This window comes from Silene latifolia, chromosome 11, assembly GCF_048544455.1.
Source record: "Silene latifolia isolate original U9 population chromosome 11, ASM4854445v1, whole genome shotgun sequence".
NCBI classification, from domain to species: domain Eukaryota; kingdom Viridiplantae; phylum Streptophyta; class Magnoliopsida; order Caryophyllales; family Caryophyllaceae; genus Silene; species Silene latifolia.
The window spans coordinates 173,579,942-173,652,030 of NC_133536.1; the positions used below are offsets into that span (position 1 = coordinate 173,579,942).

General features: G+C 39.9%; 1 non-coding gene across 1 annotated transcript; it reads left to right on the forward strand.

Moving 5' to 3' along the window:
* Nucleotides 1-8,488: 8,488 nt before the first annotated feature.
* On the forward strand, nucleotides 8,489-8,595 carry LOC141615827 (small nucleolar RNA R71). The gene has a single exon (XR_012530222.1). It is a non-coding gene; the product is annotated as a small nucleolar RNA R71 (small nucleolar RNA).
* Nucleotides 8,596-72,089: the final 63,494 nt, after the last annotated feature.

Consider the following 72,089-nt stretch of genomic DNA (forward strand, 5'->3'; position numbering starts at 1 on the left):
ATTATCATATATTGTAGCCATAATTGCCAAAATGAGAGTACTCAAGTCTTCCTCTCAAAAACCTGTCTTCTAACTGTGCAAAAGCAGAACTAGAAGCAAAGGTAAGCAACGGTCTCAAGGAACCAAAGTTCCCTGAGACAAGAAAAATAAACTAAAATAAAGCAAACAAAATTACACCGTCTCCCCGGCAACGGCGCCAAAATTTGATACCCGTCGTTTAGTACCAAAATTAAATTTATAATTCCAAACTAAAACTATAGCTAGTGATAGTAAGGGTCGAACCACAGAGAGACAAGGTTGATTTTGTTTGCTATTCTTCAGTCTATAAGAGTAACAATTAAATGGGGGTTTTGAGTTTGGTTGATTAATTGGCTAATTGCTAAAATGAATATTCTCAACAAGATGAAAAGGGGATCGGGAACTTCGGTTTACCATGGCAAAAGTCAGGTCGGTAAGGTAGCAGGGGTCTTATAATACGATCTGAGGGAATATAAGCTAACCTTTCGATCGATGCTCAATTAACCTTACGGTCTATGTATTCCCTAGAATTTCTCAAGCCTTCGCTCAAGGGAAATCCCTAATCTAATGATAATACAATTTACCAATCTTTCAATCTAGCAAAAAGGTTTATCAAAAGACAACAAGACCAATACAGAAGAACTCATACTACAAAACAATCCTTATTTCTACCATGGCTCACCTCGTTCCCAATCAAAGAAATTACCTACGCATAATTATAACTATACTAACTTCGAAATTGATAGCAAAGAATAGAATTGACATAATTGAATCGAACTAAAACAAAAAGGGAAGAACTCAATTGCTGAAATTAAATTGATGAGAACAAGAATCGAAATAACAAGGAAATAAGGAAGAAAAGGAATTGCATAAAAAGCTTACTAATTGAATTCAAGAACAAAGTAATGGAATCGAAAGTTTCCGTCTCCAAGCTAGATCTCCAAACTCAGTTTTCCCATAAAAAATAGCATAACCTAAAAGTTGCTGCGTTCTACTGATAAAAAGATACTGAAAGTTATTACAAGTTGGGCTTTTAAAAGTCTAACACGAAGAAATAGAAATCAGCTCGAAAACTGGTCGATCGACCGGTCAGCATGGTCGATCGACTGGTTTATGCAGAACAGTAGCGTCTGATGAGCTTCAGTGGTCGATCGACCTCATAGCCTAGTCGATCGACCGATGGTGCTGTGCAGAAACACTTCTTCTCTTCAAAAACAGCTCCTCACTCCAATGCACTTATCCCGAGGTGAGTGAGTACGACTCTCCTTCTTCTGGGCTTCCTTGAAATTGCCTCCGGAGGACGAATTAGGCCTGATTCAGCTTACTTCCTTTCATTCCTACAATAAAACATAGAAAATGCAAAGTAAACCGTTTCGGGAGAAATAGTAGCCTTAATCTAACAATTATGCATAGAAATACGTGCCAAAACCACAGATAAAGTGTATAGAATATGCACGTATCAAATCTCCCCAAACCAAACCTTGCTTGTCCCCAAGCAAGCACTATGACCCGTATGAAAACTAAATGGAGAGGAGTACATCTCAGAGCTAACTACAAGCCAATGCCAAACCGTTTAATGCGCATAGTCAACTGGTGCAAAGCTTAAATCAAGCGAACAAATTTATGCATATCATGGAATTTAATCGGGCGTTCGACCTTGCAAGACTCATACATTCGGACTCTCCCGGGCCACTCTTCTCTCAGCAAAGCAAATGGTAAGATTATATGTAAAAGAGAGGGAAGAAAAATACAATCTCTCACCTAGACTACGACCGACAAAACATGTATGCTTGACTAGCATGAATAATGATTCTAGCTACCGTACATACACATAACCACCGTCAAGGACTATCACATGCCGAACTATTGCAAGATTTGGATATGTGAGGCTAAGTGGGAAAAGAAGGGCAAAACAATTATGGAAAAAGTGAAGGTAAGAGCCAAGCTAGTACCTATACAACCATCAGAAACCGTATCCCTTCCTCCAACTCAATATATAACCATGCCTTTAGTGATCAGGCCACACAAAATCCCAAACAAATGCCTCCAATTCAACGAAATAAGCATATGAGGCGCGTTCTTATTCAACCAAAACCTTCTTAATTTCAAAACTCTTTTTATTTCTGTTTTTTTTCTGTCCGTTTCTTTCTTCTTTTCTTTCATTTTCATTTTTTTTTTTCAACCTCTGAACTGGTGGTCGATCGACCAGTGATGGCAGTCGATCGACCACCCTGCACAACCAGAGCTCCCTGCCAGGCAAAACAACTCCCTTTTTTTTTCATTTTTCTGAGTTTTTATTTTTCTTTCTTCCTTTCCCTTCAAAAAGACACAACCCCTTCACTTCTCATCAATACTCACTCCATCAGTACAAACGAACCAAAACCGCTTCTAATCCGACAAAAATTCCTCTACTACTTCCTAGCTTGGCACAATGGCAGGCTAAGTATGGGATGTAGTTGAGGGCAGCTGGCAGTTATGGCTTATAGTGGAGTTAATGGGGTAAAATGAGAAAAGGGAGGATGCAATAGTTCTCAAAACTTGCAATACCGACCACAAACCAATGTGTATAGGCAATAAGCAATCAAAACTCATACACGTGCAAAACATGAAATGAAGGGAGTACTACTCTCAATCCTAAATTAACCGGTCATGAATGTCACCAGTTATGGGCTCTATATCTCAGAAAGTATAAGTAGTTTGCCAAAAGTAATGAGTCAAGTCTAATTACCCGAAATGAATTCCATAACAAAATTTGAGAAATCACTTATAATTCTCGCTAAGCAGTTGTGAAAAGGGCATGGAATGGCATATTTGACTAATAGTGCAAAATCATCATTAATAACCACAATCCGATTCAACTATATGCAAAAGTAAACGTGATGTTTTTGATTTTTTTATCTTTTTAATTTTTGTTTTTTGGATGAATGAATGAAAACAAATGCAAACATGTGACTGAAATGCAATAAAAACAAATGCAGATGCAAAACAAAAGGCATATGCAAATACCCTCCCCAAAACAAAACGCACAATGCCCTCATTGTGCTCAGCAGCAAATCGCCAGCAGAAAAATGGGAGAATAAAAGCATAATAAAATAAAAGGCAGCTAACAAAGGAAAGAAGGAACTCACAAAACACGACCTCCCCAAACCAGCCAAAAACGGGGAGGTCACCAGCATCTAATCTCCACCATCGTAGTCAGAGTCACTGTCCTCTCCGGACCCCGAGTCGCTCCCCTCGTCCGCCTCAGCAGCAGCGGCAGTGGCCCTCCTGGAAGAGGAGGCACCAGCAGTAGTAGTGGGAGGGGGTCTCCTGGTCGGCTGAGGGTAGCCGCCCACAGGGGGAACAAAGTAGGAAGGGTGAGTCCAGTCACCCTGTGGGAGCATCCCTCTCCGGGCCAACTCCTCGTAAACCGGATAGAGGGCGTGAGCCGTGTCAAGCCGGTGCTAGTCAAAGCTCCTACACAAGTCATTCCACCCGCGCACTTTGCATAGAATAAATTCCTGCAAAAAATGTCAAAGGCGCACATATTCCCAAACCAAGAAATTGCAAATTAAAAGGAAATAAAGAATACGAAAGACTCAAAATGCAAATTAAATGAAGTAACAAAATGAAAACCTAAATTACAATTAATTACAACCTGGGTTGCCTCCCAGTTAGCGCTGGTTTAAGAGGTCCCGCACGACCTTTTTACCTCAATTTGCATCATCTGATAACGGGTCGAAGTACAAAACCCCGACTTTCCCAACATATGCATCTGATCCATGATAATGCTTCACATATTGGCCATTAACCTTGAACCTTTCTCCAGCAGAGGTCTCCAATTCAACTGATCCGAACTTTGTGACTGCTGTGACCGTGTAAGGGCCACCCACCTGGATTTCACTACCAGAAATAAACGGATACGAGCATTAAAAAGGAGTACCTTATCGCCAATATGGAACTCGCGCTTGATGATTCTCTTGTCGTGCCAGCGCTTTGTTTTCTCCTTGTAGATCCTTGCATTGTCATAGGCCAGCAGCCTAAATTCCTCTAGCTCATTCAGCTGTGTCATGCGTTTCTCACGAGAGAGGTTATGATCCAAATTCAAATCACAAATAGCCCACCAAGACTTACGCTCTAGCTCAATAGGTAGATTACATGTCTTACCATAAATCAATCGGTATGGTGACATCCCGATTGGCGTTTTAAACGCAGTTCTATAAGCCCATAAGACATCAGCTAACTTAAGACTCCAGTCTTTCCGTGATTTAGAAACAACTTTAGCTAAGACTTCTTTCAATTCTCTGTTAGAAACCTCAACCTGACCACTAGTTTGGGGATGATACCCTAAACCTCTACGATGTTGAATACCGAATTTAGTCAATAAAGCGCTAAGTTGTTTCTCTTTAAAATGCATTCCCCCATCGCTAATGACAACCCGAGGGACACCAAAACGAGGGAAAATAATCTTTTTAAACAGTTTAATCACGGCCTTTGCATCGCAATAGGGAGTAGCAATAGCTTCCACCCATTTGGATACATAATCTACAAATACGAGGATATATTTATTACCTTGATCGCTTTCGGAAAAGGTCCTTGATAATCAATGCCCCAGACATCGAAAATCTCAACCTCAAGAATGCCTACCTGTGGCATCTCATGTCTCTTAGAAATATTCCCCGATCTTTGACAAGCATCGCACTCAGCAACAAAATTGCGACAATCTGCATGCAAAGTTGGCCAAGAGAAACCGTTTGAGTACCTTAGCTACGATCCCGGACGGACCGTGATGACCACCATAAGCGTAAAGAGTGGCAAGCCTCTAGGATATCCTTCACCTCCCATTGGGGTACGCCTCTCCGGATGAGACCGTCTTCGCATTCCTTGAAAACATAAGGATCATCCCAAAAATATTGTCTGGCATCATAGGCAAACCGCTTCTTCTGCTGCCATGAAAGTTCGGGTGGTATCCTACCTGTCACAGCAAAGTTAGCAAAATCAGCAAACCACGGAGGTGGATAAGACCCTGAAGTAGTAATAGCTAACGACTCTCATCGAAAAGAATCATTAATAGGTAACGAATCCTCCCTTTCTGTCAGCTGCAGACGAGATAGGTGGTCAGCTACCACATTCTCTGCTCCTTTCTTATCTCTGATCTCCAAATCAAACTCCTGCAAAAGGAGTATCCACCTCAAAAGCCTTGGCTTCGCATCTTTCTTAATAAAGAGAGTCTTCCACGCTGCATGGTCAGTATAAACAATAACCTTAGAACCTAACAAATAAGACCGAAATTTATCTAAGGTAAAAACTACAGCTAAAAACTCTTTCTCTGTGGTAAAATAATTGACTTGAGCCTCATCCAGAGTTCGGCTCGCATAGTATATGGCATTCAAAGCTTTATTCTTTCGCTGTCCCAGACTTGCACCGATCGCATAATCGCTGGCATCACACATGATCTCAAATGGGAGGTCCCAATCAGGCGGCTGAATGATTGGCGCAGAAACTAGGACCTCCTTTAACCTGTGAAAAGCGACAAGGCACTCATCAGTAAATTCAAAGACAACATCCTTAAGGAGCAAGTGTGTGAGTGGTTTAGCAATTTTTGAAAAATCCTTAATGAAACGCCGGTAGAAACCAGCATGACCAAGGAAACTCCTCACTCCTTTAACATTCACGGGAGGAGGTAATTGCTCAATCACCTGCACCTTTGCCTTATCAACATGTATACCTTTATCAGAAATCAGATGCCCTAGCACAACTCCCTCATTGACCATAAACTGACACTTTTCCCAGTTTAAAACAAGATTAACATCTATACAACGCTGCATGACTTTATCAAGGTTAGCTAAACAACGATCAAAGTCACTACCATAAACTGAGAAATCATCCATGAATACCTCCATAATATTTTCTATGTAATCAAAGAAAATCCCCATCATGCACCTCTGAAAGGTAGCAGGGGCGTTACACAATCCGAAAGGCATTCTACGATATGCAAAAACACCCTGGGGACAGGTAAAAGTGGTCTTACTCTGATCGTCCGGATGAATAGGGATCTGAAAAAACCCTGAATATCCATCTAGAAAACAGAAAAATTTGTTAGAGGCAAGTCTTTCAGTCATTTGATCCACAAAAGGGAGGGGGAAATGGTCTTTCTTGGTGGCGGCATTCAACTGTCTATAATCAATGCACATCCGCCACCCTGTTACTACTCGAGTTGGTATTAATTCATTTTTCTCATTTTTAACGACGGTAGTCCCTCCTTTCTTCGGGACTACCTGAACTGGGCTAACCCACTTGGAGTTGCCAACTGTATAGATAATACCTGCATCGAGTAGTTTCATCACCTCAGCCATAACAACTTCCTGCATCTTCGGGTTCAACTTGCGTTGACCCTGTCTGTAAGGCTTGTGGCCTTCTTCCAACTCTATCATGTGCATACAGACATCAGGGCTGATGCCCTTAATGTCATCCAAAGAGTAACCCAAAGCCTTCCTGTTTTTCTTAAGTACACACATCAAAGCAGTCAGCTGGTCATCATTAAGCTTAAAGCTAACAATAGATGGGTACTGCTCCGTATCATCGAGAAAAACATACTTAAGATTAGGAGGAAGTGGCTTACGCTCTGGTAATTTTACCTCTACAGCATGGACAGAATCAGCTTCAATGGTGTAGCAAGTGTTGACCAAGTTATCGTTGGCCAGGCTCAAAAGCATCGCATCTTCTTCCTCATTGAGCTCGTACCTCTCCATTGAGGCTACCAAAGAATCTGGCTCCTCAGCATTCTCCACTGTATCACCTGCACACTCATCTAAACGGGTTAGATCAGCTAAGGGATACTTGGCTAAGGATTCCCTCCAATTACAAGTAACAACCCTGTCAACAATATCAATGGAATAACACGTATCCTCATCAAGCGAGTTCGATCGCCTTGTGAGCAAGACTGAACTCAATGGTGTCATCCCCTACCTCTAAGGTGATGGTTCCGCGTTTGACATCTATCACAGCCCCAGCTGTATGTAGGAACGGTCTGCCTAAAATAATAGGTATCTGACTGTCTTCTGCAATGTCCAAAACAACGAAATCGACAGGAATAAAAAACTTACCCACTCGAACGGGTACATCCTCTAGAACTCCTATAGGTCTCTGAGTCGATCTATTTGCTATTTGAACGGTAATATCGGTCACCTTAAGTCTACCAATGTTTAACCTTTCGCAAACGGAATACGGCATGACACTAACACTGGCCCCTAAGTCACAAAGGGCCTTTCGAATTACATGGTTACCTATAGTGCAAGGAATTGAAAAACTACCCGGGTCCTTTAATTTAGGTGGCACATTAATTTGCGAAAGAGAATTACATTCTTCCACAAAAGCAACATTACCGTCATCACGAAAATTTCTCTTACGATTTAAAATATCTTTCATAAATTTAGCGTAAGAGGGTACCTGGGTAATTAAGTCAGTGAAAGGAACCGTTACCTCGAGATTTTGGACCATCTCCAGAAACTTACCAAACTTACGCTCCAGCTTAGTAGCCTTCAAACGCTCCGGATACAGGACTGCAACACTGGTCGTAGGATCAGTAACCTTCGGCTTCCGTAGGTTTAAAACCCCCGTCAAATCATCAATGAGTGACGAATCATGCAAACTAGTTGACGGATTTGCATCCTGCTCTGGAGTTCCAGTCGATCGACTGATATGAGTGGTCGATCGACCAAGTAAGTTGGGCGTGAACAGTTCCTGTCCAGAATTGACTGCGTCAGGTGTCTCAGTCGATCGACTGAGAATGTTGGTCGATCGACTGGGTGTGCTGTCTGTGAATAGTTTCTGGTCAGAAACTATTTTATCTGACGCTTCAGTCGATCGACTGAGAATGTTGGTCGATCGACCAGAAGTACTGGCATTCAAGCTCGTTTTTGCACCAGAATTTAAACGAGCTTCTTCATCATTTCCCGAGTCTTCCTTTGGCTTGTCGGGACTTTCATAAGAAAGGCCACTTCTGAGATTTATGGCATTGATCGTCTCAACCGGCCCTTCACATTTGCTTGAAGAATTAGCAGCTTGCTTAGCCTCCATATTCTCCAATTGTTTCACAAAGTTCCTTGAGGACTCAATCCCGGCTGCTTCCATATTCGCCACTTGAACCAAAAGGAGTTGGACCATCTCTCTCAACTTCTCGATCTCATCTGAGTTTTGAACGGGAATTTCGATTTTCCCCTTGGAAGCTTCAGAAATCTCGAGCTTCTCGAGACGGGTAGAAATGGAAGTTATAAGTGTCACAACGGCAGTCATTTCATCACTTTGCTTTCGTGACTTACCACGTGAACTTCCAAACTCAGCTCTATGGACTGCCATCTCCTCAATAGTATTCCAACCTTTACTTTGACCGGTGTTGTTTTGAAACCTGCCATTAGCAGCTGCATCCAGGATGACCTTGTAATCATCATATAGAGCATTATAAAACAGGTTGCAAAGATACCATTGCTGGAAACCATGGTGAGGGACAGCTCGGACTAAACTTTTGAAACGTCCCCATGCTTCACAAAAATCCTCATCGGCTCCTTGCTGAAAACTTGTGATTTTACTTCTCAAGGCGTCGGTCTTTGAAAGTGGGAAGTATTTCTTGTAGAAGGCTAACGCTAGAGATGTCCAGTCCGTGACTCCAGTTGCTACCCTATCAAGGTAGCGGTACCAATCTCGCGCTGAATCCTTTAAAGAGTATAAGAACATCAACCCCTTTACTTCATCCTGAGTCACCCCAGCTGGTATAGGTATGGAACAGCAGTAGTCTATGAAAATCTCCATATGCTTCAAGGGGTCCTCATCTGGTAAACCAGCAAACTGATTTCGCTTCACTAAATCGATATAAGAGGAACGAAATTCAAATTTACCCGTAGTAGGGGTAGGTAACTGGTGCCCCTTTGGAATATGGTGTTCCTTTGGCTGTAGATTATCATATATTGTAGCCATAATTGCCAAAATGAGAGTACTCAAGTCTTCCTCTTAAAAACCTGTCTTCTAACTGTGCAAAAGCAGAACTAGAAGCAAAGGTAAGCAACGGTCTCAAGGAACCAAAGTTCCCTGAGACAAGAAAAATAAACTAAAATAAAGCAAACAGAATTACACCGTCTCCCCGGCAACGGCGCCAAAATTTGATACCCGTCGTTTAGTACCAAAATTAAATTTATAATTCCAAACTAAAACTATAGCTAGTGATAGTAAGGGTCGAACCACAGAGAGACAAGGTTGATTTTGTTTGCTATTCTTCAGTCTATAAGAGTAACAATTAAATGGGGGTTTTGAGTTTGGTTGATTAATTGGCTAATTGCTAAAATGAATATTCTCAACAAGATGAAAAGGGGATAGGGAACTTCGGTTTACCATGGCAAAAGTCAGGTCGGTAAGGTAGCAGAGGTCTTATAATACGGTCTCAGGGAATATAAGCTAACCTTTCGATCGATGCTCAATTAACCTTACGGTCTATTTATTCCCTAGAATTTCTCAAGCCTTCGCTCAAGGGAAATCCCTAATCTAATGATAATACAATTTACCAATCTTTCAACCTAGCAAAAAGGTTTATCAAAAGACAACAAGACCAATACAGAAGAACTCATACTACAAAACAATCCTTATTTCTACCATGGCTCACCTCGTTCCCAATCAAAGAAATTACCTACGCATAATTATAACTATACTAACTTCGAAATTGATAGCAAAGAATAGAATTGACATAATTGAATCGAACTAAAACAAAGAGGGAAGAACTCAATTACTGAAATTAAATTGATGAGAACAAGAATCGAAATAACAAGGAAATAAGGAAGAAAAGGAATTGCATAAAAAGCTTACTAAATGAATTCAAGAACAAAGTAATGGAATCGAAAGTTTCCGTCTCCAAGCTAGATCTCCAAACTCAGTTTTCCCATAAAAAATAGAATAACCTAAAAGTTGTTGCGTTCTACTGATAAAAAGATACTGAAAGTTAATTACAAGTTGGGCTTTTAAAAGTCTAACACGAAGAAATTGATATCAGCTCGAAAACTGGTCGATCGACCGGTCAGCATGGTCGATCGACTGGTTTATGCAGAACAGTAGCGTCTGATGAGCTTCAGTGGTCGATCGACCTCACAGCCTAGTCGATCGACCGATGGTGCTGTGCAGAAACACTTCTTCTCTTCAAAAACAGCTACTCACTCCAATGCACGCATCCCGAGGTGAGTGAGTACGACTCTCCTTCTTCTGGGCTTCCTTGAAATTGCCTCTGGAGGACGAATTAGGCCTGATTCAGCTTACTTCCTTTCATTCCTACAATAAAACATAGAAAATGCAAAGTAAACCATTTCGGGAGAAATAGTAGCCTTAAGCTAACAATTATGCATAGAAATACGTGCCAAAACCACAGATAAAGTGTATAGAATATGCACGTATCATTGACATTTAAAGTAGGTAAGCATTCCATTGTCTTTGCCCAGACGGCTAAGAAGAAAGACCCCATGTGGCCAATAACTTGTAATACGGTTTCTGAAAAGAAATCCTATTTTGTGCTTTCTGATATGCCTGTCTCTACACCTATTCCTGTTGTAACACCTCCGCCCCAAATTGGGAGCAAAGTGGAGGACGATTCTTCTGTTTTAGACATTGCAGGAGCTGGTTTGGGGAAGGAAGAGCCACATGCTGCTCCAGCTATGAGGGAGTTAGTCGTTTCAAGAGGCGGTCTAGGATGTCTTAGATATGGCACTGATGAGGAGCTTGAAGATGAGCCAGTCAAAGTGAGGGAGTCCGACTTGGACTTTGATGAGCCGGACGAGGTCATTGATTGGGGAGATGCTGAAGCCGTTGATCCGTCGAGTTCCGCGGATGTTGGAGTTGAGAAGAGTGCAGCTGAGAAGATGAGCACTGTAGAGGCTACTTCTTGTAGCCAGGAGTCGAGCAAGTGGGCCATTCCGTCGCCGTTCTTGATCAACTACTAGTTGATCGAATGCTTTATAAACCATTCATTTTATTGCTTTTTAAGACTATTTACCGTTTTTCGTGTGCGCGAGACTTCGCATTTTAATAAGTTTGTTTAGGATTTTATACACTTTAGACTATTGCTTTGGGTTTTGCGCAATTTTGGGTGCGTTATTGTGTATATTTGCAGGTTTATAGACCCTATTAGCTCGAGTTATGGAGCTAATTCGAAGAAATCAGAAACTTACAGCAGGTTTTCCAGTCGATCGACTGGCCTATGTGGTCGATCGACTGAGCTGCGCGTTTCAGGAGCTTCTGTTCCTGTTCACCATGGTCGTTCGACTGCCTGCTATGGTCCATCGACCGCTTTCGCTGCTGTACCTGTTATCGATCATCCCCCTGCTGTGTTTGGTCGATTTGCGGAATTGAGGGAGTCTTTTCTCCGCTTTATTCTCTGCTTAATTTCTGTTTTCTTCCGTTTTCTCATTTTTACACATAATTTTGCGCTTCATAAATTGCTTTCTCGGGATTACACGTGGTATTGTTTGTCTTTTCAGGTACTTATTGGTAGCACTGCTGGCTACTGAAACCTCCTAGCTCACGCTGGTTTGGCGAGGTTTCCTTTTGCTGCGCTTAAAGTCTTGTGAGTTTCCGAGTTCTTACCTCATGTCTTATTTAGTTATAATAACGCAAATTCCCATTTCCTTTTGCTTCATTATATGATTTTGCACAATGAGGACATTGTGTGATTTGGTTTGGGGGAAGGGTTTTGCGTAGCATTCACATGTTTTATTGCATTTCTGTTTCATGTTTATTTTCTCTTGCATTTGTTATTTAATTTCTTTTATATATACAGAAAATTCAAAAAACAAATTTCAAAAATGCTCATTTATTTTAGTATTTTAGCATGTAGGTCGAGTCGGAACGGTAGTATTTCAATGATGACATTGCATTTGCATCTGTTTTTGCTTAAGCCGTGCTAAATTAACATGTTATTAGTAGAATGATATATGCATAGTCTACGAGTTTTCGTTAAATTTCTTGCTGAACTTTAAACTTGACTTTGATTTTTAGGAAACTACATCATTTTCTGAGGATTAGAGCCTAAACTGGTGTCATCTGTGACCGGTTTATCTAGGATTGTGAGTAGTTACTCCTTATGAGACGTGTTACATTAATTTGCATAATTATGAACTTGATCTGCTTAATACCTGTATGCATTCGGTTTGTGGTTTGTTGACACATGTGGAAGAGGTTCCCCCTTTATTCATTTTGCCCATAAGCTCCACACTGCCAAAAATAGCCCTTTTTGTCCCGTTAACTACATCCTACACTTAACCTGCCCTTGCCAAGCTAGTAGTTTATGTTCTTGGGATTGTTACTACGTTTTTGGTGGCATTTGCTCATTTTGAGATGATAATTGGGAAGATGAAAAAAGGAATGAAGGAGAGAAAAGAAATAGAATTGAAAAAAAAAAAAGAAGAAAAATGATTCGAAAAAAGGAAGGAAGGAAAAAAAAGAAATGTGTGTTGTACTGTAGAGGGCGGTCGATCGACTGCCCATCTTGGTCGATCGACTGCAGCCCGAGAAAGAAAAAAAAAATCAATTCGCATAATTCAAAGTCCTTAGTAAATGGCGATTTTTGCTCCCATGTTGCCTTTATATCATATGGGGAGTTGATTGATTTTTATGGAGATTGTGAGATTTGTGCTTGCTATTAGCACCGTTTTGATTGAAATCTTGAGCAAGAAGTTGGATGTTGTTATAATTTGGTTCCCTTAGTTACTAGCTTGACTTTTAACTCTGTTTTTATCCAAATTTATCTTAGCCTCTTCTTACCCATACCTCACATATCCATATTTACCTCGGCATGTGTCATGGTCATTTGATTGGTTAGAATGCATATGTACGGTTGTTGAGATCATTTTCATATTAGACTGCAGGCATGTTCTTATGGGTCGTAGTTAGGTGAGAGTCACTACAAAATTAATTCTTTCTATCTTTTACCTATATTCACCTTGTGCTTATTTGAGTGATTTGAGCGACCCGTGAGAGTCCGGATTGATAAGTCTCTACAGTTGATGGTTCAGCGAGTTTTTAACGGCTTCATAACTCGTTTGCATGATTCATATTGCTAATTGACTGTTAGTTGTTGCATTAAATTGGTTTAGGCTATTCGGTTTGCATTTCGCTCTGAGATCGAACTCGTTCCATTAGGGTTTTAGGATCGAGTCTAGTTCTTGCTTGGGGACAAGCAAGGGTTTGTTTTGGGGAAGTTTGATGCGTGTCATTTATATGATGTTTTACACTTCATTTTACACGCATTTCAGAGCTCAATTGTGTAGTTCTATGCTACTATTTGCCCCATTTCGTCTACTTTCATATTTTTATGTAATATTGCAGATTTATGCGGAAATGAGTAGAAATCGAGCCGAATCCGTCCCCGAGTACCTTGCATTGCATTTGACGTGAAGTATTTACTCAAAGAACGAGCTTGGTGTGCATTTCGAGGCCCGGAAGACAAATCCACGAGAATTTAGAAGTCAAGTATCAGCTACTTCAGTCGATCGACCGCTGCCCTTAGTCGATCGACCAACCCACGAGTTCCAGTAGCTACTGTTTAGCGAAGAGTAGTCGATCGACCGGTTCCATTGGTCGATCGACCAAGCCGCTAATCTGACGCAAATAAAAAGATCGAGAATTAAGAAGCCCATCGTACATTAGGTTTTGGAATAAGAACTACGTTGTATTCCTATATAACATAGCTTTAGTTTTTAGAATAATCATCCAGTTTTTATCTAGTTTTTATCAAGCTTTTACTCAGTTTTTACCATTCAATAATTAGGGTTCTTAAGATTGTTTCGTAGTCAATATAATTTACTTTTGCATTAGGTTTTTGGATCTTTTCTCTGCAATCCCTTTCGCGGTATTCTTCTGCTCTTATTTCAGTTTTATTGCTTTCGTTCATAAGTATAGAATTGCTAGATTAGTTTCCCGAAGCCGAAATTATCATTTTATGTTATTTGTTTGTTTAATTATTTCAAGCATGAATTCAGTAGTATTAATTCTTAATCTTATTGTTGTTTTCGTCGTAGTCATGAGTAACTAAATACCCTGTGCTAGGATGTAGGGAATCTGTAGCGTAGGCGGCATTAGTATGGGAAGGCCTAATCGCGCCATGGTCGATCGACTGGGTTCCCTGGTCGATCGACTGGCCACGTGAGCTTTACTTCGTTTTAATTAACTTCATTGCCATGTTTGACGAATCGAGTGCACGCGACTAGTTGAATGTCTAGGATTTGACCGGCCCAATAAAGATCGAAAGATAGGGAAGGGAAATAGCCTACCTAATTGAGATGACTAGATTAATGAGATCGAAAGATGAGTTAATTTATCCTTTTTAGTCACTTTTCAAAACGAAAGTTAGTATTAGTGATATTAGGGACCTGTAGCGAGATCGAAAGATGCTACTTGTAAGAATGGACCGAGAGGACTTCTTATTTTCCCGTCTCACGTGTTTGTTTTAGACCTACCTAGTATACTGCCGCCGAAACTATAGTGAACCGACCATCTTAGCACGCTTTTAATACTTGATTTCATCCGTTTATTTAGTTTATTGTCTTTTATTGCCTTTAGCTATAGACCAAATCAAATCAATACCCCCACACACTGTTACCTTTGGACATAAATAGAACAACTATTAATTGCATCGCCTCCTTGTGGTTCGACCCTGACTGCCACTAGCTAGTAGTAGTTTGGAAAATTATAAATTTATTTTTGGTGCACACAACGACGGGCATCAGCATTCACTCAACAGTTCTCAAGCAGCATAAAACCACAGAAGCATGCAGGAGATCTGTACAGAATCGTCCAGGGGGCAGGAGAGAGCATTGTAGAATACAATACTAGGTTCAACAATGAGAAGGTAGCAGTACGAGTGATGCGTGTCTTTTATATGATGTTTTACATCCCATTTTACACGCGTTTCAGAGCTCATTCATGTAGTTTATCCTGCATTTCTCCCTATTTCCGTCTACTTCCGTATTTTGTACATTATTGCAGGAATGTGAAGAATCTAACGGAAATCGAGCTAAATCCGTCCCCGAGTGTCCTGCATTGCATGTGACGTGAAGTATCCACCCGAGGAACGAGCTTGGTGCGCATTTCAAAGCCCTAAAGACAAGTCCACGAGAAATATGAAGTCAAGTAGCAGCTAAAGCAGTCGATCGACCACTCTCCTTAGTCGATCGACTAACCCTCGGGTTACAGAAGCTATTGTTCACTGCCGAGCAGTCGATCGACCCCTCACATCAGTTGATCGACCAATCTTCTATTCCAGACGAGAATTAAAAGATCGAGATTTGTCAAGCCCACTAGTTACTAGGTTTAGGAATTATGTTACGTATACTCTCTTTATAACGTAACCTAATTCATTCAGTTTATCATCAAGCTTTATTCAGTAGTTTTACATTAAGTTTTACATACAGTTCCTTCTAATTAATTAGGGTTTGGGATTATTATTGAGCATTGGATCTTTGGTTCTTATTAATCTTTCCTCTGCAAATTCGGTATTCATCTACCCTGATATCAGTTCATTGCTTTATTTCTTCGTTAGTATAGAATTGATAGTTAGATTCCCGAAACTATCTTATTATTGCATGTTAATTGTTTGTTTTATCGCTTTACTCATGAATTCAATACTTTATTGCCCTAGTATTATTATTGTTATCACTTTCAGTATGAGTAGCTATAGTTTGTGCTAGGATGTAGGGGAATTATGGCGTAGGCGGCGTAGTATTAAATCGGACTGATTCGTGTGTCAGTCGATCGACTGACATTCTTGGTCGATCGACTGACCTCGTGAGGTTACCCTTCGTCTTAATTGATTTTAATGTTGTATTTGACGAATCGAATGCATGCGACCAGTTAGATGCTTAATTTATGACTGACCCATTAGATCGAAAGATAGGGAATGTTATTTGATCACCAATTAAAATGACTAAACTGTGCTGAGATCGAAAGATAGGTGTAGTTTAGACCGTTAGTCACTCTTCAGGACGAGAGTCAATATTAGTGATATTAGGGACCTGTAGCGAGATCGAAAGATGTTATTTGTCAAGAGTGGACCGAGAGGACCTCTTGTTTTCCCGCCTCACTTGTGTTCGATTCAGACCGACTTAGTATGCTGCCGCCGAAGCTTTAATGAACCGACCATCCTAGTACCCCTTCTTTATCTGTTTAATCCGTCTTTCTAGTTTATTATTTACTCTTAGCTGTAGGCCAACTCAAATCAACCCCTACAATTGTTACTTTAGACTGAATTTAAATCAACTAGAATTTACATCTGCCTCTTTGTGGTTCGACCCGACTGCCGCTTGCTATAGTTGTAGTTGGAAATTATAAATCTTATTTTTGACACCTCACGACGGGTATCAAATTTTGGCGCCGTTGCCGGGGAGGCAATAGTCCTAATTTTAGTTGTTTTATTTTCAGTCTTTCTTAGTTTAAGGGACTTCTGTTCCTTAAACTTTTCTTATATTCTTTTTGTAGTTTCTTCTTATGCGCAGGTCACAGGGTAGTGAACTAGTGCCATTTGATCCTGAGATAGAGAAATCTCTGCGCGAGTGGAGACGATCACAAAGGGTATTACCGACAGAGGAAGAGCTGAGTACTCTGTCAAGCTATTACGAGAACGATCTGTTCGAAGAAGACCCACATTCTTCACCCGTTTCCAATTCTTCAGCCGAGACAGTCACTTCTCCAGAAATCCCAGTCATGGCCGAGGAAGCGAGTATAGCTAGTCATTCTGAGCCGACAGCTGAGAATTTATATAAGGGGTTCGAATTACTAGGAGATGCCAGGAAGTTCGAACCAAAGCTGTCATACATCAATATGGTTGAGAGAAACCAGTTTGGGGGAGCTGCAAATGAAGATGCAGCTAAGCACATGGAGACCTTTATTGACTCTCATCATTGTTCCATACCCCCACCAAATGGGTGACCCAAGACCAGATCAAGGAGACCATGTTTATCTTCTCCCTTCGTGATGCTGCAAGGGAGTGGTATAGAGATCTGGACCGAGCCGCTCATGGGATCACCGACTGGAATACGTTGGCATTGGCATTCTACAAGAAGTACTTTTCTGCTTCTAAGACGATTGCTATTCGAGCCCAAATCACAAGCTTCAAACAAGGGCCAGATGAGAACTTCCACGAGGCATGGGTCCGTTTTAAGAAGCTGGTGCGGACCATACCGCACCATGGTTTCGAAAAATGGAGCTTGTGAAATCATTTCTATAATGGGATGTACGATGATCAGAGAGCTATTTTGGATGCTGCAGCCAATGGCCGATTTGGTGAGAATTTGGGAGCAACCAAGGGGTAGAAGATCATTGACGATTTAGCCATCCACAAGGCTGAATATGGGAATTCCAGAGGAAATCAGAGGAGAGCTGCTGAATCTTCCTTTGTTGCTGCACTTGAAGCTCTCACTGCGAGATTTGACAAATATGAATTGGGAGGAGCTTCTAAAGGTGGGATGTACCAAGTAAATGCTGTGTCAGACGGTCCTTTCGTCTGTGAAAGGTGTGGAGCTGAGGGGCACGTTTCGAAGAATTGCCCTAGTCCTTTTGAGTCTTGTGCTGCCTTCTAACATTATAGGCAGACAAACACCTACTATGAGCCTAATGTTCATCCCAACCTGAGGTGGAGTAGGCAGAATGTCCTAAATCCAACTCCACAGCAGCAACCCTATGTGCCCCCTCATCAAAAGCAACAACAATATCAGAAACCTCCTTATATGCCGCAGCAGCAACAACAATCCCAAAGTTCTGATTTTGCTGAGTTTAAGAACTTATTGCTGAAGGAGTCCCAAGCACGAGAGGCCGGGATGAAGCTACTTGAGAGCCAAATTGCACAATTGGCTAGTAAGACTACTACTCGAGCTCCGGGACACTTACCGACTTAAACTGACCAGAAAGAGACCCTAAATGCCATCACTTTGAGGAGTGGGTCCACCCTGGAGGGGCCTGCCATGGTCGAGGATGCTGTTGAAAAGAATGAGGCAGATCCGAGTCAAAACAAAGCTGTAACGAATAATTCAAAGAAAAAGGCGTCTACCAGGTATATCAGTCGATCGACTGATATACCCGGTCGATCGACTGAGATGCGGGTTACAGGAGCTTCTGGAACTGTGCACCTTGGTCGATCGACTGAGGAGAGTGGTCGATCGACCAAGATTGCTGCTGATAGCGAGATTGTTCGTCCTCCGATGCCCGATAACTTGAGGGACTATTTGTTTCGTGGCACGACAACTCTGAAAGTGTTAGGACCAGACCCGGGTGCTGATCGGTCCGTCCCAATTCCGAAGTTCGATCCAATGACGGTTAATGGCTCACATTTGAGACGGTCTGAGGAGGATTCGAGCTTCAACAAGGAGAAAGCAGTGGAATCCAGCCTAAGTCCACGGATGCCGGCATGCGCAACCTAGAGGAGAGGGCTAGGGTACTTCTTACAGCCCCATATCCGGAGAGACTAGTGCCGACAAAGGAACAGGTATCTTTCAGTAAATTTGAAAAATTTATTCGTAGCTTGAATGTTCAGGTACCCTTCCTTGAGTTAGTTAACCAAGTGCCGGCATACACTAAGTTCATGAAACAACTCCTGTCAAAGAAAAAGTCGCTTGAACATGTTCACACTGTCGCTTTAACTAAAGAGTCATGCTCTTACTTGTCTCACACTGCACCCCATAAGCTAGAGGACCCTGGTAGCTTTTCTGTTCCTTGCAATATAGGTACCTTCTCTATCGAGAAGGCATTATGTGACTTAGGAGCTAGTATAAGCGTCATGCCTTTGAGTCTAGCTAGAAAGCTCAAATTGACTAGGTTTGCAGTGACTGATATGACGGTACAGATGGCTGACCGATCTGCGGTCCAGCCGATAGGCGTCTTAGAGGACATCCCTGTCCAAATAGGGAAGTTCTTCTTCCCCGTCGACTTTGTTGTCCTTGACATGCCTGAGGATGCTCATATACCCATTATTTTGGGTAGGCCATTTCTACACACTGCTGGTGCAGTCATAGATGTCGGTCTAGGTACCTTGACTTTCAAAGTAGGCAAGCACTCTATCGTTTTTGCCCAACCTGCTAAGAAAAAGGACCCCATGTGGCCTGTGACTTGTAACACGGTTTCTGATAAGAAATCGTACTTTGTGCTTCCTGATTTACCTATCTCTACTCCTGTGCTAACCCCTCCGCCCCAGGTCGGGAGCAAAAAGGAGGAAGAACCTGTTGTTTTAGATGTTGCAGGAGCTGGTTTGGGGAAGGAAGAGCTGCAGGTCACTCTAGCTGCGACAAAGCCAATCATTTCACGAGGAGGTCTTGGTTGCGTTAGCTATGCCACTGATGAGGAAGTTGATGACGAGCCAGTCAAGGCAAGGGAGTCTGACTTAGATTCCGATGGGCAAGCAGAGGTCATGGACTAGGGAGATGATGAAATTGTTGATCCGTCGAGCCATACGGACGTGAAGGCTAGGAAAGGTGCAGATGAGAAGATAAGCACCATTGAGGCTACCTCTAGTAGCCAGAAGTCGACGAAGTGGGCCATACCGTGGTCTTTCTTGATCAACTATTAGTTGATCGAGCTCTTTATAGACTTCATTTTATTTGCTTTTGTGTGCGCGAAAACTTCGCATTTTATTTTCGCTTGCTTAGGATTTTATGCGTTTGAGACTTTGTTTTAGGGTTTCCGTAATTTTGGGCGCGTATTATTGTGCAATTGCAGGTTTTTAGACTCCATCTGCTCAAGTTATTGAGCAATTACGAAGAAATAAGAAGTACAGCAGTACTTTCAGTCGATCGACTGGCCACATTGGTAGATCGACTGAGTTGCACTTTCCAGGAGCTACTGTTCCTGACACAGTGGTCGATCGACTGCCATCCTTGGTCGATCGACCAAAGACGCTGCTGTACCTGTTCACGACCTTTCCCCTGCTGTGTTTGGTCGATTTGCGGACTTGAGGGAGTTTTCTACTCCACTTTATTTTCCGTTAAGTTATTTATTTCTTCAGGTTTTTTCATTTGTGCACATATCTACCGCTTCAAAATTGTCTTCTCGATTTTATGCGTGGGTTTTGTTTTTCTTTCAGGTACCTTTTGGTAGCACTGCTGGCTACTTAAACCTCCTAGCTCACGTTGGTTTGGGGAGGTTTCTTTTGCTGCGCTTAAAGTCTTGTGAGTTCCTTGTTTTCACTTCATGTCTTATTTACTTTACTTTCTCGCAAAATCCCATTTCCTTTTTATTTCAATACATTAATTTGCACAATGGGGACATTGTGCGATTTGGTTTGGGGAAGGGTTTTGCGTTGCATATCATTTGCTTGCATTCACGTTTACATTTTGTTTTGCATTGTTTATTTCATTCTTATGTATACCAAAAAATCACCAAAAAAATTTGAAAAATTTCAAAAAAATTCAATAAAATGCACGTTTGTTTTAGCATAAAGGTCGAGTCGGAACGGTAGTATTTCAATGAAGATATTGCATTTGCATTTTTTTACGCCTAAGCCTTGCTAATTAACATGTTATTGGTAGAATCATATGCATAGTCAACGAGTTTTCGTTAAATTATTTGCTGGGCTTGAGACTTGACTTAGAATTTTGGCAAACTACTTATTTTTTTCTGAGATTTAGAGCCTATAACTGGTGACATTCATGACCGGTTTATCTAGGATTGTGAGTAGTTACTCCTTATGAGACATGTCACATAAATGTGCATAAATATGAACTTGATCTACTTTATACCTGTACGCATTCGGTTTGTGGTTTGTTGACACATGTGGTAGAGGTTTCCCTTTTCTCATTTTACCCATGAACTCCACACTGCCAAAAATATCCCTTTTTATCCCATTTACTACATCCTACATTTAGCATGTCCTTTGTCAAGCTAGTAGTCTATGTTCTTGGGATTGTTACTTAGTTTTTGGTAGCATTTGCTCTTATTTGAGATTTTGTTGGGAAATGAAATGAAGGAGGAAAGAAGTTGAAAAGAAAAAAAAAAGAAAAAGAAAAAAAGAAAAAAAAATGATTCGAAAAAAAGAGAGGTTCAGTACTGTTCATAGCAGTCGATCGACTGTAAATTCTGGTCGATCGACTGAGGTTCGAAGAGAAGGAATTCAATTCGCATAATTCAATCTTTATCTTATGGCGATTTTTGCTCCCATGTTTTATTCTTATCTTATGGGGAGTTAGTTGATTACTTTTATACCTGGAGATTGTGAGATTTGTGCTTGCTATGGCACCGTTTCATTTGTTTTTGAGCAAGAAGAAGGATGTTGCCATTTGGTTCCATTTTGGTACTAGCTTGATCACCTGTACCTCCACTTTACCATAAATGTTTTGCCTCTTCTTACCCATACCTCACATATCCCATATATACCTCGGCATGTGTCATGGTCTCTTGTTGGTTGGAATGCGTATGTACGGTTGTAGAGATTGCTTTCATATTAGACTGCAGGCATGTTCTTATAGGTCGTAGTTAGGTAAGAGTCACTACAAAATTAATTCTTTCTATCTTACATATACTCACCTGTGCTTATTTGAGTGATTTGAGCGACCCGTGAGAGTCCAATTTGATGAGTCTCTACAGTTGACGTTTCAGCAGTTTTTGACGGCCTCATAACTCGTTTGCATGATTCATGTTGCTAATTGATTGTTGGTTGTGCATTAAATTGGTTTAGGCTATTCAATTGTAATTCGCTCTGAGATTGAACTCGTTCCATTAGGTCATTAGATCGAGTCTAGTTCTTGCTTGGGGACAAGCAAGGGTTTGGTTTGGGGAAGTTTGATGCGTGTCTTTTATATGATGTTTTACATCCCATTTTACACGCGTTTCAGAGCTCATTCATGTAGTTTATGCTGCATTTCTCCCTATTTCCGTCTACTTCCGTATTTTGTACATTATTGCAGGAATGTGAAGAATCTAACGGAAATCGAGCTAAATCCGTCCCCGAGTGTCCTGCATTGCATGTGACGTGAAGTATCCACCCGAGGAACGAGCTTGGTGCGCATTTCAAAGCCCTAAAGACAAGTCCACGAGAAATATGAAGTCAAGTAGCAGCTAAAGCAGTCGATCGACCACTCTCCTCAGTCGATCGACCAACCCTCGGGTTACAGAAGCTACTGTTCACTGCCGAGCAGTCGATCGACCCCTCATATCAGTCGATCGACCAATCTGCTATTCCAGACGAGAATTAAAAGATCGAGATTTGTCAAGCCCACTAGTTACTAGGTTTAGGAATTATGTTACGTATACTCTCTTTATAACGTAACCTAATTCATTCAGTTTATCATCAAGCTTTATTCAGTAGTTTTACATTAAGTTTTACATACAGTTCCTTATAATTAATTAGGGTTTGGGATTATTGTTGAGCATTGGATCTTTGGTTCTTATTAATATTTCCTCTGCAAATTCGGTATTCATCTACCCTGATTTCAGTTCATTGCTTTATTTCTTCGTTAGTATAGAATTGATAGTTAGATTCCCGAAACTATCTTATTATTGCATGTTAATTGTTTGTTTTATCGCTTTACTCATGAATTCAATACTTTATTGCCCTAGTATTATTATTGTTATCACTTTCAGTATGAGTAGCTAAATAGTTTGTGCTAGGATGTAGGGGAATTATGGCGTAGGCGGCGTAGTATTAAATCGGACTGATTCGCGTGTCAGTCGATCGACTGACCTCGTGAGGTTACCCTTCGTCTTAATTGATTTTAATGTTGTATTTGACGAATCGAATGCATGCGACCAGTTAGATGCTTAATTTATGACTGACCCTTTAGATCGAAAGATAGGGAAAGTTATTTGATCACCAATTAAAATGACTAAACTGTGCTGAGATCGAAAGATAGGTGTAGTTTAGACCGTTAGTCACTTTTCAGGACGAGAGTCAGTATTAGTGATATTAGGAACCTGTAGCGAGATCGAAAGATGTTATTTGTCAAGAGTGGACCGAGAGGACCTCTTGTTTTCCCGCCTCACTTGTGTTCGATTCAGACCGACTTAGTATGCTGCCGCCGAAGCTTTAATGAACCGACCATCCTAATACCCCTTCTTTATCTGTTTAATCCGTCTTTCTAGTTTATTATTTACTCTTAGCTGTAGACCAACTCAAATCAACCCCTACAATTGTTACTTTAGACTGAATTTAAATCAACTAGAATTTACATATGCCTCTCTGTGGTTTGACCCGACTGCCGCTTGCTATAGTTGTAGTTGGAAATTATAAATCTTATTTTTGACACCTCACGACGGGTATCAACGAGAGTGTGATGTCACAACAGCAGTAGAAGCCTTCAGAAGAGGCCTCCACCACGACTCCGACCTATTCAAGCAGCTAACTATGCATCCCTACCGCAGTTTCGAAGTAGTGCAGGAAAAGGCAGCGGCCGCAATCATATTGGAGGAAGATATCCTAGCCAGAGCCAGCTTACTGAGCACACCAAGTATTTCTAGTACCTCAGCCGTGGAGAAATCGGGAAGAAAGCAAACCACCAGCAAGAAGGATGAGAGATATAAACCATATGGAAGGGGAGTCAACAGAATCGAGGAAAATCAGCTACTCCCCACTCTGGCAGAATATGGATTCACTACAGGTATCGGAGGAATCTTGAAGGCACCCAGAGAGATGGGAGATGTGGTCAGGTGGCCCAACCCATCAGTAGGAGAGCAAGCATGGAGAAAGGATAGTAAGACGAAGTGTGAGTTCCATCGTGATATCGGACACAACACTGAGGACTGCTACACATTACGAAGAGAGATCAAGCGCCTGTACGAACAAGGAAAGCTGAGCCACCTATTACCACGTGGGGGCAAGCAGCAAGATAAGGTAGGCTCCGCCAAGCCTGCAGACCCACCCACATGCACCAAAATCATAAACGTGATAACAGGCGGCTCAGACTTAAGCGGGCTGACATACTCAGCAGCTAAAAGACGCGCCACCGAGATCAAAGGAGATAGGCCAGCCAATTCTTGCAGAATTTCTCACAGTGATCTGCCAGCGGTCAGCTTTGATGAAGGAGATACATACAATGAATGAGAACATCATGACGCACTTATTATCACCTTATCAATGGCCAATTGCACAGTTAGAAAGGTCTTGGTAGATACAGGGAGCTCGATCAACTTAATCATGCTGAAAACTATAGAAAATATGGGATTCAGCGAGAAGGATTTGCAGAAGAAGACTATTCCGCTAGTAGGCGTCAGTGGAAAAACAGCCAGCTCACTAGGCGAGATAGTCATCCCAACCTATGTGGGAGGAGTCAACAAGCAAGTCAGGTACCTGGTTATAGACGGCCCTTCCACCTACAACGTCATCTTGGGAAGACCATGGTTGTACCAGATGAAAGCAGTCCCCTCAACATACTACCAGTGCATAAAGTTCTCCACACCATGGGGAGTAGAAACAATAGGAGGAGAACAGGAGGAAGTTAGAGGCTGCTATAAGAAGGCACTCAAGTACACACGCCCCCGCGCATAGCAATTATAGAAGCGACCTATCCAGACGAATACATCGAACCCCCAAAGGAAGAGAGCCGGATCAAATCAACCTGGACAAGCTGCACCCAGAACGAACCGTGCTCATTGGAGCAGGATGCACAGGAAGCTTAAGACAGCAACTAGTTAAGTTCTTAAAGGATAACATGGATTGTTTTGCATGGTCACATGATGACATGATAGGAATAGATCCATCCATCATAACACATAAGCTTAGCGTGGACCCAAAGTGTAAACCCATCCAGCAGAGAAGAAGAAAGTTTGCAGCGGAGAGAAATAAGGTGATCAACCAGGAAGTAGATAGCCTGCTGGCAACGAAGAAAATAAGAGAAGTAAAATATCCAGAATGGCTGTCTAACGTAGTGGTGGTACCTAAGAAAAATGGGAAGTGGAGAGTATGTGTGGACTTCACCGACCTCAACAAAGCATGCCCTAAAGATCCTTTCCCGCTGCCTCATATTGACGCAATGGTAGATGCGACAGCTGGACATGAGATGTTAACATTCCTGAACGCATGGAGTGGATACAATCAGATCAAGATGGATCCTGCAGATCAAGAGAAGACGACATTTATGTCTGAAAGAGGAATATATTGCTACAACGTCATGTTATTCGGCCTAAAGAACGCAGGCTCCACATATCAAAGGCTGGTTAACTGAATGTTCAAAGAACAGATAGGAAGAACAATGGAGGTGTATATTGATGACATGGTGGTGAAATCAGAAAAACCGAAGATCATATGCGGCATCTGGCAGAAACATTCAGCACCCTTAGAGAATACAAAATGAAGCTAAATCCATCTAAGTTCACCTTCGGAGTATCCTCTGGCAAATTCTTAGGCTATATAGTAACCCAAAGAGGAATTGAGGCCAACATCGAGCAGATCAAAGCCGTCCTGCAGCTGGAGTCACCTGAGAAGCCTAAGGATGTTCAAAGACTAGCTGGAAAGGTAGCAGCCCTGAACAGGTTCATTTTGAGATCTTCAAATAAATGCAGGCTGTTTTATGACGTACTAAGGAAAAGCCATAAGTTTCAATGGACCTCTGAGCATGAGCAAGCCTTCAGAGAGCTGAAGCACTACCTCAGCAGCCCGCCGCTGCTGTCGAAGCCAAAGCCAGGAGAACCATTATTCCTATACCTAGTCGTCACAGAAGTGGCAGTGAGCGTTGTCCTGGTCAGAGAGCAAGAAAAGGAGCAGAAGCCAGTATACGACGTGAGCAAGTCTCTGCTGCCGGCGGAGACCAGGTACACATCCCTTGAAAAATTGGTACTAGCATTGGTAGTGGCATCTCGCAAACTGCGCCCCTATTTTGAGTCCCACATCATACATGTCGTGACCAACTACCCGCTAAAATCTATAATGAGGAAGCCTGAACTATCAGGCAGAATGTCCAAATGGTCTGTACACCTCAGTGGGTACGATATCCAATATGACCCCAGAACAGTAATCAAATCGCAAGCACTGGCCGACTTCGTGTCAGACTTCAGCCCAGCCATCCAGAATCTAGCAGATACGGAGATCCTCACCTTAGAAGGAAGCAAGGAGACAGAAGTATGGCAGATACATATTGACGGAGCCTCCAACCAAAGGGGGGCAGGTGTGGGATTAATCATGCGATCACCGTGGAGAGACCTCATAGCGCAAGCAGTAAGATATGAATTCAAGGCAACCAACAATGAAACAGAGTACGAAGCCCTGATATTAGGAATGAAGCTAGCGCTGGAGTGAGGGGTCAGACGCCTACTCATATCCAGTGACTCTCTATTAATAGTCAACCACGTGAATGATGAGTTAATAGCCAGAGATTCGAAGATGATTGCATACCTAAAAGTAGCAAAGGAGTTAAAATAGAAATTCGAAGCATGCAAGCTCAAACAGATCCCCAGAGATCAGAACGTGGAAGCAGACGCCCTAGCAACCTTGGGGGCAACATTTAAACCAACGGAGCTATCGAGCATTCCAATAGCACACATGTTGGAGCCTTCCATCCAGAAGGCAGATGAAATAGATAAAGGTGAACTAGAGGACCCACAGAACGAGAAAGAAGTCCAGGCAGTTATAGAGGAAGATGAGAACTCCCAGCCAAAAAGGCAGACGCCTGGCCAAACAGTCGAACAAGCAGGCGACTGGCGTACACCTTACCTAGACTGGCTACGCCATAACAAGCTACCAGATGACAAGAAGGAAGTGAGAGCTTTCAGAGTGAAGGCCTCTAGATTCATACTTATTGATGATATACTATTCATAAAGTCGCTAGCAGGCCCCTACCTACGGTGCCTGGATAAGGAAGAAGCACAGAATGTGTTACATGCTCTCCACAATGGCGAATGTGGAAACCATGCAGGGGGCAGGAGTCTGGCAAATAAAGCCCTCAGGCAGGGATACTATTGGCCTACAATGAAGGCAGATGCAGCAGAGTACGCACGAAGATGTGACGCCTGCCAGCGCTCAGCACCAATGATCCATCAGCCAGCAGAGCCCCTGCACCCTATCATTTCTCCGTGGCCATTTATGGCATGGGGCATGGACATAGTAGGCCCTCTACCACGGGCCACAGGAAATAGAACCTGGATGCTAGCAATGACAGATTACTTCTCCAAGTGGATAGAGGCAGAAGCATTCACAGAGGTAAAAGATAAACAGGTCATTTCGTTTATAAAACGAAACATCATTTGCAGGTTTGGTATCCCATCAGAAATCATATGTGACAATGGCTCACAATTCATCTCCAACGATACCGAGGGATACTGTTGCAGGTGGAACATCACCCTAAAAAAGTCAGCACCTAGGACTCTAAAGTTCAACGGGCAAGCTGAATCCAGCAACAAAATCATCATGGACAATCTGAGAAGAAGGTTACAGGAGTTAGGAGGAAAGTAGGCAGATGAATTGCCACTAGTGTTATGGTCAGACAGAACGACACCAAAGATAGCAACAGGTCAAACGCCCTTCAGCCTGGTGTTTGGCGCAGAAGCAGTCATTCCGTCAGAAGTTCTAGTTCCCACTCACATGTATGAAAATATGACAGGGGATCTGAACAATACAGAAATGATCAGAAGCCTGGACACAATTGACGAGCTGCGAGCAAGCGCAAAAATCCGTCTGGCTGCCTACAAACAGTCTGTGGCCAAGAGTTATAACAAGAATGTGAAAGTCAGGCTCCTGGAGGTAGGAGACCTGGTTCTCAGAGAAGTGTTTCAAAACACCAAAAATCGAAAAGCAGGCAAATTCGCCTACAAATGTGAAGGACCATACCAGGTAGAAGGAGTTGTTGGCCATGACGCATACAGACTGATGACTATGGACGGTCAAATCATACAACGCCTATGGAACATACTTCACCTGAAGAGATATTACTTTTAATAATAAGTAGACTTTAGCTTTCAGAATGATGTACAATGAAAAGCCAAATCACTTTTAAAGTTACAATAAAAATCCAGTAGTAGGCATACTGCCAATTTCACTCTTATTTCTGGTGTCTATAGCTCTTTTAAAACTTTAAACTACTATTAGGTGGTGTGATCGCGGCGTCCGGGACCACAATTGCTCACAGTACCCCATGAGATGGCGGCAGTACTTCACATCATTTTAATAGATTTTCTTATTTTCAGGCTTCTCTAAGTACATCATTTTGAATCCTAGTGTCTATGGTACTTTGAAAGGATGTCTAGCAGATCACAACCAACCGCCAACGCGGGGTGACAAGGCACACGACACTCCAACATGCCTAACCTATTTTCTCCACAAGGAGCACCCTCACCAAAGTGATCGTGGAACATACGAAAGGGAGCCTGGTTGACAGCTGAATACGCTTATCCAGCTACCCCTGATACCACCCCCTGGACGTAGCTCGCACTAATCGCAATGAATCAGGGCCCCAACATGCATGCACACGAACATGGAACGTAGGGATATCTGCGCTACCAGAATCCTGCAGCGCCCCATCGGTCCTATAATGACGATAAACTTGCCTCAATGACGCCCCTGTTGGGTTTAAACGAGATGAACACACCTTGCGTCATGAACAAGGTTAAGTAGTCCAAAACTGCGGCATATGCCTAAATCAGCCATCCGGCTGACATGGCAGCTAGCTTAGTCTGGATCAGCCTTTTCAGGCTGACCAGGCTGGTCTAAATCAGCCTCCTAGGTTGACACGGCCACTCCTCCTTACATTGCGGCATATGCCTAAATTAGCCATCAGGCTGACACGGCAGCTAGCTAAGTCAGAACGTCAGCCTTTTCAGGTTGACAGGGCTCGCCTAAATCAGTCAAGCAGGCTGACATGACAAACTTCCTAAAAATAGGGAAAATAAATAACAGACCACACGATATGTAAAACTAAAGCCTTGCCAAACTATGAAAAAGGGCATTTCAAAACATGGCCAAAATACGGCCCCAAGTTTAGCCGCCACCTTGGCGGAGCAACCAAAAAACAGATAGAAAGTTTTAAAACTTACAAAGTCTGCCACCTCTGGGCCAGACTGCCAAAAAGTTCATCAAAACATAAAAATACTTAATTATCGGTCACATTAATGACCTCCACCTCACCACCTCCTCTCGCCTCGCCGACCTCCCGTTTCGTGTACCGCACCACTGTGCATCCTCGGCCGCCATAGCTCCCGAGCTCCATCAAGAAAGATCTTGGGACACTCCAAAGATCTCCCCCGGCTTGCTTGCTCGGCCAACAGATGAGAATTCACCTCCCCAACTTCAGGCATCAGCACACTCAGATCGGGTTGGGTGGGGTAGAACATCTCCAGCTGCTTCTCCTCTTCCTCTATAGCCTGCAAGGTAGGAGCCTCTTCAAGAGCAGCACACATCCCACTGATCTTTCCCCGCCAGGTAGCATAGGCAACAACATTGGTGGCCAGGGAGATCAGCTCACTGATCTTCTCATCAGAGCGCTTGAGGGAGTCAGAGAAAGTGTTGCACACCACCTGAGTGCGAGCCAGCTGATCATCCCCCTCCTTCAGCTTATTCTTGGTGACAGCAAGCTCAGTCTTCAGCTCCACCACTCGCTCCTTCAGATCAGCCCGCTGCTGCGCCAGATCAGCAATATTCCCCTTCAGCTCCTAGTTCTTGACGTTGGTGGCACGGCTAGTGGTCTGCACTATGTTGATCATTTTCCTGTTGTAGAGTGCAGACTGGAGGGTCTGGGGCAGGAAAAATCAGAAGTCAGCAAGAAAGTTGAAATATAAAATCTAAACAAGAGAAGACAAACAGGTAGAGGTCAAAGAATATTCATCATGAAGACATTGTGCACGTCATTCTCAGCCATCTCCTCTGGGGAGAACTCCGAAAATGTCTCTTCAACAGGAGGGAAGAGCAGCTGGTCAATCTCCGGCCAGTATGGCACCTTGTCCACATTCCCAAAGCCCTCTGGGAAATGAGCAATAATGCCTCCGCTGGACGAAGCACGAGGACTGGCAGGGGGGGTAGGCGGATGACGAGATAATGGGTCGACCTCCAAGGGCTCACGTGCAGCAGAACTGGAAAGCGTGGGAGGAGTCTGGAAGGAAGCAGCAGGAGCACTCCTCTTGGAGGCAGAGGCCACATCAGGACTGGCAGAAGGTCTCTTTCTTTTGGCACTTTGGAGGATGATTCCTTTTGGCATATATAGCCTCAGACGACAGAATGCTTAACACATCAGTAGAAACAACATGCAAATTAAAACGGCTGTAGAAGTCTTACCAGAAGACATACTGTGAGCTGACTGAGGAGGATTGGAGGAGGAAGCAGGTGAAAAACCAGGAAGTAGGTCTGGAAACTTTCTCTCAGATTCAGAGATGATGAACAGTTTGCTGCTGGCAGGGATCTTGGCGCCAATACGGGTAAGGTCACAGGGGCCTGCACGAAGACGATGAAGTAAGCTAGTAAGCAGCGAGATAAAATAAATCAGGTGACAGGAAGGCTACTTACTCGACGTTAGAACCCATTTCTCGAAAATATAATCAGCAGGAGGCTGGATGGAGTCCTTCCTCACATAGAAGAAGTCCTCAAACCATTTCTCATCACGGGATTTTGACGCGTGTCTGAAGGGAGCCTCTCCACGGCCCCGGAATGAGAATTGACCCCTGCCAAGGGATCTGATGTTGTACATATGGGCTAGGTCGCCCAGAGTGACAGATTTACCAGTATTCTGACCGGCGGCAAGAGAATATAGAAGAACTCTCCAAATGGCAGCAGAAATTTGTGCCATGGCAAAGTTTTTGGTGAAGATGAAGTCTTGAACGAGTTTAGGGAAAGGAAAGCGGAGGCCGTATCTAAATGGGTACAGGTAAAAACTAATCCACCCAGAACGGAGGGCGTCGGTTTTCTGTCCCGGTTCAGGAATGGCAATGTCCACCCCGTCACCAAGACCAAGAAGATTCTTGATCGTGGGAATGTCGGCCGCAGTTAAGGCGGAGTCACAGTCGTGGGGGTGTTTAAAAAGTCCCCGAGAAGGAAAGGTAGGATTGAGATTACGGTCAGAGGGTGTGGAGGATTGTCGAGTTTTGTCCATGGTGGAAGGAGAAAATGAAAATTAAAGAAAGAAAGATGAAGAAATACCAGATGAAAGAGACGGGGAAGAGGAACAGTGAAGCCGGCGAAGGATAAAGAAGAAGGAAGGTTGAGGGTTTAAGAGAAAAGAGTATTTTTTGAAATGATTTGAGATTAATGAAAAGTGGAAGGTGGAGGTTGGAGTTATAAAGAGGAGAGAGGGAGTTGGGTGCGAGAAAAGAGGAGTAGGACGGCTGACATGATGGATTGCATGGGAAGGAGTGTAAAAGACGGCTTAGGGTTTTTAGCATTCGATTACGTAAACTCCTTGCTCGATATCTAGAAGCGTACTTCACAAAAAATTTGAGGCAAACTGTTTGGGCTAAAAATAGCACAATAAGGAAGGCCCACTTAATAAAATAAAAGTTATGGAAGGAGTAATAAGGAGGAAGGAAGCCCGCGATTGGAGAAAGGGGAAACGGGCTCAAGGAAGATAAGGAGCCCATCATAGAGGGCGTCCGGATTAAGGAAAGGAGAGTTAGGGAGAAGTTAGGGAGATCAGGGAGAATTGGGGAAGGCGGCCAAGTATGGAAAGAGTTCTTATAGAAATTATATTCCCTTTCCATATTCGAAGTAGGACATATCTAGGGTTCTCACCCTATAAATAGCCAAGGATGCGAATTAAGAAGGACATTCAAGACACCCGTATTCACACATCCACATTCAAGATCACATCAACACCTCGGCATATTATACTCAAATATACATTCGTCCAAGATCTTGCAGGCCAAACGCCTAGGGCCAGTGGGATTAGCCTCGTGCCACAATTGTAATCATCCTCCTATTCATATAGTGCAAAACTTGGCAGGGTACCGTCCCTCCCGCGGTTGTTCCCACATTGGGTTTTCCGCGTCACCAAATCTTACGTGTCAATTTATATTACGTATCTTATTTCTTTATTTAAGTACCAACAAACGAGCAATCATACAATTAACCAACGAGTAAGACTACATTGACCCTAATTAACCAACTTGGTAAAAAATACCTAAACAACTTGCTAAGATACCAAAACATCAAAACGTTCCAAGATCTACAAATCCTTGGGACCCGCATTGAAGATGATCTCCGCAAGGGTGTTCTAGCCAAAACAACCAGTAGAGGCTATCACTGATCTACCTCAACCAGATCTTGCCCCTATGGTTAAAAAAACAAAATTGATGAGGTCAACCTCCTCGAACCAACCACGAAGAGAACAGCATGTCCTCAAAGAGTATTCACCAACCAGGGGTCTACTTATGCAAGCGCCCTAAAAAGGCTTATGGACCAAGGGAAACTACAACCAATTGGACCCACTCCGGATCCATCTGAGGTTAAGAAAACCCATTTCTGAAACACCAATGCCTATTGCCAGTACCACTAGGGGAAAGGTTATGACACGGAAGCCTGCTTCAAGCTCAAACACATCATTCAAGACATGATCGAAAAAGGAGAATTACCTTTGCCTCCACCGACAAAACTAAATAACAAAAAAAAACCTTTTGGGAATCCATGCTATCTCTGACGACCAGCCAACCTTCGATTGCTCGCACCTCATCTTCCCAATTGATGAAGAGGTTAACACCTTGGAGAAATATGCCTTAGACGGAGTATTCGTATTCAGCGCCGCAACTATGCTCGCCATGTTCCAACAAGTTGAGGAGACTATAGCCAGTCTCTCAGAAAGAATTACTCGACTTGACGACGTTTATCACCGGTTGATTTTCAACCCACCAACACCAACACCGCGCCCGAGGAAGGGTCCTTCGAACACCCGAAACTACCCTCACCAGGAAGAATTACACCCGCGACCATTCTGGCACGCACCCCACCATAATCAACCCCACAATAATCAACCTCACAAAAATTACCCCCACAAAAACTTCCCTCACAAATACTATCCACCGAGGAATACCCCTCCAAGGTACCCTCGAGATCCCGAAATCAATGGTATTTGGAGCGACAATGCGGAGGACGTCTATATGGTTCCGGGAAAGGGGAAACAAGCAAGAGAGATCGGTCACCTTACACGGTCGGGGCGCCCCTACCAAAACCCAAACAATTCAATGGTCATTCCAATAATGAATGGCCGGGTCGTCCCGGACTCGGACAATCAACCTAAGAGTCCCGAAAACTCAATCCTCAAACAACTGCAAAAAAGCAAAGGCCGAGATTTCAATTTGGCAACTTATGGCTATATCTTTCGAACATCGGCAGGCTTTGTTGCAAACCTTGGGAAAGTTGACAATTCCCTCTACCTCCTCTCCTGAAGAAGCGGTATCACACATGACAAGGGATGTCCCCGACCTGAACAACCCAATCAATCATCTTCTCTGATGAAGATATCCCTTCATTCAGAGCCAACCATAAACCTGGCCCTATACATCAACGTAAAATCCCTCAAAAAGAATGTGCCTATGGTTCTAGTGGATGACGGATCTGCGGTTAATGTCATTCCCCTCAAGACGACTCATAAACTGGGCATCAAAGAAACTTATTTGGTCCCAACCAATCAAGGAGTGCGTGCCTATGACAGCACTCGTTGTAAGGTTGCGGGGCTTGTCACCTTGACCATTGCAACTGGACCCTTGGAAAGACAAACTAGTTTTCAGGTAGTCGACATTGACGCCTCTTTCAACATGCTTCTGGGACGCCCCTGGATTCACACCATCAAGGCCGTTACCTTAACCCTTCATCAGAAAATCAGAGTCCCTTTCAACGGGAAGACAATTACGATTCCCGCTTCCCCGATCAAGGCTAACATGAAAAAGGGATACTCCGTTCATATCCTTCGACTCTCAATGGATACTTCGTCCCCGAGGGATAATCCGAGCTCTACCACGGCTTTCCTGAGCCGATATATGATTCCGTAGCCAAGCTCAGTCACCCCGGTGTAGAGGTCTTTCAAGACTTATACTTCATCCCCGGCAACACCAAAGCTACATCAACCAAATCTGAGTCAACCCCTTGCCTCGACGGAAAAGCCGCCAGCCTTCTCTTCGGAGAAGACAACATCAAGCACCTCGCCTATGAGGACATCAACATTGCTCTGAAGGATAACCAGTTCGATCCCACCGCCTTAATATCTGATACTAACCCAGAGAAAGTTGCATAAGGCTAGAGGAAAACTGTCAAGTGGACCGATCGTTAAAGCCCCATTCTCAAGATTACAACTGGAGAAGGCCCTATGTTTAAAGAGGGAAGTGAAGAAGAGTCTGAGTTAGAGTCTATCTTAGCTCCTAGCACTCCTAATGTCCAACTCAGAGTCCCCTTCCCACTGTTTTATCACAAACCCGTGGTAGCTTCAGAGGCGGAGTCAACTAGGGTCATCCCCACTCCCATGGAAAGTAGCAACCTAGAGTTTGTTCCAGGGGCCACCTTCTCCACTGTGTCGCCTCTGACTGATAATGAGATGTCTGTCCTATCCGAGCGTTTCGCTCAAGTCGACTTAATGAACACTAAGTTTGCTTATGACTCGTCTCAATTTAACCGCAAATCAATTTTGAACGTCTATGAGGAATTTGACTTGAGTTACTATCCACCTCACCTAGCCAAAGAACTTGACAAACGATAAACTAGGACCCCCATCATTGAGAAGACCGAACCTATTAACGTAGGAACCGACAACACACCTCAAGAACTTAGGATAGGGACAACCCTTGACCCCTTGGAAACACAACAGTTCATTGACCTCCTACACCAATATAAGGACGTATTCGCCTGGTCTTACAAAGACATACCTGGGATCGACAGAGAGATTGCAGTGCATAGGGTACCCATTAAACCCGGAGCTAAACCCGTAAAACAAAAGTTGCGCCGAATGTGCCCTGAAAATGAACGAAGAGGTGGATAAGCAATTCAAGGCTGGGTTCATCAAAGTGTCTGAATACTCTGACTGGGTGGCCAATATTGTTCCTGTACCCAAGAAAGACGGAAGAATTCGGGTTTGCATCGGCTTCAGGGATCTGAACAAAGCAAATCCAAAGGACGACTTCCCTTTGCCACATGTTGACATCCTGGTGGACAATACCGCCGAGCACGCCCTACTATCATTCATGGATGGGTATGCTGGGTACAACCAAATCAAAATGGCTGAGGAAGACATGCACAAAACTGTATTCACTATACAGTGGGGTACATAGTGCTACATGGTCATGCCTTTCGGCCTAATCAACACCGGAGCAACAAATAAAATAACCGCTACGACTCTCCTACATGATATGATGCACAAGGAGGCGGAGGTATATGTCGATGACACGATCGTCAAATCCAAAGAGCGGGATGGCCAAATCAGCGCCCTCCGTAAGTTCTTCGCTCGTCTGCGGAAATACAACATGAGACTAAATCCTCAGAAATGCATATTCGGGGTCACCTCTGGAAAACTCCTACCAAAATCAAGGCCCTTCAACAAATGCCTCAGCCTAAGACCGAGAAGGAGATTCGGGGATTTCTCGGTCAAGTTCAATACATCAGCCGCTTCATAGCCAAACTCACCAAGATTTGTGAACCAATCATCAAAAAGCTTCGCGCTTCCGATCACACCGATTGGGACGTCGATTGTCAAAAGGCCTTCGATAGGATAAAGGAGATCCTATCCAAACCTCCTGTCCTCATGCCACCTAAACAAGGAATCCCCTTATCCCTATACCTGATTGTCACCGACACAGCCATGGGAGCGATGCTAGCGCAAACAGTCAACGACGAAGAACGAGCCATCTACTACATCAGCAAAAATTTCATCGAGTATGAGACAAGGTACACCCAACTGGAAAAGACATGCCTTGCCCTAGTATGGTCAAAAAAGAAGCTGCAGCACTACATGCTCAGCTACACGGTTCACATCTACTCTAAGATGGACCCGGTCAAATACATCTTCGAAAAACCCGTACCAAACGGAAGGCTGTCTAGATGGAAACTTTTGCTATCTGAATTTGATCTCAAGTTCGTACCCCTCAAGGTTATCAAGGGAAGGGCAGTCTCCGATTTCCTAGCAGAGAATCCCGTCCACAAGGATCCAACGATTGACACAAGGCCACTTCCTGACGAAGGCATCCTTTGTGCCGAATCCGACGCATGGGACCTATACTTCGATGGTGCATCAAATATAAGAGGCTTCGGGGTAGGAATCCTTCTAATATCACCAGAGGGAGAACATGTTCCGATCTCAGTCAAACTAGACTTCGCCGTCACCAACAATGCCGCTGAATATGAAGCATGCCTCATGGGCCTACAAGCAGCCATAGCACTTGGCATCAAGAGACTGAGGGTCCATGGCAATTCCTCACTCATCATCAATCAGGTGTCCGGATGATGGAAAATCCGAAGCTACAGCATATCACCCTACCAAGCAAAAATCAATCAAGAGGCCGAGTTCTTCGACCAAGTCGACTACTTCCACATGCCACGGGAGGAAAATCATTTTGCTGATGCCCTAGCAAAACTTGCCGCGCTCGTCAACATACCTGGAAACATCACATCGTTGGCCCTATGTGTCAAGAGAAGGAGCTAGCCAGCTCACATCTGCGCCATCAACAACGACGAGGAAAGCCATGTCGAACCTTGGTACCAAGCCATCCTCAACTACAAAGCCAAAAGAGAATTCCCTCCCAACTCTGATGCAAGAGGACAAAGGGCCATTCGTTTACTTGCATCACAATTCGTGATAAGCCAAGATCAACTATACACATGAACACCCCAAGGGATTCTGCTTCTTTGAATTGACTATCACAAAGCCAAAAAAGTCATGGGAGAGGCCCATGACGGAGAATGCGGCCCTCACATGAGCCCAATGATGCTGACCCAAAAAATTATGCGGCTAGGCTACTACTAGACCACCATGAAAGCCGATTGCAGAAACTACGTCAAACATTACTACAACTGCCAAATCTTCGCCAACATACAACACATACCACCTTCCGTTTTATACACCATGACATCACCCTGGCCTTTCTCGACCTGGGGCATCAACATCATCAGGAAAGTCAACCCGATAGGCACTAAAGGGCATTGCATCATCCTCGTCGCCATCGACTACTTCCCCAAATGGGTAGAAGTGTTGGAATATCTGTCCTCCGACAATAATGCGATTACAATTGTCGATCATATTGATCACATATTTAAATCTCATAACAAGAATACGAAAGGGATGATACATTAAATATATAGTCAACTGGTCCACACATATCGGTAATGATTGGCTGGCTAGAGTTTGACATTACTGTGGTGCGACGGTGGTGATCAGTTGATCCCTTGAGGTCACACCTAAAGAACGATTCCCTTAATTGAAAAAGGTTAATTAATTGTATGTCGATACAGATAATTAATTCCTTAAAATTGAACAAATTATTATCATAAGAGAGAAAATGATATATTATTATAATGTGATTAAATAAGATTTTATTTAGTAATTTATGAAGTTATATTACTAAAATTAATTGGTGTTTGTGAAACACGCGAGATGAGAATGATAAGTTAGTTATAATTACAATATGTTGTGAATTATACTAACTAGTATTTAAATGACCATTTTATGTGAAAGTAATTTTGAATTACTAGTCAATTTGTTAAATGTGATTTATTTAATTTGTAAATGATATTTAATTTGTTAAATATGCATTTTAAATTAAAACATGACATAAGATATGTCACATGTCACATGACATACAATTGTACAATTGACAAAAATAAAATGGACTCCATATTACACATGATAACCGAAAATTAGTGGGCAATTTTAGAAGTTTTGTCTTATTCATTTGTCTATGACATTTGATAGTGACTTGACTATGACAAAGGCTTACACTAATTAGTCTTGTGAAGACAAAAAGGAAAAAGAAAAAGGTCCTAAAACCTCTCCTACCCACCGGTTTTAGGAGGCACAATTGAGAGATTTTTCTCAATTTTTATTCATTCTCTCATGTTTTATGAAAACACACCACTCTCTCTCTTGTTCTTCATAAAAATTATTTTTATGAATCTAATTTGTACAAATCAATCACTAATAATACTAGTAGTAGTATATGAGTATTAGTAATCGATTTTAAGGTAAACCACATTACAAATATCTAGTACATATTATTTTGTGGGATTTTAGGATAGTTTTGGGTGCAACTTATTGGAGGGCTTCTATTTGAAGTCATGGATGATCTTCCCAATGTATTTTCTAGCTCAAGAACAAATGAAGGTAGGAGACCTTCATTTGTGCCCCATTTGGCCGAATTTTTCATGGTGAGAAAATGATTTTCTCATCTCTTGTTATTTAGTTTGCATGCATATGATCAACAATTTATTTTATGACTAAATAAATTAATTCATATATGAATATGTAAAGTAATAGAATTAATGAATTCTAACAAGCGGTATCATGAGCCTTAGGTTGTTTGCATGCAAATCGGTTTATAGTTTTTCCGAGTTATATGATTAACATACAAAACTAATTAATTTGGATTTATGAAGATAAACCTTAAAATAACTTTGCATGTTAAAATTTTCTGGTCCTAAGTGATTTTTAGGACATTTTGGTTTATTTATGGATTTTATTGTTCATTTTATAGATTATTGGCATTAAAATGTGATTTTTATGATAAAAATGTCATTTTTGGACTAAAAATATCTAAACTTCGAATTTTTAAGTGGTTTTTGGATATGTTTTCACATATATTATATACGGATGGAATGTAAATTGTCATGATAAAATGAGTTGTATTGCTCGAAATATGGATTTTTCAAGTTAAAATCTTATTTAAATGGGTAAATAGGTTAATATGAGTTATATTTCGAATCTGGTCATGGAAATTTATTATATTGTCACATGAAATTTTACAAGATGTTTGTAACATATTTGGCTTTAATAAAGTCTTTATACATGATTTATGAATTTTTGATGAAAAATCACATAAATAAAGACTATAATTAGTAATAATGCTAAAACATACTTCATGACTAAGGAAAAACGTCACATGTTGCATTTTATCACATATTTCAGATCTAAAAGTGAAAAGTTGATGAAAATTATTTTTCCTCATATTTTATTGTCATAATTGTTAAAACCGATAAACCGCAACATTGTTTTTCTCGATAAACTTTCGAAATTTTTAACCTAAGTTTTGAACATTATGAGTGTCATGGTATTTTTCCAGAATGTTCATGAGTTTAAATTTCAAATTTTGAATTTATTTGAAATTTTTATAATTTAATTTGAAATTTAGAGCATAATTTTGTATTTTAGGTCCATTTATGAACAATATTAAGAAATCAAGGTTAATTATTGTCAAAACATTAGTGGAGACTAATTTTAAGTCCTAAGATGGTTAGGGTAATTAACTTGTACATAAATATGAATTTATGTAATTATTGTGATTTTAAAAGGTTAAATCACGCAAATCTGTAAAAACCGTTAATATACGATATTGGCTCTTTAAAGGCGATTTAGCATAAAATCTAGCATGTTCATACATATTATAATGCTGCATTTTATTTATGATTGTCATATTTTAATTTTTTGTAATTGTTTTTTTGAATTATGTAAGTTTACTTAGTATGGCCTTAGTTTTAATTGATATTACCCGAAATGTATGGGAATATCGATTCGGTTGTAATTATTGTGATCTCGTATCACCGTTTTGTTATTTAATAGATTTATTTTTATTTTTAATTACAAATGTATAATAGGAAATTATGTAATTCATTTTGTAATTTATTTATTCCGGAGTACCTTGAAGACGGTGCCACTCGAGAAGGCGTTCCATCAAAGAAAATGTTGCCTTGAAATGCGTGCCGAGACCGAAGTTCAAGGGACCAAAGGAGTTGGTTTCCGAATTTGTAATAGTTTTTTAGATTTACTATTTTAGGAAGGCCGTACTAGGATTTTATTTTTATGCTTTGCATTTTATTTATAGGGTTTTTTGTCAAACACAACCTTTAAAAAACTTTTTTTTTCAAACACTACCTTTAAAAAAAAAGTTTTTGAAACACAACCTTTAATAAAAATTTGTTTGTTAAACACGACATTTTGTCTAGAGTTTGAACACTTGCAATGGGGTGACTTTCAGTCAATGTTTGAGATAGCAAACGAAGTCGGTTTGAGATGTTCTTAGACTCTTTGGAAAGGTGGGAGTACAAGCTTTTCGGGGGTTACTAATACGGTGGTGATAGGTGGCCTTATGTGGGGTATATTGGTGTGTAAAGTAAGGCTGGTCAAGGATTAAATTGGAGGTAAAAACAAATCAGAAAAACACCAATACACTTTTTGACCAGCCTTACTTTACACACCAATAGACCCTAGATAAGGCTACCTATCACCACCGTATTGATAACGCCTAGAAAGCTTGTAGTCCCACCTTTCCAACGAGTCTAAAAACACCTCAAACCGACCTCGTTTGCTATCTCAAACATCGACTGAAAGTCAATCCATTGCAAGTGTTCAAATTCTTGCCAAAATGTCGTGTTTAACAAAAAAAAAAATTATTAAAGGTTGTGTTTCACAAACTTTTTTTTTTAAGGTGGTGTTTGGAAAAAAAAGTTTTTTAAAGGTTGTGTTTGACAAAAAACCCTTATTTATATGTTGCATGCATCGCTAAATCGCCATAACTAAACATGCATTTTAATCGAGTTTATCGACCGTGTCAATTACAATTATCGTAGTTCACCGCTTTAGTTCACTTAAAACGTGATAGATAATAAATTGACATGACCTCTCGCTAAAACAAACAATTGAGACTTAGCCTTACCAAAAAGTAGAAACCATGAAAACCTATTTCATGAGGGAGTGCACTCGGCCCTACCGGGGTACAAACCTTGTTACGTTGGGGAAGTGGGTGATAAATGTCTACCCACCGAATTTATAAAGATGAGGGTTGTATTCGGCTTTACCGATGCCCAAGTTGATGTAAATTTGGATCATGGACACATTTATTCAAAATTTGGGTAGAACTCAACGAAAGTATTCTCGACGGTTGCCGGATGTGTTTCGGGCTAAAGATAAATATTAATGTAATTTAATCGACCAAGAGTTCTAAAAGTAGAATCGATTAAAGAGTTCATCCACCGAGTTATATTGATGAGGGTTGTATTCGGGTTTACCGATGCCCAAGTTAATATGAATTTGGATCTTGGAATCATTTATAATAGTTGGGTAGAGGTCACTATATAAATGCTTTACTTGTTAAATTATTTACAAGTATTATTATAACGATAAATGTTTTGTTTTCATTATTCCATTATCATATTGTTCTATTTCTTTACCTTAATTTATACGATATCATTTCGATTTTAATTCAAATCTCCATTAAAACATCGTAACGAAAGACAAAATTTGAATTTTCTTCTAAAAACCTCGTATTATCCATTAAAAGGATCTCTTGTGAAGAGTGTAGATAAAGGTTATTTGTGAGCAAAAAGGTTTTTGATTCTTGACTAACACATCTACTTACAATGAATTGTTTCTCATATGCTTAATTGAGTTAAGTACTTTGAAACGTTACATCGTTTTGGTAACTAGATTTGTTGGAAATCAAAATTGACCAAAATACCGCAACCACTTCAATGAAAGTTTTAAGACTAAACAAACGAATGAAGAGTAGTCTTCATGAATTTCAATTTTGCTTCTCTTAACAAAGACTCATTAAAATGAGTGGGAGCATTCTCTTAAACCGTTAATAAAAGGGCGAGGTTTAAAGAAGTAAAATTAGAATGAAATTGATACAAGGTAATATTAAAAGTAAAGTTATTGAGAATAACGATACTAAACCTATAAATCCCGACCGATAAAGTTTCCATTGTCTTAATTGTTGGACGCTAGAAAGGAAACTACCCCAAATTATTGAAGAATCAACAAGTTAGTTGTGGGACATCTAATAAGACCTTCTTCTTTAAATGTTTATTCGATTAACATAAATTTTGCTAGTACTACTTCGTCAATATTAGAAACCAGTGGAGGTTTTCATCATTGTATTCGATACATAAGATGATTATAATATGACGACTAGCATCAAATAATATCGAGAGATAGAGTCATTGTGTAATCAATCTAGTTTTGGGTTTATAGTTGTACTTAATTATGACTATTAAGTGCATAAACTCTAAATAAGAATATAAACTTGTTAAGATACAAAAGAGGTTTCACTTTTGTGACCCTATACACCACGATTTGATGTATGGCTAGCCCATTATCAAGGTGAATATATTCTAAACCAAACTAGAATGATACATCATGCAGATGATGTAAGACTCAAATTGGTATCCCAAGATTAAACCTTAAATTCTGGAATGATTAACGCAAAGAGTTATCGAGTACTCTTGAAACCATTAGATTGTTAATCTTATGGTATATGCGTATCTTGTATTCAAAGCAAGATGTCTCATGCCTTTTGGTTGAAAAGGAGATCGAGGTTGTAAATCATTGATCCAAAATAGGTTGATCATTTTCTTTTACCAACGATTTAAGTTGACACTAATGTGTTCACTTAATAAGGTAAATAGAGAAATCTTTGAAGAAGTTCAAAGAGTTCAAAGAATCACGATTTAGTCGTGATGGGATTATCAAAGTGAAGACTTTGATATAAGCCAAAGGAAATGTGATATAGTATCACAAATTAATCTCTCTTAGCACGCATTATGGGATAATGTGTAGTTGGATAAAGAAATCAAATGCTATTCGATATGGTTTGGACTTCAATCAAGTTACTTTGTGTTACCTGATCCTTTTGGGGATTTTATCATTTTGTCTAAATTATTTTTCCACTAAATCTAAAACAAATCATATGAGATATGAAATGGTAGGGTACCATGTTTGTAAGTTTTCAAAAGAAACAAATGCTTATTTTTCCTTACTATAATCACGAGTACGACGGGTTTGTGACTCGTGAAGCTGTCTTTCTAGAATACAAGTTTATTTCTAGAAGACAGAGTGGGATAAATTATTCAAGAGCCACAAAGAATGATTTGTCGCAAATTCAAGAGCCACAAAGAATGTTATGTCGCAAGAAACTGGTCTTTCTTGGCTACATGAGACGTTTTGTGTAAGACGTTGTTTCTTCAAAACCTAGGAGGTTAAAGTCATCACTTGTTGAAGATAATGAATTAGTGTTACTTTTAGAAAGTAAAGAGCTTGCAACTTAAAAAGAAATTGTTTGATTCAAGTTGATTACTTCTGGAAAGTAATGATCATAGGACTTTCATGAGAGTGTTTAAGTCACAACTCAATACAAGGCTTAGAGCCATGAAAATCCGAAATAAATTCCAAGTGGAATTGTTGGATATCAAAGAGAGATATCAAAGCTTGATTGGTGGCAAAGGGTTTTGCACTAGTTGAAATGCTTAAGTCTATTTGGATCTTCTTAGGGATTGTGTTTCATTATGATGATATACATATAGCAAGTGAATCTAAAACCCACTTCTTCAATTAGAAGGAATGTATTCAATACATGTCGTGAGTTTTGTGGATTCTTGCAATCCTAATATAATGTGAAACTTAAGAGAAGGTCTTAAGTAGAACATCAATGAGTTGGAATCAATGTTTTCATCATGTTATAAAACTTTTCTCGATAAGTCGAGAAGTTGTGTTTATACATGGAGTTTAGTGGGAGTTACGGAAATCTTAATTAGTCTAATATATGGATGACTTGGAGTAATATAGTACATCTTTAATATCCAGATTTATGTAGATAAATCCACATGATATTAGCGCCAAATAAGAAGTCTTATGTTGATAAGATTCATGATTAGTTCAATCGAGTTGAACATATTTGATTGATTCCATTTGCTTCCGCTGCCGGATCAATTAAATGAGTAATGATGTATAAAACTTCATATACTTTGAGTATGATGAATTGTTTCAAATCGAATTTAAGTAATAGTTGCCAAGTAAGCCATAAAGATTACCCTTAAGTGCTTGCAGAAGCATTAAGGATGTAAAGCAAAGTGTTTTTGATGCAACTTTGTGTAAGGGTGTTACACAAATGACAAATGACAATTGAGATTGCGCATGGTTTCCGACAAAACCATAATCAAAACACATCAGGATGGTTAAGATACCATTGTGGCTATGTTATTTAAGAAATAGATTTTCTAGAATCGTTCTAGGCAATAAAGGACAATGAGAAATATTTACAACGGAAATTGAGTACACTTGCAAGCATGGGATGTGCAAGAGGGATGAGTCCCGCACACTGTGAAAACAGTGGGAGCTATTTTAAGGCAAGAAAGCCTATGTCTAGATTGGATCTAGACACGTACTCAGAAAGTTTTGTAATGCAAATGTATACATTACGAAAGGAAAACAAGTATGTAACAAGGTTGAGCAGGGAGTTGCTAAGACATACTTACAATGCCTATTCATAGGCTTAACATGATGAGTCATGTCATTTCAATTGGATTGAGATGAACAACTACATACAAGATCAAATTAGATTATAGAATATGAAATAAAAATCAGGCATTGACTATTCATATGTGATAATCGCATTTGTCGTTCGAGTTTTACTTTAAAACTCTTTTATTATACTTTGTTACATCAAAACGAGTTGTATGACGATATTGAACCCCGTTAAAGTGAACCCGGATTAACATAGTATTCGCCCATAGTCACTTGTATGAGGTGACGTCTCAAAGTGACTAGAGTGTGATGCGATTGATGGCAAGTTCAGTGCCATACAGTCATGTGAGATGACTAGTCGATCACATAGGCAGACTGTTAGGAACACTTTGTCGGGCAGTGACCGCTTATAGAGTTCTGGCAAATTTATATAGCCTGGTCGTGGCGAAAGCTACTATATTATTCTAATGAGTCGATTCTTTTGACTAAAGACTGTTCGCCTAAGATGGCACTGTTTCAGATTAGCTTTGATTTATGTTACTACGAACTTCGTAAATGGGGTCAAATGGGCATATTTTGGGTTATGATGGCTGTGGCTAGTCGAAGGGAATAGTGCGATAGGAATTGTCCACCCCTTTGTCAGGGTTATAACAATATCTCAGGGCCACTCGAGGAGTAATGAACTGGAAATGTGTGGCCACGCTCGGGAGGTATCTATGGCAGATAATTCCGGTCAATCAGTTATTCTCCAGTCGAGGAAACCACTCTCGATATGATCACTTGCAAGTACGACCTGAAAGACACCTTGCATTGAGTGGGAGATAGTAATAGGAAAAGAGAATTGGTGACGCACACTTGTTGAGGACAAGTGGGAGATTGTTGGAATATGTGTCCTCCGACAATAATGTGATCACAATTGTCGATCATATTGATCACATATTTAACTCTCATAACAAGAATACGAAAGGGATGATACATTAAATATATAGTCAACTGGTCCACACATATCGGTAATGATTGGCTGGCTAGAGTTTGACATTACTGTCGTGCGACGGTGGTGATCAGTTGATCCCTTGAGGTCACACCTAAAGGACGATTCCCTTAATTGAAAAAGGTTAATTAATTGTATGTCGATACAGATTAATTAATTCTTTAAAATTGAACAAGTTATTATCATAAGAGAGAAAATGACATCTTATTATAATGTGATTAAATAAGATTTTATTTAGTAATTTAAAAAGTTATATTACTAAAACTAATCGGTGTTTGCGAAACACGCGAGATGAGAATGATAAGTTAGTTATAATTATAAGATGTTGTGAATTATACTAACTAGTATTTAAATGACCATTTTATGTGAAAGTAATTTTGAATTACTAGTCAATTTGTTAAATGTGATTTATTTAATTTGTAAATGATATTTAATTTGTTAAATATGCATTTTAAATTAAAACGTGACATAAGACATGTCACATGTCACATGACATACAATTGTACAATTGACAAAAATAAAATGGACTCCATATTACACATGATAACCGAAAATTGGTGGGCAATTTTAGAAGTTTTGTCTTATTCATTTGTCTTATTCATTTGTCTATGAGGGACAATTGAGAGGTTTTTCTCAATTTTTATTCATTCTCTCATGTTTTATGAAAACACACCACTCTCTCTCTCTTGTTCTTCATAAAAATTATTTTTATGAATCTAATTTGTACAAATCAATCACTAATAATACTAGTAGTAGTATATGAGTATTAATAATCGATTTTAAGGTAAACCACATTACAAATATCTAGTACATATTATTTTGTGGGATTTTGGGATAGTTTTGGATGCAACTTATTGGAGGGCTTCTATTTGAAGTCATGGATGATCACCCCAATGTATTTTCTAGCTCAAGAACAAATGAAGGTAGGAGACCTTCATTTGTGCCCATTTGGCCGAATTTTTCATGGTGTGAAAACGATTTTCTCATCTCTTGTTATTTAGTTTGCATGCATAAGATCAACAATTTATTTTATGACTAAATAAATTAATTCATATATGAATATGTAAAGTAATGGAATTAATAAATTCTAACAAGAAGCACAGTCATATGCAGTCTTGACCGCCAAACAAGTTGCCAAGTTCATCCAAAACAACATCATCTGCAGATATCAGGTACCCCATGAAATCACCAGCGATCAAGGCTCTCACTTCCGGGAGGAAACACAGGCTTTGTTGGACAAATACAAGATCAAACGACATCGATCATACCACTATCGTCCCCAAATCAACGGAGCGGTGGAGGCAGCAAACAAAACTCATGTCACTATTATCAAGAAAATGCAAGACAACTACCGCGATTGGCCAAGCAAACTCCCATTCGCACTCTGGGGATACCGAACCTCCATTCGAACACCAATAGGACCCACACCCTTCTACCTAGCATACGGCATGGAGGCAGTCCAACCGTTAGAGCTGGAGGTCCCATCTCTACGCATCCTACTGGAGAGTCAAGTCCCTGAGGTGGAATAGACCCGTCGAAGGTTCGAACAACTCACGCTTCTAGACGAACGTCGACTCAACGCCTTGCACAACGTCCAGCTATACCAAAAACGTATACAACGGGCATTCAACAAAAAAGGTCAAATCCAAGAACATAAAAGAAGGCGAATTGGTCCTTATGTCGGTTCGAGCACCACTACCCGTCGATCCGAGGGGTAAATTCAAACCCAATTGGGTCGGGCCATACCTGGTCAAGAAAATACTTTTGGGGGGCGCAGTGAGACTGAGTGACCTATATGGGTAGGATTTTACAAACTCAATCACCAACCTAGACCAACTCAAGAAATACTACCCTTGAATCATAGCGACCAACAACCTCACCCTAGTTTTACAACTAGCGACCACCATATCTTTTTCAAGTCAGTTTCCTCCACGCGTTCCGATTTGAAATTGCATGTTTTATCGAGTCTAAGTTGCGGCACCTTGCCTTATTTCAAACGTCCTTTGATCTGTCAAAGGCAATATCCATTTGCACTCAAACCAAAACACCTGAACTACGAGCATGGTTTGATATCACGTTTCAGGTGGATACGTAGGCAGTCCTTTCTTACACAAGAGGGGTACAACCACCAAACCCAAATAAATTTACAAAACTTTTCGAACTACGATCATGGTTTGATTTCATCTTTTCAGGTGGATACGTAGGCAGTCCATTCTTACACAAGAAGGATACAATCATCCCCACAAATAATAAAAAAAAACCCCATATCAACATAAAAAAAATAGGAAAAGTGGAACAACATTCCCCTTTCCACACAAAAATACAAAAAGAAGCCTTTCTCCCTTCCACAAAAACCCCATTTTCCAAGTGCAATTTTTAGGATAATTCAAACCGAATTGCCTTTATAAAATGGATGGAAGAAACAAGCATTCACAGTTTCTTTTGACACAAGCAATCCAACATGGCACGGATCAGACACAGGTTCGACCTAATCGAAGCCCTATGAATATCACGCCAAGCAGCCACCAACGGCCTCATAGCCGACCTCTCTATCAATGCCCTCGTACCGGCCCGTAGAACGTCGTAGAAACTCAAACAAGTCGAAAAGCCCGAAAAAGTCCACATGGTAGCAATCTCCTGATATTGGGAAACAAACAGCGTCAGAACACCTATTCAGGTCTGGAATAGCAAAAACAACAAAAACTCGACAAAGCAATAAACTTTCCAGGCCCTCGTGTGCACGGTAGGAGAGGTGAGTGACTAGCCGCAGTAACAACTGGCTACCGTCGAAACCCTCAACCCAAGCAGGCACCGCTCGCAAGTTCAACCCCCGCGGAGCTGTAGCCCATCTAGCCTCTCAGCCTGCGACGTAAGCGTCATCCGCTTCTGTCTCTGCCCTCCGTCTCTTCAACCCGCGAGACTCCACAAAACGGGGAGGAGGTGTTGGAGTATGTGTCCTCAACAATAGTGCGATCACATGTTTAAATCTCATATCAAGAATACGTAAGGAATGATTCATTATATAGTCAACTGATCATTAATCGGTAATGATTGGCTAATTAGAGATTGACATTACAGTCGTTTGACGGTGGTGGTCAGTTGATCCCTTAAGGTCACACCTAAAGGATAGTTCCCTTAATAGACAAATTGATTAGTTGTATGATGATGCAAGTTAATTTATTCCTTAAAATTGAACAATTTAATTGTGAGAGAGAATATGTATATCTTATTGTAATGGGATTAAATAAGATTTGTTTTAGTAATTGAAATACTTTATTATTAAAATTGTTTATTGTTTGAGAAACAATAGAGATAAGAATGAATGGTTAATTATAATTACAAGATGTTTTGAATTATATTATGTGACCCATTTTATTTATGTGATCGAGTATCACAAGTCAATTTGTAATGTGTGATTTAATTAATTTATAAAATGATATTTATTTGATAAATATGCATTAAATTAATTAATAACATATAATATACTACATGTGACATATTGTGTGACAAATAAATAATTGACAAAATAAAATGGTAGTCCAATTTATGTTAAATGAGCCAAAATATTGGGTAGTATAGGGTGTGAGGATGATGTTATTTTATTAGGTAAAATAGATATTCATTCTTGCATGCAAACTCTCTACTACTCTCTAAAATGTCTTAGAATCTTCATAAATTGTTCATCATATATTCTAAACATAATATAGGATTACTAGTGTAGTAATAAGTATATTATTAGAATTAATTTTAAGGGTATTGGTGTATTAATCTAGTTAATTAGTATACTAGTTTAAGGGATTAGTCTTGGGTGAAATCAAAGGAGAATCTCTACACTGGGATTTTGGAGGATTATCCAACATATTATAGCTCATGAACAAATAAGGAAGGCGACCTTATTTGTGCCCTTAATTTTGAGCCATATCACAATGTAAGGGACATTGTTTTTCCTTATAAATCTCTTATTTTATTATGCATGCACTAGATCTAAAGAACAAATAATTAAGAAGTTAATTAGTTCACTATTATAGAAGTCTAATAATAGTTATATGAACCTAAAAAGTGGAATCAGAGCATAGGATGTTGCATGCATAATCAGTTATTGTTTTTCCGAGTTAAAAAGTTAACATATAAAACTAAAAATTTGTGATTTATAAGAGTAAGTCACGAAATCATGATGCATGTTATATATTCTGGTCCTAAAATATTTTTAGGTCATTTTTATGATTTATGGTAATTTATTGCTCATTTTAATGATTTTTGGTCATTTTATTACATTTTTATGACTAAAATGGGAGTTAAAATGCTAAAAATAGTTAAACTAAGTCTCTGAACTTGAAAATTTTATATGAACTCACATGCATATTTTACAAGCTGTTTCTAAAATCTCGTATTAATTAGATTAATATTGCATGATTTATGATTTTTATGAGATAAAAATGGATTAAAAGAGGTAAAATAGTTAAAAATAGTTAAATTTCGAATTAGGCCATAAGATTTTAATATGTTGTCGCATGCATGATTTACAGAGTGTATTTAAATTTTGAGATAAAATGATCTCATTTAGCATGATTTATGAATTTTTAGAGTAAAAATGGCATAAATAGTGACTATTTTAGCATAAATAACTAAAACGAATTGTATGGCATGAGAAAATTATTTTAGGTTGAATAAATATCCCACTAGTAAGATATAAAGTTTTAAAATTGATTGGATTGATTTTTATATATTTTAGATATTTTATGAGATAAAACCGATAAATTGCAACTATATTTTCATGAAATTAATTCGAAAATTTTAGCCATGATTTTTGATATTATGAGTGTCATGGAATTATTACAGAATGTTCAAAAATTTAAAATTCAAATTTTGAAATTATTGTAATTTAATTTGGATTTGTTTCATAAAAGTTATGATTTTAAGGTCTAAAATGAGCATAAAAATTAAATCAAGTTGAATTATTGTCAAAAATTGAGTAATGACTAATTTTTGAGTCCTAAGAGTGTTAGGATAATTAACTTGAGCTTAAATGTGGTTTGAGTGTTAATTTGTGATTTTAAGAAGTTATTATCACACATTTCCATAAAACCGGATTATATATACGATATAAGTTAAATAGGGCGATTTGGTACATAATTGTGCATGATAGATACATATTATAATAGTGACTATTTTAGCATAAATAACTAAAACGAATTGTATGGCATCAGAAAATTATTTTAGGTTGAATAAATATCCCACTAGTAAGATATAAAGTTTTAAAATTGATTGGATTGATTTTTATATATTTTAGATATTTTATGAGATAAAACCGATAAATTGCAACTATATTTTCATGAAACTAATTCGAAAATTTTAGCCATGATTTTTGATATTATGAGTGTCATGGAATTATTACAGAATGTTCAAAAATTTAAAATTCAAATTTTGAAATTATTGTAATTTAATTTGGATTTGTTTCATAAAAGTTATGATTTTAAGGTCTAAAATGAGCATAAAAATTAAATCAAGTTGAATTATTGTCAAAAATTGAGTAATGACTAATTTTTGAGTCCTAAGAGTGTTAGGATAATTAACTTGAGCTTAAATGTGGTTTGAGTGTTAATTTGTGATTTTAAGAAGTTATTATCACACATTTCCATAAAACAGGATTATATATACGATATAAGTTAAATAGGGCGATTTGGTACATAATTGTGCATGATAGATACATATTATAATAGTGCATATTTCAATTGTCGTATCACTTTTATTTTTCCTAGTTTTTCCATTTTACAAATGTATAATAGGAATAGTTTTGTATTTTTATTATTATTTGTAATTATGGAATTGCTTCAAGACGGTGCCATTCGTAGAGGATGTCTCGACAAGGGCGGTGTTCTTGGGAGGTGTGCCACTTGAAGATTTGAGGGACCAAAGGAGTTGGTTTCCGAATATGTAATAGATTATTTGATTTTCTATTTTAGGAAGGCCATACTAGGAATTTATTATTATTGTTTTGCATTTCTTTTAATATGTTGCATTCATTGCCAAATCGCCATAACAACACATGCATGTCATATCGAGTGATCGACCGTGTCAATTATAATTATTGTAGTTCACCGCTTTAGTTCACTTAAAACGTGATAGATGATAAATTGACAAGACCTCTCACTTACAATAATTGAGAATTAACCTTACCAAATAGTAGAAACCATGAGTCCCAATTTCGTGAGGAAGTAGGCTCGGCTCACCGGGGTACTAAACTTGTTACGTTGGGTAAGTGGGTAATAAAATATTTATTACATCGAAATTTGGATTGACCTCAACGGAAGTATTCGTGACCGTAGTCGCATGTGTTCCGGGCTAAAGATAAATATTAAAGTAATTTTTATCGACCGAGAGTTCTAGAAGTAGAATCGATTAAGAGTTAATCCACCGAGTTATATTAATAAGGGATGAATCGGCTCACCGTGCCCAAATTAATATGAATTTGGATCTCGGAATTATTTATGACAGTTGGGTAGAGATCACTATATAAATGATAAAACTTGTTTAAAGCATTTACAAGTTTGATTAAAATGACAAATGTTAATATTTCCTTTACCTCCATGATTGTAGTTTATAAATATCGCAATGGATCCTACACATGCAACAAAACCAATTACCATTGAGTCCTGTCATAAATTATTTGACGAAATTTGCTCCAACAACAATTTCGATACTACTAGAGAACTTCATTTTGGGATCGGTTCCGATGGAAACCTTAATTTCATTACTTCCACCATACCCCCTCCTATAACTAGGCCTTTTGTGAATGCGTCTAGGGTAGACCATGTCACTAAGTCTATGGGATCCTTATCTTTGGAAGAAAGGGATGCCGAAACTAGTGGGAGTCCTAGCAAAAAATTTCTTGCAACAAAAGGGAAATGGTTCAAAAGGAAGGGAAAGAAAGGTAGAAAATTCAATAATGAAAGCAAGATGGCTAGTGGGACTACCAGAGGAGCCAAAGTTGATGATGAATGCCATTATTGTCATGGCATGGGACATTGGATAAGGAATTGCCCCATATATTTGGGAAATATTAGGGATGGACTTGTTATTCCACTTGGTAAAATTCTTTCTGAAATTTATGTTATTGATGTAAATTTCACTTCCACCACAACATGGGTATTAGATACCGGTTGCGGTTCTCACCTTTGTAATCATTTACAGGGGCTAAGAAACGTGGAAAAGCTGAGCAAGGGCGATGTTGATCTCCGACTTGGGAATGGAGCTAGGGTAGCGGCCACATCCAAGGGTACTTATGTACTTGTTCTAGCAAATAGATTTGAGTTGTATTTGCATAATTGTTTTTATGTACCTTCTCTATCTAAGAACATTATTTCAGTTGCTATGTTAGACATAGAGGGCTTTAATTTTGCCATAAAAAACAATTGTTGTATTATTTCTAGAAATGACTTGGTCATAGGCCGAGGTTCTTCTATTAATGGCATTTATGTTCTAGAGACTTCAAATCCAAAGAATGACATCTATAACATACAATCCAAGAGACTCAAATCAAGTGATCCAAATGAATCGTACATTTGGCATTGTCGATTAGGTCATATCAATGAGAATCGCATTAAAAGATTAGTTTCAACTAATATTATAAAACCATTTGATTTTCAATCCTATGATATATGCGAATCTTGTCTCCTAGGCAAAATGACTCGTAATCCTTTTACTGGTAAAGGGACTCGAGCTAGTGAACTATTGGGCCTTATACATAACGATGTGTGTGGACCAATGAGTGTCACCGCTAGGGGAAATTATGACTACTTCATTACCTTCAACGATAATTTAAGTAGATATGGGTATATCTACTTGATGAAGTACAAGAGTGAAGCTTTTGAGAAATTTAAAGAATTTCAAAATGAAATAGAAAACCAATTAAACAAGAAGATAAAAGCACTACGATCGAATCGTGGTAGAGAGTATCTTAGTAAAGAATTTAATTCACACTTGAAAGATTGTGGCATTGTGTCATAACTCACTGCACCCGGTACACCACAACTTAATGATGTTGCCGAGAGGAGAAATCAAACCCTACTAGATATGGTTCGATCTATGATGAGTCAAACCGAGTTACCCGACTCGTTTTGGGGATTTGCATTCCAAACCGCAATCAAATCATTGAACAATAGTCCATCAAAAGCAACCAAAAAGACTCCATATGAGATGTGGAAAGGAAGGGTTCCTAATATATCCTATATGAAGATTTGGGAATGTGATGCTTAAGTCGGGGTAAAGATCGACAATAAGCTAGCCCCGCGATCTGGAAAATGCATCTTTGTAGGTTATCCTACTACCTCCTGAGGCTATTACTTCTACAAACTTCATGAAAACAAAGTGTTTGCATCTAGTGAGGCTGTCTTCTTAAAAAGTGAGTTTATTTCTAAGAGACAGAGTGGGAGAAATTTTGAACTTGATGAAGTTCAAGAGACACAAACCGAAATAGAGACACATGAAGAAACACGTGAAGACGTTCCTTCGTCGTCTAACTCGGTAGTTATTCCTTAATTAAGGAAGCCGGGTCGAGAAACTCGCCATCCTGATAGATACGTTGGACTTATCCAAGAGGATGGGAGTCTTGAAGTGTTACTTCTAGAAGGTGACGAACCCGCCACCTACAAAGCTGCAATCTCTAGTCCTAATTCAGCTTTATGGCTTGAAGCCATGGAATCCGAAATGAGTTCTATGCATGAAAATCAAGTTTGGAACTTGGTGGATTTGCCTCAAGGAGTGAGACCGCTTCAATGCAAATGGATCTTCAAGGTAAAGAATGGCATAGAAGGACATGATGATGTCTACAAGGCTAAGCTAGTGGCGAAAGGTTTTACCCAAGTTCATAGTCTTCACTATGACGAAACCTTTGCCCCTGTAGCCATGCTAAGATCCATTCGGATACTGTTAGCGATCGCCGCATTTCATGATTATGAAATATGGCAAATGGATGTAAAGACCGCTTTTCTAAATGGGCATTTAGAAGAGGAGGTGTACATGATACAACCTGAAGGTTTTGTAGATCCTAAAAACCCTAACAAAGTATGAAAGCTTAAGAGATCCATTTATGGTCTTAAGCAAGCATCAAGAAGCTGGAACCTTCGACTTAATCATGTTATAAAAGAGAATGGTTTTAATGGAAGTGTTGAGGACCCGTGTTTATACATGAAGTTCAGTGGGAGCAATGTTGTGTTCCTAATATTGTATGTCGATGACATACTACTTATTGGAAATGATATTCCAATGTTATCCTCCGTCAAGGAATGTTTGGGAAACCATTTCAAAATGAAGGATTTAGGAGAAGCACAACGCATATTAGGTATCTGGATCTATAGAGATAGATCCAAAAGGATATTGGCATTAAGTCAAGAATTTTATATTAACAAGGTTCTTCAACGCTTCAAAATGGATAAGTCTAAGAGAGGCTTGATACCTATGGGTAGTGGAATCATTTTGAGCAAGTCTCAATCTCCCTCCGAACCCGAAGATGTTGAACGCATGAAGTTGATTCCCTATGCTTTCGCTGTTGGATCAATCATGTATGCCATGATATGCACTCGTCCAGATGTCTCATATGCTTTAAGCATGACTAGTAGATATCAAGAGAATCCAGGTGAGAGTCACTGGATAGCAGTTAAGAATATCCTCAAGTACTTGCGAAGGACTAAAGATTTTATCTTAGTGTTTGGAGGTGACTCCGAGCTATGTGTTAAGGGTTACACAGACTCGAGTTTCCAAACAGATAGAGATGATATGAAATCCTAGGCTTGATTTATATACATGCTCAATGGTGGTGCCGTAAGCTGGAGAAGCTTCAAGGAAGCTGTGATTGCAGATTCTACTACGGAGGCTGAGTACGTTGCAGCATCAGAAGCTCCTAAGGAAGCCGTGTGGATTAGGCAATATTTAGAGGGGCTAAGGGTAGTTCCCATCGCCAAGGATCCTATCATGATGTTCTCTGACAATAGTGGGGCAATCATTCAAGCTAAAGAGCCCAAGTCTAGCAATAAGTCTAGACGCGTACTTAGAAAATTTCATGTAATCAGGGATTACATTGAAAGAAAGGAATAGCATTTTGTAAGTTTGGGACGGATGACAACATAGCTGATCCTCTAACCAAACCTTTATTGTGACACCCCTCGATAGGGTATCAAAGAGAACTAATAAATCTAAGCGGAAAATATGAGATTTTTAAAACCTTTAGAAATTTAAAGTGCGGAATCCACCATAAGTGATCAAATGGAAATGAAAAGTAAGATAATTAAGTTTTACAATTAAAAACAAAGTGCATTGGGAAAAGATATCCCACGAATAAGCACAAGTCTAAAGATAGGTGAGTCTAAGAAAACGATAACTAAAGTCCAAGGGTCAACGTTCTCGCTAGCTCACACGTCTACCCCATATAATCTGCATCACAAACCTGTCATTCATGTAAACATGAACGCCACAGTCAGTGGGGAGTAACTCAGGGTTCTCCCGCCAAAATATGTCAAAATACAAGTAAGCAAGAACTTAATTAAACATATTGATCATACATCATACTTGAATAATAATGAACAAGGGGATATAAACGATAATCATAATGAGATAGGCATGGTACATTATATTAAATATGCATTCAAGGGAGTAGAATAACTAAGTCAACCAATTTCATATTAACTCGACTCAACTATTCATGTGAGATAATTAAGATAATATGGAAGACACGAATACAGTCGTTTAGACAAAAGCACGCATTTCAAGGAAATATAACATAGATATGAGATTAGGCATCGAATGATATAAAGAAGATAAATAACGGATCAATTAATAAGAAAATACATGAATGGAAACCATAGCCATTACTTTAAAAACTTCTTAACAAACATTCCACGGGACGTGGCTACTAATGTCGCATTCATACTTATGGCTTGCATCTCACCATAAGAACGGATGGGAACATCGATCCCGGCGATCATATCGCAACTAGAAGCTTGCATCTCACCTCTAGTATTTGATAGGACCAAGACTCTCACAACCAAACAATACAAGTCACAACTCTTGCCTTAAAAGACATATACAAAGTATAGACTCAAACAAGGCAACCAACCCAGATTCCAACCTCTTGGTAGGACGACGATCATAATACGGTCCTAGTCTAAACCTGGATCCAGACTCTCGGGATGGACGTCACCCGATTCGAAAAACGATATATTAATCGTATCCAAGACTCGAAACATGGCACACATATCCGTAACCAAAGGTCGAGTAACCTCACATCGGAAACATGGCATACATATCCGTAACCAAAGGTCCGAAAGGGGTGGAAGGGTATCCTAATCCGAAAACATGGCACACATATCCATAACCAAAGGTCCGAAAGAGGAAATAAGGGGTGTCAAGTAGTCACACAATGTAAAACGTCATACTTGGGTCACAATTAAGAGTAAGAATGATTGCACAAACATAACGTAAATAATTCATGTGAAGCATGTATAAGTACGAGAGTACAACAAATATCAGGTGTTCCCATGATAAAATAGTGTCAACACACCATACACAAGCATTAGAACCAAGGTTAAGATGCATACCCAACAAGAAACACAAAACCCTATCTATAACAACAAGTTTAGTACTCGACTATAACAAGGGTCAACTTCAAACGGTCATAACTTGAGTTCTAGACATGAGAATGAGGTGAAACCAATTGGAGGTGATAGATTATCCTCTCACGGTTCTAAGGTAGTTCATAAGCCCAAAATAAACAAGTAACGAAGGAGTTATGGCCATTTTACAAAACCTGGTCAGGCTGAAACCGCAGCCTGCGGTATTGGCCGGAGCCTGCGGTGGGTGGCCGGAGCCTGCGGCAACGGCCTGATTCCAACGACACATACGAACTAAATCTTTATCCTCAAATCAATCTTATATTATCATTAAAACCCAATTGAATAAGAACTTATAATTAAAAAGAAATTCCACATGTATACTTGAGACGGAAATCAATAGTTTACATAATCTAAACAACTAATCATAGAGAATTTGTTCTCAAATCAATTATTTCCAAACTAAGAATTTCATGACATGATTAAACACAAATATTAAGCATGAATAAGATGGTTTACTCACTAATTCATCCATGTAAACACTCATGTAACCCAAAAGATTGGAAATTTCTTCAACCAACCATGAGATGGTTTCTCATACAAATTCATTCAACAACAAACATGTGAAACAAGAAAAGATTCAAACTTTAACATACATATGAACAAACTACAACATATAAACACACAAATTTGACATAATGTCGAGTAACCCATCACCGTTACCTTTTAGCTCATCAAAGGACATGATTCCGACTCAATATCACCCCGGAATGCTAAAGCTTCATCCTAGAACAAGTTTAAGGCAAAAAGGGTTAGAAAACTCATCTCACAAAAAGATGGATTTTCTAGAAGATTCAAAAGCTAAGATTTTTCTTACATAGAAAGAAGGAGGAGAAGGAGAGGAGAAGATTGGTACAAAAATCACCGGATTTCGTTGAGAAACGAAGAAATGGCATCCGTCTCAAGGTTTGATTTTGTGAAGGCTTCAATGGAGAAAAACACATATTTTCTAAGGGAAGAAGATGAAGGGGAGTTGCTGAAATTTTGAGAATAAAACCCTAAAGGATAGATTTTTGGTTGGCTTAAAGAGAGTCCACAGGTTTGTTTAGGCCCAAAATCAAAGGTACAAGCCTTGTGACTCGATTTTGCACTAAAAACTCACAACACGATTTTTAAGGTGGTTTTCCGGTCAAAACAAAACTAAATAAAATTTTATAAAACTAAAACACGATTTTGAAAATATAAATCAAATAAATAATATACCAAATAAAATCAAGTATTATTAAATTATCAATTTTAATATGTTACTCATAAATGTGAAATTGCGGGTGTTACATTTATCGCAGGCAAAGCATGACCATCATGTTGTTTCCATGGGTCCGAGGCGTATGCCAAGCTTATATTAGATTATAAGATATGAAATGAAAAACCTTTGTTTTGGTTCATATATGATAATCGCATTTGTCGTTTGAGTTTATTTGTACAAACTCGTATATTAATTACTTTGTTGTATCCAAATGGGTTGGTGAGACAAATTGAACCCCATTAAAGTGAACTGGATTGACATAGTATTCGGCCCTAGTTACTTAAAGGAGGTGATGTCTCGAAATGACTAGAGTGTGATGCGATTGATGGCAAGTTCAAGCGCCATAGAGTCATACGGGATGACTAGTCAATCACATAGGTAGACTGTATGGGACACTCTGTCGGTCAGTGACCGCTTATAGAGTTCTGGTAATTCATAAACCCTGGTCGTGGAAAGAGCTGCTATAGTATTCTTATGAGTCAATTCTTTTGACTAAAGACTATTTGCCCAAGTTGGCACAAATTTCTGATTGGCTTTGATTTATGCTCTATGACTATCGTAAATGAGGTTAAAGGAGTACATTTTGGGTCATGATGAACTGTGGCTAAACAAAGGGAATAGTGCGATAGGAATTGTCCACCCCCTTGTCAGGGTTAATTGAAATCTCAAGGCCACTCGAGGAGTAGTGAGCTGGAAATGCGTGGCCACGCTCGGAAGGTATCTATGGTAGATAATTCCGGTCAAACAGTTACACTCCAGATCGAGGAAACCACTCAAGATATGATCAAGTGCAAGTACGACCTTCGAGACACCTTGCATTGAGTGGGAGATTGTAATAGGACAAGAGAATTGGTGACGCACACTTGTCTCAGACCAAGTGGGAGATTGTTGGAGTATGTGTCCTCAACAAAAGTGCGATCACATGTTTAAATCTCATATTAAGAATACGTAAGGGATGATTCATTATATAGTCAACTGATCATCATTAATCAGTAATGATTGGCTAACTAGAGTTTGACATTACTGTCGTTTAACGGTGGTGGTCAGTTGATCCCGTAAGGTCAAACCTAAAGGACAATTCCCTTAATAGACAAATTGATGAATTGTATGATGATGCAAGTTAATCAATTCCTTAAAATTGAACAATTTAATTGTGAGAGAGAACATTTATATCTTATTGTAATGGGATTAAATAAGATTTATTTTAGTAATTGAAATAATTTATTACTAAAATTGTTTATTGTTTGAGAAACAATAGAGATAAGAATGAATGGTTAATTATAATTACAAGATGTTGTGAATTATAATAATGTGACCCATTTTATTTATGTGATCGAGTATCCCAAGTCAATTTGTAATGTGTTATTTAACTAATTTATAAAATGATATTTATTTGATAATTATGCATTAAATTAATTAATAACATGTGATATACTACATGTGACATATTGTGTGACAAATGACAAATTGACAAAATAAAATGGTAGTCCATTTTATGTTAAATGAACCAAAATATTGGGTAGTATAGGGTGTGAGGATGATGTTATTTTAATAGGCAAAATAGATATTATCATGGCTAGTGAATACTAGCTTACATGCCTATTGTGTTGTGAAGAGAAAAAGTGTAAAGCAAGATGCCAATTTTGGCTCCTTCCTCTTGCCTCCACCGGTTTTTCTACTCTCTTTTAAGAGAGTTTTGTTCTCTTATAACATAACACAACACTACAATATTCATTCTTGCATGCAAACTCTCTACTACTCTAACAACTCTCTAAAATGTCTTAGAATCTTCATAAATTGTTCATCATATATTCTAAACATAATATAGGATTACTAGTGTAGTAATAAGTATATTATTAGAATTAATTTTAAGAGTACTAGTGTATTAATTTAGTTAATTAGTATACTAGTTTAAGGGATTAGTCTTGGGTGCAATCAAAGGAGAATCTCTACATTGGGATTTTGGAGGATCATCCAACATATTATAGCTCAAGAACAAATAAGGAAGGTGACCTTATTTGTGCCCTTAATTTCGAGCCATATCACAATGTAAGGGACATTGTTTTTCCTTATAAATCTCTTATTTTGTTATGCATGCACTAGATCTAAAGAACAAATAATTAAGAAGTTAATTAGTTCACTATTAGAGGAGTCTAATAATAGGTATATGAGCCTAATAGGAGGCCACTCAAGAAACCTAACGACGTTCTGAAGCTCTCGTCTAGTCGGTCGAGGACCCCTCCTCCAAACGGTACTAACCCTCCTCCCGGAGGTACCAGCCTCAGACCATGTCCGAGCCCTCCCAGCACCAGCAGCCTCAATAACATGCTCCTCCCGAGCCCTAGCAGCTCCCTCAACACCAACAGCCCCAACAACGGGCTCCTTACGAACCTCTATGGCTCCCTCAGCCCTAACAACCTCCTCGATGGCCCCCTCCTCCTCGGAAGCGTCCTCTACTACCATCTTAGGTATACTAGCCGGAGAACTAACAAAAACAATCCCCTACAATCGGGATAAAACAAAAATGCCAGCCGAAATTTCGGCATTACGACGGCACAAAATGGACAAAACAAAAAAAAAAAACCTGCAAAACAAAACAAGGGCAAACCCGCCTAAACCCAACCAACAAAAACACTTCACAAAAATCACACAAAAAAATGACCCGCCCTTCTATTCAGGCAAAAGACGAGTCAAAGCGACAACAAACTTTTCAAAAACCACCCAACACCTGAAGACCCACACAAGGTCCGCCAACAACCAAAAAAATATTCCCGACACAATTGTGTATTTTCCGCAGCTCCAAAAGGCTATTTTACGCTAATTTGAGCACAAGCAGGTTAAAATTTCAAAAATCAACCATAACAAGACAATGTGATTTAATCTCAAAGCGACCTAAACTACCAATAAGGTCCATTGCAAGACAATATGGCTCAATTTGAGCTCAAGCAGGCTCTTATTGCGTCAGACATAAGACGGTCGCAAAAGGCAAAAAACTCGAGATTTTGCCCACAATACCCAACGAAGGTTCCATATGGCAAACACGATGTTTTACCGTCTCATTCACGTTTTTCGAGCATAGGGAGTGGGAACGGGGACCAAAATGCAAACTAAAGCACCCTCATACCCCTAAACAGGTTTCTACCCTAATGCAATCATCAATTTCACTCGAAAATGGCCTAATCAAAAACTCCTAATTCTATTTTTGAAGGTTTAGGGTTTCGCCCTAATTCAATTATCAAAAAGACAAACAAATTCAAATTGATTCAAGAGGATTTACATACCTTGAGATGACATGATGATATGAGCACAAAGACAAACAAGGGACGAGAACAAAAAAAATGGCGATTTATCGAATTTTTGGTTTGTTTATCGAAGAAGACGGAGTGAGGAGGAGTCGTCCTGATTCTCGCGTCTTTTCTACAAAAATAGGGGAGCTCCCTTCCTTCGCAAGAATGCTCTCGCCTCAATGAGGCACTTCCTACTTCATTCTGCGAAATTTTGGGCTTTGGCTCAATATCCCACACAAACTTCAATTATTCAACGACGGCATTAAAAACCATCATTTTTCAAAAAACGAAATAGTGAAATTCAAATTCGCTATTTTCACAAAATTTCATTGACGGTAATAAAAACCGTCATTTCAAATACGAAAACAAAAATAGTGAAATTCAAATTCGCTATTTCCTCAAATTTTCGACGATGGCAATAAAATCCGTCACTTTTCAAAAAAAAATGGCAAAATTCAAAATTCGCTATTTCCACGAATTTCACAAAATTTCAACTGCGGCATTAGGAACCGTCATTTCTCAAACACAAAAGCAAGATAACGAATTTCAAATCCGCTATTTTCACAAATTTCAACGACGACATTAAAAGCCGTCATCAGTCAAAAATAAAATCAATAGCGGAATTCAAATCTACTATTCTCACAAATTTTCAACAACATTCACAAATCCCAAACGAAAAGCATTAAAAACCGTCAAACCTTCAAAAAGGGATGGTGAAATTCACTACCCTTCACAAATCTCAAATCATGGGAAGGCGAAATTAAAATCTACCTCCCTAAACACCCATCAGACCACACAATCCAAAACATCTGTCCTTTTTCTACAAAACAAACAGCAATAAAAACCGCTATCTCTCTCCGAGATTTAAAATCACCGCCGACCACAAGGGCCAGGCTCACAAACCTATCCCTTTTCGGCACCACAAACATTCAATACAAAATTCCCCAATAGGATATCGGCCGCTTTCTCACGGAGCCCGCTAATTCAAATAACTTCTCGAAATAGACCCGTTCAACGCGGCTATTTCCCACAGTCGATCAATCGATATACAAAATGGCTGGCGAGCCTCACAACGCACATACGACATGGCTGGCGAGCCTTACAACGCACATACGACATGGCTGGTGAGCCTTAAAACGCACATTCAACACGGATAGTGAGCCCCTTTTATATATACATTGCAGATGGCGAGCCCCCTCATATAAGCACCGCGATTTGCGATCCCTGTCTGATACGCACCGCGGCTGGCGAGCCCCTTTCACATACGCACCACGGCTGACGTGCCCCCTTCATATACGCACCGTGGCTGGCGAGCCCCTTCATATACGCACCGCGGCTGGCGAGCCCCTTCACATACGCACAACAGCTGGTGAGCTTTTGTCCGCAAAAAAGAAACGACTCAAGGACATATCCTGAAGATGCCTCAGGTATGACTCCTTCTTATGGCTGGCGAGCCTTCGTACATAGTCTAACGGAATTTAAACGACCCGCATGGACATTCAACAGACTCTAAACTATTCCCGACGACAGGTCCTTGACTCGTACCCTCGAGCCGCCTTCGCGTCGCCCTTTCTGACGGCAAGTCCTTGGCCCGAATCCTTTCGAGCCGCCTCGACGTCGCTTAGGTCTCCAGGTTGTAATCTGCAATTGACCTGGGGGCTATACTTTGACTTTCGCCCTGTCCAAGATTCAGTAAAAGTGGGGGCTCTATAGATACCCAGTATCTGTCGATTCTCCAACAAACACCCGATGATTATCGAACTACAACATGCTTAAGAATCGCAGCGTTTCATCGACAGTTTTGTACAACTATACGTCGGAAAACTTAAAACGATTTCGAAAATAAAACATTTCAAAACTTTTCAAAAGTACCTGGAGTGTTTAATGCATGATGATGGGATCCAAATGACACTAATTAGAGTCAAAACCGACACCGGACCAAAAACCAACTCGAAAATTCAAATCCCGACTCCAACAACGAGACGAATCGAGTCAAACACAAAAAAAAAAATTTCAAAGACTTTCATGTTAAGGATTCCCGGAATCCTTAATGGTGAAGTGCAAATCAAGTTCATCCAAAACATAGGATAGAACAAAACATGATTAAACTTGCGTGATAGTGACAAGACACCTCGAAGACCCGCAAAATGGCTCACGCCTCTTCGAGCAGCCCATGCGGCCACGTCGCTCAAAACGCACACAACCACCCATTTTTCTAGAAATACCCCTCAAATGCCACTATTTAAGATTTACGCGAGTGTCCGCCCCCTCATCTCTCCCTTAAAATTCTAGACTCAACTTCTCACGTCACAAACCGACATGTGTTTCCGAGATATCGATCCAAAACACAAGCCTTACACATTGTTTGGTACCGTCATCGTGCATTAAATCACTTGACCGACCATCTCGACCATTACACCATCACTAAACTTAAAACACTTTTACATTGCTAAAACGGTTTTTAAACCGAGTTTTCCGACCAAATAAGTTGATACACTTTCGTCGATTTCTCGTCTCAAGCCTAGCATGTAAGTATAAGGATGCAAAAATCCACTTCTATCATGTTTTTCATCTGTTTCATGACTATAACATGCTAAAACATGCATAACATGGTCCAAATATAGGGATAAATGAGCCAAAACCGGATTTTTGGTTGAGGTAGGGGCTGCTTGTATAGAAACCAGGCTCGCACCTAAAGCCCCTCTCAGCCTAATTCCAATCGCGTTTGGTCTCTTATTCCCCTTTTATTTTCATTTCATATTTGTATTCGGTTTTTACCATTTCAAATATTTCAAATCATTTTTATGACAAACTTTTAACCATGAAACATTTTTCATCCTAGGTTCCTAAACCATGACGGTTTCATCCATGTTTCGGTGATAATATTTGGTTAATTAAATTTTAAAAGGTATTTAAAACCTTTCATTTAATTTCATTACATTTTCAAAACATATGCATTAGTCATAAATACAAAATCATCCTTGGTTCTACATACCATGTCGGATTTTAACCCAAGTACGATGATAAACATTGACTAATTACAAACAAATGAACTTAAAACAGTTAGTTCATAATCATTTTTAAAACTATTAATGTCAAGCTTGCAAAATCGAACCCGACATCGAATATTGTCAAAATAATGAGGATTATTCAAATCTCGTTCTTCATATCAATAAAAAAGCGGCCTAAACGGCCTTTTCAAATCAAGAAGGGTTGAAACACCCTCTTTTCTATACATTTTATGAACTTTTTCAATGTTCAGAAGATGTCCTTCAATCGTCTGTTGAACCGCGGCTAATTAGGCCACTCATTTTTCCATTTTCAAACCAGGACAGGCATGGTTGCATCGCCTGATGGCTCGCGCCTATATTGGCTGCCTGATGCAAGGTCTGTTTCCTTCCAGCACTTGTCTAAAACGATCTCGACTTCGGTTTACCCGAATATAGGACGGATCAGATGACAAATCTGCCTATCTTACATCATATTTGCAAAGCGCCTTACTATGACAAATGGATTACGTTATGCACCATAAACCTAACTCGGTAAATGGATGTTTAATTTCTGTCTTGCATGTAAATCAACATTAAATCCAACTCGACATCAAATACTTGATACTTGGATTAAACAACCGATATAGAAAGCTCACATGTTAGGTTCAAACTCATGGATGCGCATTCATGCATTTACCCCTTTTATCAACTTTTGCATTGAACCAACCAAGATCGATCAGTAGAGGCCATTACCGCAAGCAGGATTGGGTGTCCGATTAAAGGGCTTCCCAATACGTACCTTCACCTCTTACTCAGAAACTTTAGATAGTGGACGACCTTATCCAGGGCGTACGTGAGTCATTCAAGAGATAGGATGCTAAAGAGGGACGATTCCTTATCGTTAGTATCTATGTCAAACACCGCTTTTTGCCTTGTTTGAACTAGGTATAAAGTGGATTCGAACGGGTTCCCAGCACTCTACAAATGCATGGTGGCGACTCCAAACATCTCTCGCATCGTTTCGAGACCCTTGCCGACACGAAACCGACCGGTCTAAAACGATCCGGTCGAAAACATTTTTAGGCTAGTGAGCGTGGCTTTCAAAGAGACCGCTGCAATGCCCACAGATCAATTGGGCGTCGCAGGTGGGCCATGTCCACAGATTGACAGGGAGATTGCAGAGCATATGATACCTATTAAGCCCGGAGCCAAACCCGTAGAGCAAAAGTTGCGCCGAATGCGCCCTGAAAATCAAAGAAGAAGTAGACAAGTACTTCAGAGCTGGGTTAATCAATGTTTCGGAATACTCCGACTGGGTGACCAACATAGTTCATGTACCCAAGAAAGACGGTAGAATTTGGGTTTGCGTCGACTTCAGGGATCTGAACAAAGCAAGTCCAAAAGACGACTTCCCTCTGCCACATGTTGACATCTTGGTGGATAATACTGCCAAACACGCCCTACTATCATTCATGAACCGGTATGGTGGGTACAATCAGATCAAAATGGTCGAGGAAGACATGCATAAAACCGTATTCACTACACAGTAGGGTATGTTCTTGCTACACGGTCGTGCCTTTTGGTCTAATCAACACCGGAGAAACTTATCAAAGAACCGCCACCACACTCCTACATGATATGATGCACAAGAAGGTGGAGGTATATGTCGATGACATGATTGTTAAGTCAAAAGAGCGGGACGACCACATCAACGCCCTCCGAAAAGTCTTCGCTCGTCTACGGAAATACAACATGAGACTGAATCCTCGGAAATGCACATTCAGAGTCACCTCAGGAAAAGTCCTGGGACACGTCGTCAGCAAAAGAGGCATCGAAATTGATCCTACCAAAATCAAAGCTCTTCAACAAATGCCTCGGCCCAAGAATGAGAAGGAGATTCGGGGATTCCTCAGATAAGTTCAATACATCAGCCGCTTCAGAGCCAAACTCACTATGATTTGTGAACCAATCTTCAAGAAGTTTTGCGCCCCCAATCACACCGATTGGGACGACTGTCAAAATGCCTTCGATAGGATAAAGGGAATCCTATCCAAACCTCATGTCCTCATGCCACCTCAACAAGGAATTCCCTTATCCCTATACCTGACAATCACCGACATAGCCAGGGGAGCAATGCTAGCACAAACAGTCGACGGCGAAGAACGAGCCATCTACTACATCACCAAAAAGTTCATCGAGTATAAGACAAGGTACACCCAACTAGAAAAGACATGCCTTTCCCTAGTATGGTAAACAAAGAAGTTGCGACACTACATGCTCAGCTACACGGTTCAAATCTACTCCAAGATGGACCCTATCAAGTATATCTTCGAAAAACCCGTACTAAACGGAAGGTTGTCTAGATGGACACTCATGCTATCTGAATTTGATCTCAAATTTGTACCCCTCAAGGTTATCAAGGGAAGAGCAGTCGCCGATTTTCTAGCAGAAAATCCCGTCAACGAGGATATAATGACCGACACATGGTCAATTCCTGACGAAGACATCCTTTGTGCCGACACCGACGCATGGGACCTATACTTCGATGGTGCTTCAAACTTGAGAGGCTTCGGGGTAGGAATCCTTTTAATATCACCAGAGGGATAACATGTTCCGATCTCAGTCAAATTGGATTTCGCCGTCACCAACAATGCCGCCGAATATGAAGAATGCCTCATCGGCCTACAAGCATCCATAACACTTGGCATCAAGAGACTCAGGGTCCACGACGATTCTTCACTCATTATCAATCAGGTGTCCGGATCATGGAAAATCCGAAGCGACAGCTTAGCACCCTACTAAGCAAAAATCAATCAAGAGGCCGAATTCTTCGACCAAGTCGACTACTTCCACTTGCCCCGAGAGGGAAATCAATTTGCTGATTCCCTGACAAAACTTGCCGCGCTCGTCAACATACGTGACGACATAACATCGATGCCCGTATGTGTCGATAGAAGGAGCCAACCAGCTCATATATGCGCCATCAACAACGACGAGGAAAACCATGTCGAACCTTGGTACCAAGCCATCCTCAACTACAAACCCAAAAATGAATTCCTTCCCAACTCTGATACACGAGGAAAACCATGTTGGAATAATGCTGACCCAAAAAATCATGCGGTTAGGCTACTACTGGACCACCATGGAAGCCGATTGCAGAAACTACGTCAAACATTGCCACAATTGCCAAATCTTCGCCAACATACAACACATATCACCATCCCTCTTATACACCATGACATCACCCTGGCCTTTCTCGACCCGGGGCATCGACATCATCGGGAAAGTCAACCCGATAGGCACCAAAGGGCAATACTTCATCCTCGTCGCCCTCGGCTACTTCACCAAATGGGTAGAAGCACAGTCCTATGCAGTTTTGACCGCCAAACAAGTGGCCAAGTTCATCCAGGACAACACCATCTGGAGATATGGGGTACCCCATGAAACCATCAGCGATCAAGGCTCTCACTTCCGGGCGGAAACACAAGCCTTGCTGGACAAATATAATATCAGACGACATCGATCATCCCCCTACCATCCCCAAACCAATGGAGTGGTGTAGGCAACAAACAAAAGTATTGTCACCATTATCAATAAAATGCAAGATAATTACCGCGATTGGCCGAGCAAGCTCCCATTCGCTCTCTGGGGATACCGAACCTCGATTCGAACACCGACAGGCGCCACACCCATCTACCTAGTATACGGTATGGATACGGTTTAGCTGGTAGAGTTAGAGGTCCCATCTCTACGTATTATGCTGGAAAGTCAAGTTCCTGAGGCGGAATGGACCCGTCGAAGGTTCGAACAACTCACACTTCTAGACGAACAGCAACTAAATGCTCTGCACAACGTCTAGCTATACCAACGACGTATACAATGGGCATTCAACAAAAAAGGTTAAACCCATGAACATCAAGGAAGGCGACTTGGTCCTCAAGTCGGTTCGAGCACCATTACCCGTCGATCCGATGGGGAAATTCAAACCCAATTGGGCCGGACCATAACTGGTCAAGAAAATACTTTCAGGGGGCGCAGTGAGACTGGGTGACCTAGAAGGGGAGAATTTCACAAACCCGACCAACCTAGACCAACTCAAGAAATACTACCCTTGAACCCTAGCAGCAACAAACCTCGCCCTAGTTTTACAACTAGTGACAAACATACCCATTTCAAGTCAAGTTCCTCAACACAATATGATTTGAAATTGCATGTTTTATCGATGCTAAGTTGCGGCACCTTGCCACATTTCAAACGACCTTTGATCCGTCAAAGACAACATCTATTTGCACCCAAACAAAACACCTGAACTACGAGCATGGTTTGATTTCACCTTTTCAGATGGATAAGTAGGCAGTCCTTTATTAAACAAGAAGGATATAACCACAAACCCCAAAACAAATTAACAAAACTTTTAGAACAATGATGATGGTTTGATTTCACCTTTTTAGGTGTATACGTAAGGATACAACCATCCCCACAAATCAATCGAAAAAAATAACCCTATATCAACATTAAGAATAAGAAAGGGACAAGCATTCCCCTTTCCACAAAAAATACAAAAAAGAAGCCTTTCTCCCTTCCCACAAAAATTCCATTTCCCAAGTGCAATGTTTAGGATAATTCAAACCGAATTGCCTTTACACAATGGATGGAAGAAACAAGCGTTCATAATCTCTTTCAACACAAGCAATCCTTTTATTTAATTAATCATGAGAAGGATTACAAATTTGGCAACAAATAAAAGTTAAACAAGTCTACAACTTGTCAAAGCTAGAGTGTCGACTAAGACATCTCACATAGTAAAACTAGCACAAAACACACAATACATAACTAGTACAACATAATAAAAACTCACAACACTAATATATCATAATAATAAACGGGCAATGGAGGTCTTCATTCTTCCATTCTACCCTTGCCTTTTCCCTCGGGTTATATCTTCTCCTTGTTCTTCTTGGTAGCCCACCTATCATGAATTTCCTGTTCGGAACGGATCCTCAACAGATCTACAACGGCGACGGCTTCCGGTCTCTTGCATGATCCAAAACTCGGCCCAAGACGAGCCTATACACCGCCCATTACCTCTTTGGGACCCGAACTTCTCCTCTTTCACTAGTAGAAAAAATACATATTGCATCAATCAATTTACGTCGGTTGTAAAAAAACTGACACAAAAAACACTTACTTTTGGTGGGAACCCAGTTTGGCCCTATAATCCAGCTTTTTGCGTCGCTTTTTGTAAATAACTGACGTATATAATACGTCGGTTTTATTAAAAACTGACGTATTTGACAAAATACATCAGTTATTGTATATAACTGATTTATTTGACCTTAAGTTTTTGCATTAGTTTTTAAAAATAAAAAACAGATATAAATGATAATTATAAAAAAACACGATACTTCGCTATTACGTATCATCACACTTTCCAATTGCTTCAAACCGTCATTCCCAAATTACATCAAACCCTTAATCTTCCTCACATATTCAACCCCCACCACCACCACCACCACCACCGTGCTATTGTCAAACCCCACCACCGGCCACCAACGCGATTCTGCCGTACTATGTTTCTAACGTTGGTGCGGTTTGTCGGGATTCAATAATTTATTGCCCGCGTGTTTCTGCTGTCCCCGCCGTCGTTCTGCCATCGCCACCCTTCTTCGCTGCCCTTTAATACCAATTTCGTGCTGCCCTCTTTCAAGTTTATATCATTGATAATTATTCGATCATCTGTATTAGGTTATGCTCGCTATACTATCCGTCTTACTGTCTTTTTATTTTGTTGTTCATCGAGTTTATCGATTATTTATTGTCTTCTTTATGTGGAAAAAACTAGCTATTATTATCTACATGCATAAATAAATTGGAATTGGATCCTTAATTGACATCATCAGGCTGTTAGACTGATCACTTGAGTACAAAATCCTTAATCGTGTTTTGAATATGTGACGGTTGTAGGCATTAGGAAGAAAATATTGAGTAGTTTAATTTCTCCAACCTTTTTACTTTAATGTTTTCCCAAATTTTGTTGATATCTAGGTAAAAAAAGAGTAGGGCTAGTACTCTCTGGTTTTATAGTCCACAAAAAAAAAGAGTAGGGCTAGTACTCTCTGGTAAGACGATTTTCAAAATTAAAAGACAAGTACTCTATATATCAAAAGAAAAAATAACAGTAGGAAGTTTAAAAGTGCAGACATCTTATACAATTCAAGATTTACGTTCCATATAACGGAAAAGAGTATAGAACTACCCACATGTCGGTAGAGGATATTACTAATCAGAATTGTTAGGAAGAGCAAGAAACAATTTCCCAGCTCGGCCGCAAACACAGTAATCACAATCAAAGTATAGTTTTTCTCAGATAGCATTTACTCTCTGGATGAGAATACCTGGATTAACAACATAGCAAAGTATCGTGGTTTTTACTCTCTAGATGAGAATACCTGGATTAACAACATATTTTTTTCAGATAGCATTTACGCTCTGGATGAGTATAGCATTTACACACAGTAAACACAGTAATAACAATTTCCCAGCTCGGCCTGCACCCCTCTTTTACTCTCTGGATGAGAATACATGGATTAACATCATAGCAGTCCACTCTACAAATATTCCTAGTATGCCACAGTTCTTATTGCACTGCTACCACTAATGAACTCAAAACTAATCGCTGAAAACCTGAGAACTTCCTATTCAATAGCATTTTCCTAGCTGTAATGTCACCAACCTGAGTTATCTGCAGCCAACTGAGTAGCAAGTGATAACAAATCTTACCATAAATACAATCCTGAAACAAATGCTGATGAGATTCCTGCTGCCTGCCACATAAGAAACAGTCCCCAGAAGAAGTGATCCCCATTTTCTACAACCTATTCAAAGTAAGAAGCCTCTGCCTCTGAATAACCAAAAGATGAAATTGAAAGATCATAGATCCATATTAGACTCTCTAATAAAATAAATTTATCTCATAAATTGATGTTAATGTGATCTATGTAACATGCATGCTAATATGAAAGCATAAAAACAAAGTATAAGGAAAAACAATTTCCTTACATTGAATATGAGGTAATATGGGCACAAATTAGTTCTCCTTACTAATTTGTTCTTGAGCTAAATATATGTGGATGATCCTCCTTGTATAACCTTCAACTAGAAAGTCTCCTCCAAGTAGCACCCAAGAACAACCCAAATAATATTAATAAGTAAGAACTAGTAACTTATTAATATGTGCCCTTGAAAATAATACTAGTAATTAATATTACTAACTTTTCTTAGTAATAATGTATACTAGAGAATTATTGTAGAGAGATGGAAGAAGTTTTGTTCACATGCAAAGTATAATGAATTGTGTAAGAAGGATGGAGTGAACAAGTGAATAATATATAGAGTGTAGAAATGGGAAAGGAAGTGGCGGGTGGAAGGAGTCTTTAGTGGACAATTTTTGTTTTATATTTTTATCTTACATCACATGCAAAATGTAGTATAAAACATATATTATGGTAGTATACAAAATAAGGTAAAATGATTATGTAAGTAATCATCCATTACACTTATTTTACACGGTCCACATGAC